General features: G+C 53.3%; 1 protein-coding gene across 1 annotated transcript; it reads right to left on the bottom strand.

Annotated features, from left to right (window-relative positions):
• Positions 1–12,524: 12,524 nt before the first annotated feature.
• Isx (intestine specific homeobox) lies at positions 12,525–49,895 on the bottom strand. The gene is made up of 6 exons (XM_047549808.1): positions 49,844–49,895; positions 48,054–48,125; positions 28,844–29,122; positions 15,725–15,876; positions 13,605–13,721; positions 12,525–12,764 (listed from the first exon to the last, which is right to left on the bottom strand). Exons 1-6 carry the CDS (start codon positions 49,893–49,895, stop codon positions 12,525–12,527), a joined length of 912 nt encoding a protein of 303 aa, XP_047405764.1.
• Between the last annotated feature and the right edge of the window lie 20,289 nt (positions 49,896–70,184).

Here is a 70,184-nt window from a genome sequence, read left to right as displayed (position 1 = left end):
CTCCTACTGCATTGATTCTGCCCCTTCAACCCCGCAGAGAAGTCTCTTCCTGCCACCTTTGGGAGGGAGCACCGTCTCTTCCTCCTTTGGTGACCCGTTTCCTCTCTGGTCCCTTCCTGCCTTTCCAGGTCCTCACAGGTAAGACACAAAGTCGGGGGCATCTCCTCGTAACTTCCTGAGCTCCCCCAGGCTGCCCTCTGTCGAGAGCAGTGAGTGAGAGAGGAATCGAGTTTGGTTCCGACAAGTGGATTCTATTCACGCAATGCACACTCAACATTCCTAATGACAGCCTGTCACCAATACATGGAAGATTCACTCCCTTGTTCACCCAGAGTCCAGTCCCCATGGACTTACTCAATGCGACGTCTGGTAGCCAAAAAGTCAGTCAGCAGGACCGAGGGGACTCCTCAGCCGTAGCCTCTCAGCTCCTCGGAGGTCTTTGGATGTCCTCGGGTGTCCGATAAACCAGAGGCTGGATGGTGGTCGTCACTGCGGGAGAGGTGGTCAGTCATCTGGCCTCGGTGACAATGGTCCATCAGCAATCAGTGATGGAGTGGACAGCAGCCAGGCAGTCAAGAGACAGAGCGACGTGGAGTCCTCTGGTTACGGTGCTGCTGATGGTTTGCTCCAAAAGTCCCGGGGTTTAAGTAGTGATTGTCACCCAGTCACGCTCTGGTCTTCATGGATAAAAACCAGGACACGACTAGACTAGGAGCCCCCACTCAGATCATAGATAAAGGTTCATATCAGCATTGTTCAGGAGTGTCATCCTGCCACACAGCAAGTTTGTCACCAGGCGCCTTTTGCGATTTTAGTTTTACAAGTTCAGGCAAATACCAAATACAGCTTATTATTCCTGCATAACACACGACTGCAGCCATTCCTATCACTTCCTGTCTCATTGCACCCTCTGCTCCGGACAGTCCCTGCCCAGCCAGGGGCATGCGGGGCCCAGCTTCAGCCGCGGTGGGGGCCTCGGCCAGGCAGGGCCAGGCAGGGCCAAGACTGCCAAGCTTCCCGGGGGGGACAAGGCCCAACCTCAAAGTCTGAGGGGCCCTGGCTCCAGCCCTGTACCTTCCCGGAACGGGACGTGCGCTGGGCTCTCAGACTCTCCAGGAGGAAGGTGCAGCCTGAGGACCTCCCCCGAAGCTCGCCTGGCAGTGCTTTTGTCAAGTGCCGGTGGCATTGTGACATCGCACAGGCCACCGCGTGGGGGTCTGCTCTGGGAAGTGCAGGCTTCCTCTGGGCTCCCTGCTGCGCGTGGCTGTGGGGAGAGGAATCGGTGGCCTGGTGGATGCTCGGGAGCCTGGACAGCGCTTTCCCATGGCGTGGGCAGCCTCCCTCTTCCTTGTCCCTTGTCCTCCCTGTGTCCTCCCCACCCCAGCCAGGTCCCCCATTTATGGCCCCTTCAAACAGCATGGCAGGATTCTTGGGCGATAAGAACCACCGTGCGATTGTTCGGGAGCCGTAAATGATTCTAATTGCCGAGGAATGGCTTTATTGCCTCCCGGTGATAACAGGGCTGTAACCTTCCTTCCCGGGAGCGCGGCCCACCCGGGGTCACTCGGCGGTCAGGGCCCTGGCAGCTGGGGAGAGGCCTTCAACCCCCAGGGTGCCTGGGAGCAGCCGCGCCTGGAGACCTCGCGGGCTCTGCCACCCTCCGTCTGAGCCCTGAGGCTGACCCGCGAGGACTTCCCTCCTATCCCACGCGCGACCCTGGAGCCCAGCCCTGTTTATTTATTCCAGCTGTGCAGAAATTGACAGTGGTGGGGGTCTGGGGGGGGCAGAAAGGTACTGGTCACAGCACAGGACCCGTTGGTCCTTCTGATGTTTATCGAGCACTTACCGCGTGCTGGACAGGCTGCGGGCCAGGCAAACAGACGGTGAGTGGAGGGACGCCAGGCGTGCCCACCTCTGGCCCCGCTCACATCCTGCCTTGTGCAGTAATGATGTGATTCATGTATACGTGAATCGCAATTTTATATGAATGGTGTTTACAAAGCACTGGCAGCAGATAAACCCGGATTCAGATCAGACCTCTGCCGTGTGACATCGGGCGAGTTATGTCCCCTCTCTGACACTCACGATGCCTATGTCAGGTTTGGCATGAGACGGAGCATTTGGCACATGGTAGGACCCGCCTTGGGGCCGCTGCTGTCCTGGTGAGGGGTCCTTGCGGTGGGCGGGGAAGGAAGCACTAGAGAGGATGAGGCGTGGGCTGGGGACGCAGCTCGGATGGTGGGTGCCTGCCTGGCGTGCACAGCCCTGGGTCCAGTCTACAGCACCACCAAAAAGAAAAAGAAGAGGATCTGCGACGTCTCTGCGCTGCCCGCCTGTGAAGACGCCTGGAGCTCATTCTAGGCCGAGGCGTCACCTGAGCCTAACTGCCACAGCGCGTCTGAGCTCCGCATTGTGCAAAGCGTGTCCCTGTCTCAAAGTGGAGCTTTGGTGCTCAGGAAACTGCAATGGCTGGGGCGAGGCGGGCGGTGGGCGAAGGGAGAGGCCGGGAGGTAGGAACGTGGCCGCCTCCAGCGCGGCCGGACTGCAGGCAGCAGGGAGAGGGGCGGGGGCGGTGGCCACAGGACCTTGGGAAGCCTCTGCCGCTGCTCTTGGCTTGCACTTGAACTTGTCCTCCTGCCCCTACCCTGTGGGTCCTGGGTTTGCCCCCGGGCTGCACCCACAAGCCCACCCTCCAGACCCCTGCGCGGAGCGTCTGGGAGCCCCCTTTGCACCTGCAGCCCGGCCCCTTCTCCTGACCCTCCGGAAGTCCTGGGTTTGAGTCTCTGGCTCCCCAGACTAGTTTTTTTCCAGTTCTTTTCTTTCTTCCTTTTTTCCCCCCAAGAGTGATTCCTAGATTATTATTATTTTTTATCGTGGGAAGTTCCCAGCACCCCCAGAGCAGAGGACGGCTTCACCAGCCCCCGCAGCTGGTCTCCCTTCCCGGCCGGGCTTCTCCAGCCCCACCTGGTCTCTGTGCCTGTTTGCTGGGCTCTGAGATGGAACCTCAAGCTGATGTCCCTTCTCCCTTGAGTATAAGATCTCACATCCCGAACACGGAGGGTTGTTAAAAATCCAGACAACTAACCCAACTGGCAGGAAGACTTAACTTCTCCTCTTACGCAGTCTATGCTGAGGTTTTTGATCGTACCAAAGAATCTTTTTTCACAGTTAGAAATAAAACATCCAGAAAAACAAAAACAAAAAACAAAAAACCAAGAAAACCTCGTGTATGCACTTGCTTGTTTGTCCCGAGTTTCTTTTACTCAGCTCCCGCCCTCCTTGTTCCTTGAAGGAAGATTTATCAAGGACGCAGGCCCACGTGTCCTGTGGACCAGTGCACGTTCTGCTGACCGCTTCTCCATGCGGCTGGGTTTTTCCTTCTACCTTCTATTTTTCCTGTCATAGGTGGTTAAATCCTCAGGAGTGATTGGCGTCAAGTTTCATCGTTTTTAGGCAAGAACCCCTTGCTGGTGTGGCTGTCTCCTCCCGGTGGACTTCCTGGGGATTCTACTCTTGGCAAGACTAAAGTGGCCGGGGAATCAGCTGGTGTCAGCCGGACCCACCCCCAGGTTGTCTCTTTTGAACGTAGTTCAGTTTGTCTGCACTTCTCTCTTAGGAAGAGAGAACGTCAAGAAAAAGTTTGGCTCCCGCAAGAAAAAGCTTGGCTCTCGCAAGAAAAAGCTTGGCTCCCGTTAGGGTTGCATTACAGAGGAGGAGGGTCCCCTTCTTTAATCTATATCTAATGCTCCTACTCATGCAGCCAAAGGTCCCGTTAACTCTTCTGGGGCTGCTGAAATTCCACTGAGCTCGCCTTTGGATAAAGTGCCCAAGGTTTTCTCTCCTGGACTTTTGCTAAATGACCTTCCTTTCTTCAAGAACTTTCCTCCCAAGGGAAGGGCCTTCTGTCTACCAAAGCGGGGTTTCCTCTGGTCCCAGCCAGTTTCTTCAGTTTCATTTCCATTGTGATTTTGCCTGTGGGGAGGGCGGGTGCAGAGGGGGCCTCAGAGCTTCTCTGTGGATGGGGAAACAAAGTCTGGGGACAGCCTGGCTCCGAGTCGAGTTGCTCATGGTCAAGCCTGGTGGGGCTGCTGCGCCCGTGACCAGGTCTTCCCGCTCCGCGCTTGGCCCTCGTCTTGGGCTGTGGGAGCCGCTGAGCCGTCAGCCCCGGGGCCACAGGAGGTTCGCGGCTGCGCTGGGAAGGTCTGGTCTGGGTGGTTTGGTCCACAGCCACAGGTTATGGAAGTGCCGGGAGCGCTGTCTGCAGCCACCTCGGGCTCAGAAGGTCCATCCTGCCCGGGGTCCATCTTTGCCCAAGGTGACCTCCCAGGAGGCTCCCGACCTCCCTTTCTGCACTGCGGCCTCAGCCCTGCAGGGCCCCTGCCCCTCCCTCGATCTTATGCCTGGCGCCCAGCCGGGGCCCGATGCTGGGGGTTGGAGGGACAGGTGGTCTCCCCTGTTGTCACCGCGCCTTCCCCGTCCTGTCCAGGCTGTTCCTAAAAGCATTGAATGCAGTCATCAAGGTGCTGTGGGGAGGCCTGGGGCCCACGGCCAGCCATTTACTCATTTAGCTGTCTCACGGGCATTTATGGAGTGCCCTCTGTGTACCAGGCACGGTTGCAGACACTTGGGACAGCAGTGAACAGAGTTGTCAAGCATCTGGAAGCTTCCTTGTGGAGCTCGCCTTCTATGGAAGGAACAGGGAGTGAAAAACAGGTCAGTCAATCACAGGGTGTGTCAGGTACCACGAGGATAGAAAGCAGAGAAGGGCACTAGGGCTGTAAGAAGGTGGGAGGGGGGACTTTCAATTGTAAAGGTCTGGTTGGGGAAGGCCTCCCTGAGAAGGTGATGGAGGAAGGTGAGGGAGGGAGCCATGCGGGATTGTGGAGAGAGAGTGTTCCAAGCAGAAGGAAGAGCCAGTGCAAAGGCCCTGAGGCAGGAGTGTAGCTTTTCTATATTGTCCTTTAGGCTCTTCAACTCACCCCTTGGGCCTGCCTCTAGCCAATATTTCCCCAAATTTTCCATGGAAAGGAAAGGCTGTGTCAAGTCCCTCACCTACACCCATTCATCTGTTCCAGTTAGTGTAACAAAGTTCCCAGTGTGTTTGGGACATGTCCCAGTCTCTGACTGTTGTCCTAAACAGATTATTGATAGCTGTTCCTTTTCTTTCTTGACGCTGTCCTGGTTTGGATGCTAAATATCTGGTCATCCTGGTTATGACCCTACAGACTCATTTTAAAAAAAAATCTAATAGATTTTCTTTTCTTTTACAGAACTTTGAATGCCTGACAGGGAAAATTATTAACTCTAACAATTACTTACAGACCCTCATAAATCTCAAACTAAGTTTACATAGTAAGTAGAACAAATGATAAATATAAATAGGTTTCTGGACCATTCCAACATTTTCTCACGTCCAAACTCATTTTACCTGTTCGAGTTTTCAAAAGGGAAATCATGGCTCTCACGGAGACGGAAGATGAACACCTGCTCACTTAGTTCGTTAATTAACGAAGGACCCGTAAGGCGTGACAGCTGGCTTTGCGGAGAACCGTGGTGGCTTCCGATACCTACCAGGCAGAACGCATTTGTGCTGCCACAGCAGGAGCCGCTTGCAGGCGGTGACACCGGGGGAGCCTCGGGGCCTCCGCCGTGGACTTCTGTTGAGTCCAGCCCGGCCATCCAGGTGTGGACCACAGAGTCGGCGGGTCCCTGGGGCCGAGGGCAGGGCCAGCTTCCCCCGCTCCATCCGGGCACGCTGGGCCTTGCTCCTGGGCCAGAGCTTTGCCATCGTGTCCTGTGGCTCCTCAGCGCCCACCCGCCCTGTGCCGGGACCTGGGCCCGTCCCGACACCCTGTCGGGAGGAGTTTCCACGAGGACCTTCTCTGGGCTCCCGGGGGCTCCAGCCACCGCAGTCCTTCGCCCTGGTCTCCCCCCTTCTGGGGAAGGGAGTCCCGCTGTCTGAGCCAGTTGGGCACCAGGGTCCTGGGACTCGCCATCTCCTGGGACCCTGCGTAGAGTCTGGGCTCCGACACTGGCTTTCACAGAGTGAAGAGAGTTCCAGAACCTCAGAACGAGGAGACCTGGGAGGTGTTTGGACTGAGTGGCTGGACAGCTGAGGCCTTGGGTTCTGGAGAGGGAAGTTGGCCTCCGCCATGCAAGAGGGGCTGGAGCAGAACCAGGCGCCCCGGCCCCCAGGGCTGAGGTGGACCGCGTGCATTAGAGCCTGAGGGAAGGCCACCCGGAGACCTGGCTGTGGTCAGGCCGGGCCCTGGGTGGAGAGCACGGCCCCGTGTGAAGAGCAGAGGTGGACAGCAGAGGCCAGGGTTGTGCCCAGGTGCCAGGCTGGTGCATCTGAACGTGGTCCATGGGGCAGAGCATGGGGTCTGCCCAGGCCTGGGGCGGAGTGGACAAAGAGACTCCGGGTCACTCCATCCTGGGCTCATTCACTTGTTCACTCATTTGCAAACCTACCTGTTCCTCCTCCTGCAATATTTCCTCCAAGTATCGGGACAATGGAACCTGGGTCCTGGGCCTGAGGTGACCCCTCCAGCTCTTGTCCTGCGAGGGCCACAGGCAGGGGCAGCTCCCAGAGTGGCCACGCTTGCAGGACGGGCTGCCTTGAGTGTCCACAGGCGCCAGCAGGTTTCAGGTGCCTGGAGGGTTGGGGATGAGCAGACGTGGTTGCGGGGGACATGCGGTAGCTAGCAGGGGACACGCACGCGCCCAAGGCGGGGGAACCTCGGCCACTCACCTCTGAGCACCTAAGGCGAGGCAGGAGGTGGCACTGGCTGGTCAGCCCCGATTTGTTTGAAAAGAAGAAGGAATCTGTAGTTTTTAGACGTGAGATTTCTGGCTACAGGTTCAATGAGTCTGTCTGACGTTCAGATGGGACCCGTAAGTCACCGGTTGGCACACGGGAGGAGGCGTGGTCTCCTGCACCTGCTCAGAGGACTCCCTCCACCAGCATAGAGCACAGGGGCTTATTTCCTGCCCCAACCCAGGAAATACCCCGGGGAGGGCAGGGTACCGGTGGGAGGGAGCCAGAGGAGGAAAGAGGGACTGTCCTAGTCCTGGAGGGTTGCGTGCAGTCCCCAAATGTGTTCAGCTGAGCGATCCATGTGCGGGAGCCCAGGTGCTCAGCAGGAGCGGCCGCGCGGGGGTCTTCTGCATGGTCGGCCCTCAGCCCCTGCATCTCCCTGGGGCTTGCTATCTGCTAATAGGAGCAGAGGGAAGAGTTGCCTGTCTGGTTGCTCTGGAGTCCTGCTGTCGTGGTTCTGTTTCCACGTAGGCCTCCTCTCCACCCGTGTGGAGGTCTGTTTGTGCACGTGGCGCACCTGCTAGCAGATGCTCCGGGTCCTACCTGTGCCAGGCCCTGCTTTGGCTACTGGGAATAGAGCAGAGCGCAGATTAGGTGTGATCTCTGGCTTCACAGAGCTTGCGTTTCCATTTCTGGGAGACGGACAATAGTAAATAATAAAATGTATAACACCTCAGGTGTTAAGTGCTAAAAAGTAATAAAATGGGGTGACGGGGCCAGAGAGTGACATGGTGTGTGTGACATTTCAGGCAGGATGATTTGGGGGCACCCAGTGGAGACTGGGAGGAAGTAAAGGAGTGAGGTGGGGGAAGCTTATTTCAGGCACAGTGAAAGTAGAGCACGTGCAAGAGTCCTGGGGTAGGATTGTGTTTGCACCTTGGATCAGCAGGATGTGGGGTCAGTGTGACTGGGACAGAGCATGCTGGGGAAAGTGGCAGGAGACCCAGGACTCTGCATGTGGGCCATGGAAGGACTTTGGCTTCACCATCCTGGTGATGGAAAAGAACCTGAAGGTTGTGAGAGACAGGATCTGACTTACATCCTGCTGGGATCTCTCCGGCTGTTAGTGGGGGATGGGCCGGGGAGGGGGATGGCCAAGATGAGAGTCACGTGTGGGTGTCGGGGACACAATGGCACCTGGCGTCAGGGAGGTGGCACTCAGTGCTGGACTTGCCACTGGATTCGAGGGAAGGGTTATGGAGAAGGAGCTCAGGATCTCCCCCAGGCTCAGCCAGTCTCCCTTGAGGGGCTTCTACTTCCGCTGCCGGGAACCTTGGCGCACATCCCTATACTCAGACCCACCAACTGCTGCGCCTGTTCACGGACGGATGCTTCCTAAGAGCCGTGTCCTTGGGGCTCTGCTGTGCCAGCGTCCGAGGGCACCGTCACAGAGTAGCTCTGTGGCACGAGGGCCATCGCTGCCAGGACCACCGAGGCACCCGCGGCCCAACACGGGCCAACGCAACCTTACGCCCTGAGTGCCTGTGCGTGTGCACTTAACACGTCTGCGTAAACAGGTGAGTCAGGACCACGCGGCGAGCGCGGTGCCAGGCAGGAGCCTCTCCCGCCTTCCCTCATCCCAGGGAGCCGCAGGCCCCGCCAGGGCCAGGAACTTCCCAGGCCCCTGCTCGAGAAGGAGAAGAACCATCATCTTATCACCAGCTGCCTTTCATCACGCAAAGAGGGAGTTGACGTGACACCGCGAAACGCCCGCGGAACTTAATGAAGACACAGTTCTTTGGGTCTCTCCAACTTACGCTTAACGAGCTCAGAATGCACTTGACGTGATTAAGTGACTTCAGCTGATTCTTTTTTTTTTTTGAACTGTTTTCATGTCAGCTTCAATTCTGTTGCTGAGGCTCCTAAAGAAGGAAGCTGTAGGATTAGGAAGGCCTAAGTGTAAAGGAGGAGTCGAGCCCAGGGATGGAGGAAGAAGGTTGTGCGCTCCCACAGGTGGAGAAGGAAGAGGAGTTTGATGCATTGCCCGCTGTTAGATGTACCCTGTCGCACCCGTCAAAACAAAATGCCCACATAAGGTGACGTTCATGAGAGACAGTCAACTAGGGGCTGGAACATCGGGCGAGCATTCCCTGGGCTGATAATGTCAGAATTCATGATCAGTCAAACATGCGGTGCCGCACGTCCTCTCGTCAATAGAATCACTGGGTCGAAGAGTCGCATTCAGATTGTTACTAGCTGGTGTCAGCTGGCCCTCTGAGGTGATTTACTAATTCCACTTCCTCGCGGGCAAGAGTGCCTGTTTTGTGAGCCCTCACCAACGGATTTGCCAACTGGAAGGATGAAAAGGTGCATTTCCTTAGGATTTGATCTACACTGCTAGTTGTGGCTCAGGCTGAGGATATGTCCCCATGTTTGGTACCCATTTGTTCCTGTGTCCTGTGAATCTCTTACCATATTTCTGAACATTTCGCAGATAGAGATTTTTTAACTGGAGTTCTAGAGGAACTTGAAAAGCAACAAATAATAGTCTCCTACATCCACAGTGTCTGTCTGTTTGCTTTTTGGTGCTGCGGGGAGGACACTAGAGTGCTCTACTACTGAGCTACGGCCCCGACCGTTTTTTTTTTTTTTTTTTTTTTTTTGAGAAGGGGCCTGCAAAGTTGTGAAGGCTGGCCTCGACCATGCCGTCCTCCTGCCTCAGCCTCCCAAGTCACTGAGTTTACAGGAGTGCACACTGCACCCAGCTCCATAAAGTGCTTTTACAGTACAAAACCTTCACAGTGGCTCTTTTACCCTATTTAATGGGTGGGAGAGTCAGAAGCAGAGAGATGAAGGTGACTTTATGTGGGGAAAGCCGTAAAAGCTGTTGAAAGGGGCACGTCAAAAGGACTGCGGTTCTGTTGGGTCACCTTGAAGGACGTCCGCCTTTTTCATTATTTTTGAGCTATTTTTCAACTCAGGTTACTGAAAACTGATAGGAATGCAAACGAATCACGTCCAGTGAGGTGACAGCGGTCACTGCCCATGGCTACTGGCTCCTGGGTCTTGAGGCTGGGAATCCAAGGTGCAGGGGCTGGCTGGAGGGGCCTTCCGTGTCATGGTGGGAGCGTAGGGAGAGAGGAGGGGGCTGGACTCGCCTTTCTGTGAGGAAGCCCCTCCCAGCGCGATGGGGTTGATGCTTCATGAGCCCAGAGCCCCCCCGGCCTCGGCCCCCTCCCAGGTCCTGCCTCTTGGTGGCAGTACGATGGCAGGTTTTGGGGATAGTTTGAAACCATGGTCAAATTTAGAAGAATTTACCTTTAAAAAAGTTGTCCCTGGACCTCTCTCAAGCCTCCAGTCCTCACGGCTGGAATACGAGCCCACCAGAATGAGGCTCGTGCGTCCGTGGGCTTCTCGGTGATGATTGGTTTTAAGCCTCAGAGCTCTTCGCAGAGGTCGTGAAAGCAATGACCCTTTCCCTGGGAAAACTGGACTCAGAACTTTGCACACTGTCTGAGGATCCCCGGCTCCGCGGGAACGGGCTGTGAGCTCGCGGGACGGAGCTGGGCGTCGGAGTGGCTGCTGGCCGGGAGGAGGCAGAGGCCGTTCGAGAGAATGGCTGTCTTCTTCACGGGTGCCGAGGGCTCTCCATGTGCTCAGATGGATTAACTCAGAGTCACAGGAACCCCACGAGGCAAGACAGTGGTTATCCAGGGCCTGGTGCACAGAGGGGGCGGGTCATTGGCCCAAGGTCACACAGCTGGCTGGAGTGGCTAAGTGATTCCTTTGTCCCACAGACATAAGGAAAAGGGAGCAAAACTCGTAGGGAGGAAGAAAGGGCACTGCCGTGAAGCTGCGACGTCTGGTCACCTGAACCCCTTAGGGTTGGGTGAGCCCTGTTTTCAGAGGAGCCCTGGGGAGGGAGGGGCTGTGACAGGGAAGGAGGGCGGGGACCCAGGGCAGGGACTTGTGCTTCTCCTGCTCCACTAGGAGGTTTGGGGCTCTGCAGCCTCATCCACGATCGTCCCGAGGAAAGGCCACCAGAGAGGACCGGAGTCGGGAGTGAGCGAGGCCCAGGCCTGGCCGGGCCCCCGAGCAAGGCAGAGGCGGGCGCTGCTTCCAGAAGGTGGTGGCGTTGGTGAGAAGGCTTCCCCTCGCCCGCCGCAGCCCGGGAAGACCCGCGGGAAGCGGGGGCACATGAGGGATCAATAGCCTAGAAGCTGCTAGAATCAACGTCCCGACCACAACTGGGAAAGCAGGCCCGGTGACGGCCACAGGCGGAGTCCCGTTTTGCACACTGGGCACCTGTACCCAGTTCCCGCCGCTCACTCTGTGGGTGGCCTGGCTCTTCCCTCCGTTGGCTCCAGCCTTCTCCGTTGGCCAGGGTGGCCTGGAGATGGGGGGTCACTGAGAGGGCCCAGGGCTCGGAGCCATGGGGTGCTTTCCTGCTGACAAGGCACATCGCGTCCTGTGATTGGCAGTGGTGGCCAGGTCCTGTGCCTGGAAGCAGAGCTGGCACAGTGGCCTCCACCCCACAGAGGAGAAACCCACCACCCAGAGAGACGGAGCATGCGTCTACCGGGAACCCCGGGGAGTGCGGACCAGGACGGGCTTCCTTGCTGTGGCTCTGCCCCTGGGTGGGCCACGCCTGGGCAGAAGGCGTGCTGGGAAGACTCCTAGGACTTACTTTGTGCAAAGACACAGAAGCCAGTCCCGACTGTCCCGCTTAGGGGAGCAGGCCCGGTCATCCCCAGCCAGGGCAGGTCTCAGGGCCACCGAGGCAGAGGGAAGTTCAGAGGGGGTTCCATGGCAGGGCAGCCACATTCCTTGTGAGTGTGGGGACGAGGACCTTACGCCACACGGCTCAGCTGTGCCCTCTGCAAAGCACTCTGGCCTCCTCTTGGAGCCCCCGAATGGCGCTGGGGAGTGGGTGGGGGTTTCTGCATCCCTTCTACAGCTAGGAAACGCAAGGCTCGGGCAGGGCACGTAGTTGGCCAGGGAGCCCTGCATGGGGACAGGAGTTGGGTGGAACGGCAGACTCTCCGGGACCCAGCGAGCTGGCCGCCCCTGGACCTGTGCCCGGGAGTTTCTGTCTTACTCCTCGTTCACACCGGGAACCACCACGGCCCTTCCCAATCCAGTAGAATAACCAACGACACTAAATTCTGTTTTAAACTAGAAAAAAATTCTATTTCTGTCCCACTCTGGGGTTCACATCAAAGCCGTAAAGGAGTTAGACACATGTCCACTGCAAGGTCACCGGTGCGCAGCCGCTCACAGGGGAAGGTCGGCTCCAGCCTCCCACCTGCCGCCGTCCATCTCTGCTTCCAGTTCCGGGCTTGCAGCGTCCAGGAGGAGCCAGGACAGATGAGCAGGTGAGTGAGCGACACCTTCGCGGCCTCCTCTCTGCCCTGGGGCTCACCACGGCTCACCTCACCCAAGTAAGGGAGAGAGGTTGGTTCAGAAATCGTCTTGTCCAACTGCTTTATGTTACAGATGAGGTCCAGAGAGGGCAAGTGACTGGCTGGAGGTTGCACAGTGAGTTCGAGGAAGCTCAGGTGCGAGAGGACCACCTACTCATTCCCGTTCAGCTTGTTTTCTGCACCAGGAGAGCAGCTTGGGCTGGAGAGACCAGCAGGTCCTCCACTGTCTACCCAGCCACCGAGGCCCGTGAGCACTTCTGGTGGCATCTCAGGACAGCTGAGCAGGTGATCCTCCCTGAGGCCCAGGGCACCCTCTGCCACCAGAGAGAGAGGGTTTCTGGTTCCTATGTTGAAGGGGCACAGATGCCACCCCAGCTGGGGTGCGGAGGTGGAAGGATGCAGAGGGTGGGGACGCAGTTCTGCTGGAGGAGAGGGGCCGGGAAGGGCGGCATCTCCCACGGGTGCTGCGGGAGGAGGGCGAGGCGGGCAGGGACCCAGGCCGCGGTCAGCTGGCGTGGAGCAGGTGGGTCACAGCGTGAGGGAGGAGCCAGCCTGGGCAGGGCAGAGGGTGGCAGCGTGGAGCCCTGCGGGAGGAGAGGCCAGGAGAGAGGTGAGCGTCACGGTAACCCAGGGCCGTCCCTGCAGCTCCCAGCTTCCCCGTGGCCTGGGACCTTCTGGGCTCAGCTGTGAAAGTCCTGCCTGGACCCCTGGGAACCCTGGTCCCTGTAGGAAGTGCCATGTCCCTGGGGCTAGGAAGAGTCCTAACCCTGGCACTCGCACTCAGTAGTCAGAGCCCAGTTTCTGCAGTAGCAAAAAAATAAGTACATGAGAAAGTTCCAGCTGGGAGCCTCACCATGTGGGGTAAAGCCAGAGCCCCGGGCCAGGGCAGGCTGTCCGCCGCTTACTGCTCTGCCCGCTGGGACCAGGGCCTGGACGCACCCAGAGCATACGTTGGCTCCTCGGTAGCGGATGTTTCGGGAGTGCTTCCTTGACACTAGGAATTAGAATTCTCCACGGCTCAGTCATTTCAGCCCCATCAGATCCTGTTACTGCTCTCTGGGGGACAGGTGGCTTTTCCGGGCTGAGCTGGGGTTTGAACCCAGGCCGGTGGACTCTGGCACTAACGCGCCACCTCTGTGTCCTGCACCTTACTCCGAGACTGTTCTGTAAGCTGTGACATTTTGTACAAGTCCCACATTCCACCCCCTGGAGGAAGGAGTCATGATGGTCCTTCAGGGATGAGGACAGGGACAGAGAGCCAGCCACGGGGCCCCAGGCTGGCCTTCCAGGTGCTTCCTTGCCCATGCTGTTTCTAGAAGGCTGTAGACGCAGCCCCGGCGCTTCCTGGCATCTGGGACCGGCTGGGATGTTCCTAGATGGTGGTCGCTCCAGTCCCGCCACCCCCCCATGACCAGGCCACTCACAGTCACTTCCAGATTCAGGGGCAGGGACGAGTCAGCCTCGTCCAGCTGCGGCAGGGTGCCTAGGCTGCTGATCTTCTCCTGCTTCCTCCGCTTGGCTCGCTGATTCTGGAACCAGATCTGTGGTTACAGGGGATGGAAAAACATGAACGAAGTTTCCCCACCTAGTACCTGTCCTCAAAATGCTCACGACGGCACCTTCCATGGGTCTGCACTTCACAGTTTATAAGGCCGATGCACACAGCATTTCTTCAGATCTGGAGCTCAGCTTTCTGAGAGGGGACCTGGTTCACGACCTCTGGTGCCTGCAGGGCTGTGGGGACCATGCAGACCATGCAGGAGTGATAAACGGGAGTCCAGGGGTCTGTGGTGACCTGACCCCAGAGGGCACAGCTTCTCAGCTCCTGCCAATACCTGCGAATGTGAGCCCCACATTTTGACTTGACCAGTCTCCAGGGTGAAAATTTTGATTTTTATGTGAAAGCATCTAAGTTTGAAAATACTGTGCAGACCAAATAAAACCCACCCGTGCTCCGTTTTCCACCCGAGGAGGAGTTGAATTCTAGGCTTTACGCAGATGCAGGTGCTGAAGACTCGCCTTTCCTCCTGATTTCAAACGGGAGAGAAAAGGGGGGACGTGGAGGCAGGTGGTCCTCGGCCAGGAGGAGAGGGGTTGGAACGGAGCAGAGTGGAGAGCTGGCCTGGGCCTCGTTTAGACTCAGAACCTCTCCATTGTGTTGGTTTTTTAAAATGAAGAAGACGTAGAAGACTACTTTAGATCCAAGGTGACACCGTAGGATCCGGTAGAACCTTGGTGCCGGCCTGGTGTTTGAGAAAGTGTGAGGAGGAGGGAGGTACCCGCTGGTGACAAGGGACACTGTGTCTGTGCCCAGGGATGAGGGAACAGACCCTGTGGGTGAAGAGAGGACAGATGGCAGATTAGGCTGTTGGTGCTTGAACCAGGCTCTCGCCATGGACCAGGGGCTTTACAAATCTCTGCTGCCTCCGAAGGGGCACCCCGTGGTCTTGGTCACGGTGTGGCCATGGCAACCTGCGTGCCAAATCCTGCCTTCCGTGTGTTTTTGAACAGCTCATGAGCTGAGAATGACTTTTAGTCTTAAATGGTTGAGAGAAAAATCAAAAGAGTAATATTCCATAACATGCAAATTATACAGTGTTCATGACGTCTTATCAGAACCCCACTGTCACGGTTTGGATCTGGAGTGTCCCTCAGGGGCTCCTGTGTGGCAGGTTTGGTCTCTAAAGCAGCGGTGTCAGAGGCGGGGCTTTGGGAAGTCATTGGATTTCGAGGGCTCTGGCTCACCGTGGGTTGATCCATCGTGGATTCATAGCTAAATGGACTACTGGGGACTGCAGGGGGCAGGACCTGGCTGGAGGAAGTAGGTAACCAGGGCCGTGATGCAGTGTCCCTAGCCCCTCCCTCCCACTGCATCCTGGCTGCCATAGCTGAGCAGCTTCTCTCCACCACAGCCTTCAGCCATATTTTTTCCTCACCAAAGGCCCAAAACAATGGAGCCAGCTGATCATGGACGGAACCCCCTGAAAACTGAACTGAAATAAATCTTTCCTCCTTTAAGTTGCTTTTCTCAGGTATTTTGTCACAGTGACAGAAAACTGACTAGCACAACCACCAGGCTCTTTGGTTTCCATCTTGTCTGACTGCTTTTATGTTGCAGCCTTGAACGGTCGCTCTGAGTCACTGTGTGCCCCACAATGACTAAAGTTGTTACCATCCGGACCTTTACAGAAGTTTGAGGACCCCTGGTCTGGACTGGTAAGACCTACTCTGTGAATGAGGCTGTGGGGTGAGTAACTTCTGGAGCTGTAAGCAGGTGGGAAGAGAGGGACAGAGGCCAAGACCGACAGAGGCCCTGGATGCTGTCTCAGTCCATTTGCCCCCCACAAAAGGAGAGAAACCACCTTATAATGATGGTTTATTTCTCATATGATGGTGATTGAAGTTCTTGGAAAATAGTATTTGGCCAAAATGACAGTACTCTTGAGATGAAGCCAATGGAAACTTCCAGAAGGGGCATCCCGGGGGCTCAGGACACCGCGTGTCCCATGGTCCTGTGCGGGGGCTGGGGCTGGAGGCTCTGTACCTGCACTCGAGCTTCTGGCAGGTTGATCCTGGCGGCCAGCTGGTTGCGGATGTGGACGTCGGGGTAGTGGGTGAACTGGAAGATCCTCTCCAGCTCCCGCAGCTGCTCCGTGGTGAAGGTGGTGCGGACCCTCCGCCTGCTCCTCCTCTCTTCTGCATGGGAGAGGGTGGAGCTGCGTCAGGATCTCTGGGACAGCACCGGGGTGGCCTCCAGCTGCCCTTCCAGCCCCTGCTGCCAAGTCTTGGCCCCTGGCTCCTTGGGTCTGGGCCTCTGCGGTTCTCTCCCCTGTCACATGCCCTCCCCTAGGTGACCCTTCGCATCCACCCTGGGCAGTGAAGCCAAGTTCACCTTCTGGAACAGTCTCTGAGCTCGTGCCTTTCTGCTGCTCAGACACCCTCAGTGACTCCCCTTGTCTGCAACGGGAGGTGGCCAGCTGTGGTCTGCAGGCCACATCGGGCCCGTTGTCTGTTTTTAAATAAAGTTTTATTAGAGTACAGCTGCAGCCACTGATGAGTGCTTCGTCTCTGTTTTTGAACAACAGTGGCACTGTTGTTACCACAGGGACCATATGACCCCAGAGACTGATACGGTCACCATCTGGCCCGTTACCGGGGAGTGTGCCAACGCTGGTCTACAAAGCTAAGCTGGGCCTGGCAGCAGCCATGCTGCCAGCCAGTGTCCCACCTGCCCGTCCAGCCTCCCTTCTCCCCCGGGCCGGCGGTGTCAGGGGGGCCCAGCGCAACGTGAAAGTGTGGGACCCTTGCTCCAGAAGCGGGGAGAAAGCTCTTTTCTTTCTCTCCAGCTGTCACGGTGGTTAAGTTTGCTCCCCCAACTGAGCTCACGTGTTCTCTCCGGGTAGGTGCGGACCCTCAGAGGGACCTGGGGCTTACGCTGTGGCTTGGAGATACAGATGCCCAGGGAGGAAACTTGTATCCTGCAACTCTACACCTGACCTTGACCCTCCTGGAGACCATGCCCAGCCCTTCTCCAAGGTGGAGAGGGCAGCAGTCTGGCTGGAGCAAAGGACAGCTGGCCAAGAGCCCATCCTTGGACAGCGGGAGGTGGCCAGACGGTACTGACCCAGAGTTCCAAGCCCCTGGCACACGCTACCATGCCCCACTGGACTTACCTACAAAACAGATTCGAACATAAAGCTTTCCAGTTTCCACGAGGTGGACGCAGCATCACCCCACTTCTGGGGACTCTCTCTGGGCACAGAGACCGCCCGCTGCACTGGTCACACCCCACGCGCCAGCCCTGCCTTCATGGCTCTGCCAGGCTCGCAGCCTCGTTGGAGCCGCCCCCCCACCTGTGCTCCTGTCTTTGGGGTTCCCTGACATTTCCACGGTCTGGGATCGTCTGGTCTCCCTCGTCTACCATCGAATTCCTACTGATTCTTCGATACCTGAATTCACTCTTCTGATCGCCAGCGATTCTTCGCAGCCTTGCGGGTCTGGGGGAGGTGGGGCCCTGGGGAGTTCCTACCCTTCTAGAGGATCTCCTTGCCTCTCCAGATTTCTTCCTCATTCCTGTGAGAAAACTCTGCTCCAAATGAAGGACATCCTAGGTCCCCTGCCCCAGGTGACTCACACCCAGTCCAGAGGACTGGATGTGTTGGTGCTGGGGAGCCCACAGCTGCCATCTGTCAGGACGGTGGCTCCTGGAGGCAGGGAAGTGTCAGACCAGCTGAGCACCAGCATCAGGTGGAGCTTAGTGAATATTTGCTCTACACAAATAAAAGTGAAATTCAGGTTCTGCAGATACTCTGACGCAGTTCGTCTGACATGCGTACAAGGTCGGAGTCTCAGTCGGACAGTGGGGTGGGGGTCTGGGCTGCAGCCTCTCACCAGCTCACTTCCTTTTCTCCCCAAACAAGCCACGAACTGGAGTAGACAGTTCACACAAGTGGTGCTGACTGAGCTGAAAAGATCGACTAACTTCTTTTTCTTTCGTTGCTGTGGATCCTGCTCTTGTTGGTCGGTGGGAAGCTCACTGAGCTGAGATTGGAAGACCTGAGCTCTGTTCATGGCTCGCTCCGATCTACCACTTGGGCCTCATTTTATTTGCTCTCTGGGTCTCAATCTGCAGAGGAGTGGAACCATCTAGTGGCTGAAGCCACTCCACCCCAACCTCCTATGAGCCTCCTTCTCTCCAGGCAGGCGATGGCTCTGAAGGCCTTGCTCAGGGCTGCCTGTGGGGAGGGAAGAGGGCCAGAGGGGGAACCTTCCTCTCCAGAACCAACCAGGCAATGACCTCTGCTGTAGAAGTGGGATCTCTCTTGGTCTCATTCCTCCCTGTTAATCCAGTTTTCATCGCCTCAAGATATTTTGAATCACTTTTGCTGACTCTTAGAAGATCTTGAGACAGTGAGGTTCTAGACATTATTTTCCACCAGAGTAAGCTATTGTCGGCTTTGGGTAGGATCCTGACCTCTGCCGTTCCTTCTCTTCCTCTCCTTCCCCTCTCCAAGTCCACCTGCTTTTTAAATTTACTTCATGTACAACCAGAGAAACAACATGTATCCCATTTGTTTACAATAAAAAAAAAGAAATGATATATGTTCTATTTTTAGAACTGATGGTGTGCTTAAGCAATAGAGCTGAGGCCAATCAGAAGCAATGTAGAGACAAAGGAGCTTAGTGTGTCTTCTCTTTACCCACTGAGAAGAGGCACTGAGGGTCTATTTGCAGGAGTGCAATAAGAGGCCAGGCCCATCCCATCCATCATCCATCCATTCACCTGTCCATCCTTCCAACTACCCATCCATCCATCCACCTGTCCATCCTTCCAACTACCCATTCATTCACCTGTCCATCCATCCATCCATCCATCCATCCATCCAACCATCCATCCATTTATCCACCTATCCACCCATCCACCCATCCACCCACCCATCCATCTATCCATCCACCCATCCATCTATCTATCCATCTATCCATGCATCCAACCATCCATCCATCCATCCATCCACCTGTCCATCCTTCCAACTACCCATTCATTCACCTGTCCATCATCCATCCATCCATCCAGCCATCCATTCATTTATCCACCTATCCACCCATCCACCCATCCACCCACCCATCCATCCATCCATCCATCCATCCATCCTTCCACTCATCTGTTCCTCAGCATTTTAGCTGCTCATCACTCACAGAGTGCAGCTCTATAGGAAGTTGAAAAACATTCACAGACGAATGATCCCAGATTGGTTATGGGACATAGTGTTGAGATCCCCCTGGAAATAACACACTGGGCAGTAGGGGATACTGTGCATGAAAGTGGGGTGCAGAACTAGAATAGAGGCCATGAAACAACGTGGAGGAGAGAGGATGTGAAACTGAAGGTAGATGATAGCAGAACTGAGCTAGCTCCTCCATTTCCCCCAGAAGGAAACCTTAGTTTGTGACTAAGGAGAGATTCCTCAATAAAGTATTTTGAAGCTTCCATTCGTGTTAGTAGCTACTAGTGCTGAGATGCACATGGCTTTCCCCCATCTCCGGCAGCGCTGGAAGAGCATCGTGCAGAGGTAGGAGGGAGGGGGAAAGGATGTAAATCCTGCTCTGCCTAATAACCTGGTGGCTGACGGCTTGGAGGGAGGCTGCCTGGCAGGGTACAGGACAGTTAAATATGGCATCTGATTGGCTTTGGGATTCATATCTGCAGGAGAAGCATTTGTCTTTGAGAGTTGATGATGGTACGTATCTGACGTGCTAGTGATGTGCCAGTGACTGGTGGGGAGGTGGAGGCTGAGCCCCAAATGGACCAGCCTGCAGGACCCAGAGTGCTGTGGCCCTTCCCCCCAGACTGACCATAGGTTCCTGTGGTGTCAATAGTGGAAACTGATTGTCCTCATCCAGCCTCCCTGGGATGTCTTTCCAGACTGAACGTCCCCAAGTCACAGAAGCATAAAGAGGAGCATGCGTGGGGGACACACGCCAGGGCTGAGATCACACCCATTTGGTTGGAGCAAAGGCCAATCAAGAAGGCCAAGAGACAGACTTGAACCTGGAGTCAGGGAAATGAGGTTAGGATCTGAGGCCAGACCTTGGGAAAGATTTGACTCCTTATAGATGCACTGTCCGTGGTGGCTGTTAGTGGTAATTTAAATCAGATGACATGAAAATTCCAGGTTCTCAGTTACACTCGCCACAGCTCATCGGCCACATGTGACTAGTGGCTGCCATATTGGATATGTGCCACTTCCATCATTTCAGAATGTTCTGTTCAACAGCCCCATCTTACTGGAGTTCCCATTAGGTTCTTGAAAACGTCATATTCTGGATCTAACTTTAAGTTCCTCCTTCCATTACAATGTCCTCTCATTGCTACAAATCTCCAGGAAGGAAATTATTCAACAGGCACAGTGCCAACTTTGATGGCCTTGGAGAAATGAATTATAGGGAAGGCCAGGGAGGGGTGACCTGCCCATACTCATCTCTGCCCAGGGAGGATGTCAGTGTGGGGAGGGTGGGGATGGTGTCCAGGTGTTCTGGATGGTGACTCAGAGCAGAGTCAACCTGAACATGGTCCATAGGGCAGGACGGGAGATGGAAGAACAGTGTCCAAGGGGACAGCTTAGGAAGGATGAAGATCGGCACCTTAGATTTCCCCCCACAAGCAGGAGGTGACCAGGAAGGCTGACACTTAGGTTACAGACCACAGCAGGTCACGAGAGGGAGAAACAGGAGAGAGAAGACAGGAAGCACCGTGGGAAGGGGAGCAGAGGAGACAATTCTGCATGGGGACTTTTGGAGGCAGAGGGACTTCATTCGACCAAACCCTGGAAAACACAAGCTTGTCCATGGAGCTGCCCTTTGGGGACAGGACTCTCAGTCACTGGCAAGGGTCCTGAGGAGCACTGGATGAAGCGTGAGAAAGTCCTGTTTCGCACCCAGGCTCAGAATCTCCCTACCAGGTTCTTGGCTGAGAAGCTGAGAAGTGGTGGTCACAGCCAGCCCACCCACTGCGCGCGGCTGGCCCAAGGCCCCCTGGGGCAGGGAAAGTTTCAAGTCTCTCCTCTCCCTGTTATTAATTGAGGGAGTTGTGATCACACTTCATTGGGCCTTCAAAGAGAACGAGTCAGCAGAACTTAATTAAACCTGAGCCATTTAGCACATCGATCATAAGAAACACACGATTTACACAGGTGATGGGGCCACCTGATCATGAACCCTTCTTCCCTGGGCCTGGCTCCCACCCCTGACGGCTCTGCTAATTGACCCTGGCTGCCCAGTTGCAGGCCTGGGGGGCTTTCCCACCAAGCCCTTGTCTCTGAAGGCAGTGGGACCTCCATGGAGGAAATCCAGGGCATGCTCACTGTCCTCCTGCAGGTGGGACACCTGACACAAGAAAGCAGGTGTGAGCCGGGAGTCTCCCTGGGCTGACCTGTGATGGCCTCTTCTCCAGAGCCGGGGCCACAGAGCTGGTGGCTTCCTCCAGCCCTCAGAGTGGAAGGCAAGCCCCTTTGCATGCCATTCAAGTCTCTCCCGTGCTAACTTTCTAGAACCATCTGCCCTCCCTCCAACCCTCATTTCAGCGATTCAGCCTTACCCGACATTTCTAGATCCCCTCAAATTGGCCACAGCCTTTTATTCTCCACCTGCTCACTCTCCCTACGTCCTGAGCCTGCAAAGCTTTGTGCCCCTCTCCCCAAGGCTGGTCGTGAATGGAAACATGGTAGGTTTTTTTTTTTTTTTTCTTTTCACATTTATGTGCTAAATTTCATCTTGCAACAAACCTGCCTCCACATTAGAAAAGATTTTCAGAGTCTGTCCTCTATCCACATACGAACAGTGACTCTTACTCATTATCACCAGAGCTGTAGTCCCATGATCTTTTCTCTTTTTGTTTTTCTGCGGGTTTTCTATTTTCCTGTGTTAAGTGGGAAAAAGGGTAGTGGGGAAAGAGATGAGAAGGAAGAAATCACAAGATGCAATCGAGACGCTCCCAGCGTTGATGGCTGGCCTTGCTCCCCCTTGGTGGCATTCTCTAGGCTGTGTGGGACTTGGTGGCTTCCCCATGTGCTCAGGACTTCAGCAGATGTGCTCACAGACAGACAGACAGACACACACCATTTTCATGGGTACACGTCTTTTTCTTTTCTTCATTTTTTTTTTTTTTAAAGAGTGGTTGTGCCCTTCCTTGAAGTCTTGTGAACTGTGTAGCCAGAGGGTGTTTCCGGGAGTAACACAGGAAGGGTCAGAGAACTTGGTTTTATTCCTTGGGGGAATCCATGCTTAGTTCCCCTTCCTTCTAAGAAGGGTAGTTCTCTCTGCTAAAACACACAAGAGGCCATCCCAGATTACTCGGTGACCACATCGGAGACACCCCAAGTCACAGGACCCTGCAAATAGGAGGAAGAGCCATTTCTGGCCCACAAATTATTAACCATGGCTGTGAACCAGGAGTCTCTGGGGGAACAGACTCTTTGGAACACACCGTTGGTATAAAAAGAAGCTTGGGGGTTCCACATACGGAAACCAAGAACGGCCTCCGGAGAGCTAGCAGGGCAGTGTGATGGGCAGCGCTGGGGTGGGAGGGGCCAGCTAGAAGATTTCCAGACCAGGCCACAGTGGGCCCAGCCACGCCCTCTGGCCTCGGCTGCCTGCTTGGACACCTCACTCGAGTTCCTTGGGGCCTTTTGGACTTGGGACTTCAGAAAGCTTGGGAAAGGCTCGGGAGGCTGACGCAACTCCCGGGGCTACGGCCCGCCATTTGGAGAAGGCAGACAGGCAGCGAGAAGCCAGACGGCCGGCGGAGAAGCAGCTGGAGAAGCCAGACGGCCGGCGGAGAAGCAGCTGGAGAGACGGGACGCTGCTCGGATGGTGACCCATGTGGCTGGAGGCTGCCTCGCCTCCTGCCCTTCCTGGGGCTTAGTTTGGAAAAGCGCTTCTCAATTTTCTCCGAGGCACTGCATCCCCCTCCATGGTGGCTAACCTCGGAGAACCGAGATCAGTTGAAATCAGTGTTCCCATTCGTACTGATCACTGCACACTTTCCTATCTGAAATGCCTGAATGGCTCCTCCCTCCTCTTGGAATTCAAAGCAAAAACGAATATCCCTACGCTGGCCTACGCGGCCCCCTGTGGATTCGCCCAGTTTGGCTCTCGGGTCTCGAACCCCTGATCACCTCTCACCTCCAGGCCTTTGGAGTGCCCTCCTCCTTTCACCCGACTCAGTCTGGAGAGTGCTGCGCAACGGCTACCTCCCCTGGACGTCTCCTCCGACCTCCCCAGCAGACCAAACCCCCGCTGGAGCAGGCCCTCAGAGTACCAGGCCACCCTTTCCCCCGGCACTGGCCAGAGCTGCCACTGGACTTCCATTTGTGATTATTAGATGGTCATTTGTCTCCCCTGCTAGACTGCAGCCAGGATAGGGGAGGGGCTGTGCGCTGCCCCGCCCCCAGGTCCCTCCCTCCCGGGGCTGTAAGAAGGGTCTGCACTTGTCTTTCACACCCCTCCCTTCAAATTCTCTTCTCCCGAGGAAGGCTTGGTTTTGGCTCCGTGGCTCATTTCTAGTGAACAGAAGACTGTGGAAGTGATGCCCTGTGATTCCTGAGGCTGGGTCACCAGAGGAAGTGCTACTGGCTGTCTCCCTCTTGAATTGCTCACCCTGAGGCACCGTCTGCCATGCTGTGAGGATGCTCAAGCAGCATGCAAAGACCTCTGCACGGGCAGGAACCAGGCCTCCACCGTGACTGGCTCCAAGTACCAGCCAGGTGCGTGGGCCATCTCGAAAGCACATCTCTATTCTAGTTCAGTCTTCAGATGACTGCAGCCCCAGATTCCATCTTTACCCCAACCTCATGAGGGACTCTGAGCCAGAACCACCTAGTTTAAGTCCCTCCCAAATTCCTGACCCACAGAAACAGACATAATAAACATTAACTACTATTTTAAGCGACTACATTTTGGGGTGATTTGTTGAACAACAGGCAACAGACATGCCTGGCCCTCAAGAGGTTCAGTAGGTATTTGCTGCATGCTCGGATAACACATGCAACGGGTAAGTCAAGTTAAAATCATAGCCACGCCAGGTGTGGTGGCACATGCCTGTAATCCCAGCAGCTTGGGAAGCTGAGGCAGGAGGATCGCAAGTTCAAAGCCAGCCTTGGCCACTTAGCAAAGCCCTAAGCAACTTAGTGAGACCCTGTTTCTAAATAATAAAATAAAAAGGGCTGGGGAAGTCGCTCAGTGGTTAAGCACCTCTGGGTTCAATCCCTGGTACCAAAAACGAAAACAAAAACAAAAAAAGAAAAAAGAAAAAAAAAATCATAGCCACACTCTGAGCTCCCTCCTCTGTCCATAGATTTCTCTCAACTCTGACATTCTGGGGTCCTGCTTATAACCTTGAGAACTTTCTGTGCTCTGGGTCAACTACCGACTCCAGGACTGGTCTCTGTGGTCAGAACCCTGTGAATTTCTGACTGGCGTACCTGCTCCCTTCCCCACGGGTCACTTCCGTGATGACATGGACGCGCTCTGCCTTCCCTTATTGGATTATTTTGCCCTTCCCCTGCGGGTGTTCCCTGCACACTCCAAATCAATGGCTTGTGCTCACATCCATTCTTTTTGGTCTGTATTTTTGGGGAACCCACATTAACAAAATGTATTTTTGCAAGCCGGGGTCAGGCCTGGTACTTTCTTGAACTCCTACAGGGTCCTCAGGTCTAGAACCAGCCTCCAGGTGCCCCCTGAGCCCTGAAGGCATGTCCCCATGACCAGGTTAGTTTGTGGGTCTGGTGGCAGGGACTGGGAGATGTGGACCACTGAAGGGACCAAGCACCCTGATGAGCTTTCGGCTCTGCATTCTGTCTGCTCAGATGGGAGCCCTGGTCTCCCTGTCTGAGAGCCAGAGCAGTGAGTCACAAGGCGATGGGGTACACCATGGGCTTCAGCCTCAGCCCTGAGCCAGGGCTGCCCCTTGTGGTGCCCAGAGCAGAGCAGTGCAGCTGAGCTTGGTTCCAGGCAGGGCAGGGAAGGAGGAGAAGAGACAATGGGGAGAGAAGAGGAGAGGGATAGGGACGAAAGAGAAGGAGAAGGCAAAGGAGGGACCACAGAAGCAAGGGAAGGTGGAAGGCGGAGTGGGTGGAGGAGCGACAGAGACACATGGAGACCTGAGCCTGGTGACAGTGAATGTGGCTTTATTTGCAAATAGGATCTTTGCAGGTGTAAAGAAGGATGTTGAAAAGAGCTCACCCTGGACTTGGGTGAGCCCTAGATCCAATGGCTGGTGTCCTTCAAAAGAAAATAGGGCGATTTGCCAGAGGGTAGGCATGCGAAGGTGGAGGCAGATGCATCCACACGCCAAGGGAGGCTGGGCCGGTCGGCACCGCTGGGGGCTAGGGAGGAGTGTGGACTGGATCTCCTCGGAGACTCCAGAGGACACTGACCTTGACCGCCCTGCAGGGTAGTCAGGCCTCAGTCTCTGTGTTCTCAGGCCCTCCCTTATGGGGACTCGTTGCCATAGTCCTGGAAACCTGGTGTCAGGGGAGAAGGAAGGGGCGGGAGGAGCGGGGGTCCTGGGAAGGGGGAAAAGCTTTGGAAGTGAGAGAACAGCCCCCTGTGCCTCGAGGGATGACAGGAGGGTCCGGGTGTGTGACGAGAGGTGACCTGGGGGCCAGAAGGTCAGCCTGGGAGGGACATTGTGTGCCGGGCTAAGGAGTTAGGGGCTGTGGGTGGTGAGCTAAACAGGAGGGCCAAATCCAACTTGCTGCCTCTTTTTATTTATTTTTTTTGTAGTCCCCCCGCACCTTGAGGGGCCGGGAATTCGAACCGCGGTCCCTGCGCAGGCTAGGCGAGCGCTCTCCGAAAGGAGCTATTTCTTCAGCTCCTTATTTTTTTTTTTTTTAATAAAGTTTTGTTGGAACACAACATGCCCATTCCTTTACCATTGTTTTCAGACACTTTTTGGCTCCGATGGCAGAGGTAATTGGGACAGAGATCCTCTACCACCAGAGCTTAAGGTTGCCAGGTGACCCTGCAATAGGACATTCCTCAAGTGCTAAGGATCCCACTGTGTCCCTGGCCAGCTCCACAAGACCAGATGGGCAGAACCCAGCATTGCCCTGAGGGGATGTTGCCAGGGACCCTCTTGGCAGCGACCCCAAGCCTGATGCCGTGGGTGGTCCCTCCCTCTGGGTTTGCTCACCCTCGCTGCTCCAGCGCCCAGCCGCCCCAGGCAGGCTCTCAGCAGCCGCTCACTCTGAGCGAACGAGGGGCTCATGGACAGGTGAGGGGATCCCGTGCACTCCCCACAGGGTGGCCACCGACACAGGTGCTCCCACAGGGTGGCCTCTTCCCGGTCTGACTCCCCTCCCTCCCCCCTGGGTCATGACTCCCTTGCGCGTGGTTCTCAGTAGCAGAGATGCAGAAATGAGCTCTCTCTTCAAGGTCTGGGCCTCCAGTACAAAGAGGAGGTTCCTCCTGATTGAGTCCCAGGATTTGGGGGTCCTGGGATTTGGGAGCACTTGCCTCCCAAGAGGAGAGAGTGGACAGAGGGGCTCAGTGCCTTTCAGATGGGGAGAGACTCTTGCATGTCCCCACTGAGGCCTGGGCAGGCCTAGCCCATCCATCCTGAGGGTCCCCAAGGGAATGAGAAGATGTGGGGTGGAACCTGGTCCCTGGGATGAACTACGAGGCCGGCAGAGCATAGGTCAGCCTGGGAGTCTGGAGAGTCGGCCTGGCCTCAGCGCCTGCGCATACTGGCTGTGTGTCTTGGAAGAAGTCGCTTTACCACTCTGAGCCCAGACGTCCTCCAAGAGTGACCGTGGACCACCAACACCAGCACCACGGAGAAAGCTCTCTAGAATGCAGATTCCTGGGCCCTGCCCTGGGTACAGTCAGATTTCCGAGGTGGCGCCTGAGGTGCTGCAATTTCATAAGCTCCTACGTCATTCGGGTGGGACGTGGTGTCTGTGAGCCAGTCCATGCGGCCCAGTCAACGTAGAATGAGAGACAAAGAGGAATTCACTCCTCCGTTATTGTTTTGGGGCAGAAGGACCTTGCTGCTGTCCTTCCCTGAGGGGTATGTTGGCAAAGTAGGAGGCCGTGGGGGAGGACAGGGAGGAGGAGGGCCATCGGCCATCGGCAACACACACTGGGCGGGCCAGGGGTTTCTGGGAGGGTCTGCCTTCTTCCTCAGGGTGGAAAATGGCCCCTGAGGAACCATCCGGAATCAGGGTGATTCAGAGCTGGGAGGCGCCTTGCAGGTAGCCTAGCTCTGGGAACATGGGGACGCAGAGAGGGAAAGGACTTGCCTTCCTGTGAATCGACGCCAGATCCGGCCTGGTGGCCAGGTTCCCTGAGTCTTGCCCTCCTCAGGCAGTGCGTCACGGCCACCCTAGATCATCTGCCACTTCCGCAGGCTACCTTTGGACTCTCTGACATATTTGTACTCCATCTATGTTATGATCTGCTTAGTGTTTTCCCCAAATAGCCCTTTTCATTTTGATTAAATAAATGCACTTATTAAAAAGCAACAACAAAACACCTCCCATGGTGACCACCGATGATGACCAGCACCCTTCGTCCTAACAGAGAAGCTCAGCGTAGACAGAACTGTTGACCGGAGAGTCTTTGCCTGAGTGCTCATCAAAGTCACCTTGAAAACTACCAGTGGGGCCGTCCCCAAGCCTTCGGGAGGCTGAGTTCAGCACAGTGGGCGAGGCAGCTTTAAATCACACTAGGGCAGTCTAACCGGGGACCTCAGGTCCCGGGGTTTCCGTTCTAGCGCTGCCTTCTCATGCAGGGTCTGTGGGTGATTTATCTTCTCTTGGTTTCCCCTCCACAGAGAGGGTGACCTTGACACTAGAAAGTGCTGTGGCAGCCGCGGGGCACCCTCCAGTGTCACGGCCAGTGCTTCCCAGGGTTGCTTGGGGTCCAGTAGGAGTGGACTTGGGACCTGCCTGAATCTTTGGAGGAGGCCTGGGGACCGTGGCCTCTGTTCGACCACCAGCCTCTGTGGGGCTGGGGGGGGACAGCTGTTCTGGTGGGAGAGACGAGGCCTGTCCTCTCTCTGCGTCACTGTGACACACAGGGTGGTCGTGGATGTCACAGTGGCAGCAGGGGAGACCCAGGCTGAGTCTAGGGGTAGCTGCCTCTGTGCTGCTCACCGACTGGAAGCTGTTAATGAACTTGAGAAAGTGAAGCCGGGCCCTTGCCCCCCGACCAGCAGCTCCCCACGGCCCTCTCCTCCAGGTCCCCCTGCCTGCCGCTGACCACCCGTCAGCCTCCTCTGGGGGAGACTCCCGGGGGCGGGGGCTCCCCGAGCTTCTTTTCCATCATCTTCTTGGATTTAAGGGTGGACAGGGGAGCGAGCTGGGAGCCCCCGTGAGCTGCTTCAGGCTTTAGGCCTGTCAGAATCAGGTGTCACCGGCTCTCAAGATGTCACCGTGCCAACTCTTCTTCCCTCGTGCCAGCCATTTCACCCAGGATGAAGCCGAGACCAGAGTGGACGGGACCACAGGCCAGGACACACCGAGGACACACCACAGGCCTGGGCAGACCAGAGACCCCACCTAGACAGCTGTCAGGGTGTGTGTCCATCTCATGGCCGAGCACCGCCCCTCCCCCTCCTCAGGTAGGCTCTATGGAGGGCCCTGACATCTGTCTGGTCACTGCGATTCAGGGACATGACTTGGGGTGGCCACTGGCAGAGGGATCAGAGAGGGCAGACGCCACCGGAGGCTGTGCAGGCCGCACTCAGCTCATGAGCGGGCTGAGCAGGGACTTGGGGGCAGCTGAGCCAGGCCCTGATCTCAGGGAACCTGGGGACTCTATCAGGCTCTCCCCTTTCACAGACCAGTGTCCTCTCCTGTCCACTTATGCTACTGAAACTACACGACGGTGCCCGCCATATCGCCGCTGCTGAGTAAGGGGCAAGAGCATTCTCAGCCGTGGCTGGTGACAAGGACAAGCCTGTCCCTGTGCTTTGCCACCGGAGCCCCTGGGCCTCTGCACCTGAAGCTCTGCGGTCCCAGGTCAGACTGGAAGGGTATGTGGCAGCCAGCGCAGGACCCGGAGCCCTCCGAGAGCCACCGTCCTCTTCTGCTGACAGGGACCAGGCAGCTTTCTCTGCCTGAGCCCAGGGAATGGAGGGAAATGATCCAAAGCCACTTACCCCGGGGCTGGGGCTGCAGCGGCTTCTGCAGCCTGGAAGCTTCCTCCGCTGCCTGCCCAGGGTGCTCTCCTCCAGGTCCTTGCGCCCTGGCCGCGTCTCTCCTGCCCGTGGGCCTCTTGAGGATGGCCTCGATGGAGAAGGACAGGCCCAGCTTCTTTGGGGCCTCACAGCACCCCGAGCTCTCCCCCTCCATGCCCCTGCCGGGCGCAGGGCCCCCCGCGGCACCTCCTGCCCAGGGTGGTGCCAGCAGAGGGTGGCGTGCTTCCGTCCTCGAGCCTCCTGGGGCACAGAGGGCAGGTGGAGTTGGGGGATGGGGAGCCCCCTGTTGGAGTTCGCAAGCGCGATCCTGTGGCTGCAGGGCCGTCCATGGACTGCAGAGTGGACCGAGTCGGGGAAGGCAGCCCCCTGCGGGGAGCCTGGCTGGCGCCGCGTCCTGGGCCCTCGCCCGCAGCAGCCTGAAGTCAGAGGAGGCCTCGTTGCCAGGCTGGGCTGGGGTTTCTGGAGAAGGGTCTTCTGAGAGGGGCCGCTTTCACAGTCGCCAGCCCAGGCCGGGGCCCCCGAGGTCACCGCCCAGGGAGAATGAAGGGAGAAGTCGAGCAGGGGGTGTGGACGAGGTCACTCCAGAGAGGGAGGAGCGTGTCCACCTCTGCCCTCTCGGGCTGGCCGCCCCTTCCCGCGGGCTCTGGCCAGCCCCTGAGAGGTGGGGGTGCCGCCTCTTGGCCTCGGCTGTGCAGAGCTTGAAGGATCTTTCCAGAAACCCCAGTGTCCTTCAGTTCTGCTGCTTCCAGACTCCAGAATGAGCCTCCAGGCCCCTGTGCTCCTGCTGTCCTGCAGGTGGAGGCCGAGGAAAGGGGCTGGCCGGGGCTGTGGGGTCTGACCCGCTTCAGTGTCTCTGGGCTCCGGCTTCCTCTCCTGGGCCTCCTTTACCGTCCACCTGGCCCGGGCGTCTCCCCTTCCTCTGGGGGTCTTCCTGCTTCTTCGCCGCGTGCTCGCCCCGTACCTGTCTCCAGGACAGCACTGGAGGGACCTTCCCTCTGCCCGCTGGGCCGTCGGCTGGGAGCTGACAGTCACTGGTCTGTCCTTGCCAGGAATTCTCTCCCCACTGCTGTGTAACCAGGGAGGAGGGGACAGTAAAGGGGCTGATAAGGGAACAAACTCTCCGCCCAGGCCAGCATGCAGGTGTCAGGGCGGGGCGGGCAGGAGGCAGCGGGATCTGAGCGGGCGGCTGAGGAGCTGGTTCCAGCAGGAGAAGGGAAGGCGGGCAGAACGGCCTGGCCCAGGAGCAAGGTTTATTCAGCTAGGGGGTTTATGGGGCACATGCCCGCTGGAGGCTGGCGGGGTGCAGGGCGGGTGCCAGCCGTGAGTGGTCCCTTTTCAATGTATTCTTGTCTGTTGGACAACGTCGGAGCAGAGAGGACCTTCTGAGGCCCTTACGGTGTATGTGGGGAAACCGAGGCCCAGCCCGAGGGTGGAGTGGGTGTCATGGCAGGGCCAGAGCCAAGCTCTCCCCTGGAAGTCCCAGGATTCCATGCTGGCCACCAGGAACCAAGTGGCAAGACAGCGACAGAGACCCTGGCAAACTGAAAGTGAATCTCCTCCCAGTGAGCGCAGGCAGGAAGTTGGGTGGGGAAGGCTGGTCCCCACTCTCTGAGGAGGAGGAGCCAGGAGAGGGAGGGGCTCACCTGAGACGAGGGACAGGTCAAGATGTTCTGCTGTAGGAGTTGGGCCCTTGTCTGTCAGGCCCTGTGAGTTAGCTGGTGGGGACGAGGCTCTGCTGCAGTAACAAGTGAGCCCTATGATCTCAGGAGCGACATTGCTCACCTACACCAGTGTGACGTGGTTGGCATCCATTCAGGGACCCTCCAAACTGTGATGCCACCATCTCCCACTTGTGGGCTTCAAGGGAGCAGGGAGAGCAGGAGAGGGGAGCTCGATGGGGCAGCAGTGGACGTGGTTACTAGAACTCCTGCTGGGGTTCTGTGGCCGGGTGAGTCAGCTGATGCTGTCCAGAGGCCAGCGGACTGGATGGGCGTTTTCCTCTGTGCCAAAGGACCACTATGGAAACCAACTTGGTGGTCAGGGCCTGAGTCCCTAAGTCCCTAAGTCAGGCCACACGAGGGTCAGCCAAGGGAGCCACTGCACAGGGGGGTGAGATTCCTTCCACCTGGCGGAAGCAGCTCGAAGGATTCCCACTCTGAGTGGCCCTGAGTGAGGACAGGGGCTTTTGGGTGGGGGCAGCAGGGGCAGCAAAGGAGAGAGGTAGACAGAGAGGTCACCAGGACCTTCAAGTGCTGGCCTCCTGCCAGGGGCTGTGCGGTCACTGTCCCCTCTGAACCACTGGACAGCCCCATTGATTGTGGGTCGTTAGCACCATTTTATAGCTGAGCATACGCCCAGAGAGGTGGAGTGGCAGGCAGACCGCCCCCCACTTTGCCCTTCACCCCGAGACCGTCTGGCCCGGCCCTCTCACTGAGCAGAGCTGAGTGGCACAGAGTGGAGTCGGCAGAGTCCAGCCCGTTTTCTGACACCTTGTTGGATTTCCTTTGATTTCGCCTCTCTCTGGACTGGGCCTGAGCTCTGGGCAGGGGAAGAAGACGCCCCTGTGTGGCGTGGCCCTGGACACGGGCCCTCCCTCCAGACTGTCCCTCCCGGGCTCGCCAGCCCTAGTCCTCCTGGCCTCAGGTCTTCGTTGTTCACAGGCGTGTTAATCCCTGAGGTTCCCTGAGCATCTACTGAGGGGTCAGCCCTGGAGAGATGCAGGGGAGGAGACGCGGCGCCTGACCTGAGGGACTCGCGTTCCAGGGTGGAAGGAGGGGAGAAGACGCTGCCAGAAAGAGGTCAGTGTCCGCGATGGATCTCGTGGGGCTCAGGGTGTGAAGCCAACGTGAAAGTCCTCAGAATCAAAGTGGAGTCCCTTGTGTCAAGTCCAACAAAAACAGTCAATAAAGCCAGGAGGTCATGGCTGCCCGCTAGCAGCTTATCACACAGACTCTTCCAGAGCTACAGCCCCGCACAAAGGTCAGGCAGCCTTAGATGAGAGGTGTTTCCACCAGGACATCTGCCCAGCAGCTTCTGTTCGTCTCGGGCTGACGCCCCCCTGGTTATGAACCGCTGTGGTCAAGGATTACTCTTCCAAAACATCTGATGTGTTCCTTTTTGCTTTTGTCTTTGTAAACTCCCCTTTGCCTCTACCTCTGTGGATACGCCCGTGGTCTGCTATGGCGTGTGTGTTCCCCTGGCAACGCTCTGCTATTTCCAAATAAATGTCATCCTTCTTTGGAGAATCACTCTCCGATTGCATTTTGTTTGTTGTTGTTTTTGTTTGTTTTTAGATTGACAGGGGAGGAAAAGGCCATGTGGCTCTTTGCAGCTTTGAAGAGGAGGACCGAGCAGGGAAGACACACCCAAGACCCTCTTTTGAATGTCTCATTTCATTTACTCTAAAACAGGTGCACGAACAATCCCAGTGAAGGTGGCAACAGCCCTGTCTCATAGCGAAGCTGCGGAGCTGCTGGGGTGTTAAGGGGTTGCCCAGGGCCCCACGGCCAGGCCTTGGCAGAGCTGGGCTTCCACACTGAGTTCACGCCTAGCCCTTTCCACCGTGCCCTTCCCGACCCTCAGAGCAGGATTTGAACTGGACCTTGAGGAATGAGTAGATCATGTGGCGACGACAGCAGGAACAAAGACCTAGAGCGGGGACGTGTGAGCCAGGCGTGGTTATTGATTTCATTCACACGAGAGGGACCTGAAGAGGTACTTAGGAAGAATATGCCGGAATGGTAGGTTGGAGCCATCTGTTCAGTTATATACCCGAAAAGTATTCTCAAGTGCCCACTATGATGTGCCAGACTGAGAAGTCAGTGCTAGGGAGATGGTTGCAAAAAGCAGACAAGGTCTCTGCTCTCATGGAGCTTGCTTTGAGAACAGAGGGAAGTGTTGGTCAGTTTCGTGTTGCTGTGACAAAATACCTGAGAAAAACAACTTAAAGAAGAAAAGATTTATTTTGGGCTCATGGTTTCGGGTGTTTTAGTTCATGGTCAGCTGGTTCCGTTGCTGTTAGACAGAAACACTGTAGTGGATGTGGTGGATGAGAGGTGCTCCCTTCAAGGTGGCCAGGAAGGGGAGGGGCAGAACTGGGGACAACATATGCCCTTTGAGGCTGACTCAGTGGCTTACAGCTCCTAGTTCCCATCAGCTCCCAATAATGCCATCATCGGCGGACCACCCCACTGATGAGGTTAACAACTCCAGGGTCCCAGCACTTCCCCAAGGCCACCTCTGGACACGGCTGCATCGGGATCCCAGCCTTCAATGTATCAGCCTTTGGGGGACGTTTCAGATCCAAACCCTGACAGCACGTAACAAAGAGATGCCTAATATCATTTCCGCCCCTGGTGTTGCAAGCCAGCCCGAGGCTCAGTGAACATTACCAGAGTTCATTTGAGCAAACAGCCGTACGGGGTCGGCAGCTCCAAACCCGAGGTGGCTTCAGGGCCCTGCTGTAGCCGCGTGAGGAGCGGCTGTGACGGAATCACGTGGCGTCACGTGAAGGAGGGGTTTGGATGCAGCTGGAGGGCATCATGCTAAGTGAAATAAGCCAAACCCCGAACCAAAGGCCGGGTGCCTTCTCTGATATGCGGATGCTAATTCCCAATAAGGGCAGGGGTGCTAGGGAAGAACAGATCGCTTTATATGAGGTAGAGGGGACTGAAGGGAGGGGAGGGGGGAGGGGGAGGGAAGTGGAGTGAGACAGACACGATGACCTCATGCACAGGTACGACTGCATGACGGATGTGCTCCTGCGACACGTGCAATCAGAGGAATGAGAGGTCACACTTGATCTCTTAAAATGTGTAAATGTACCCTACTGTCATGTGCAACTAATTAGAACAGATAAGGAAACTGATTTAGAAAAAGGCAGTATTTGCTGACAGCTGCAAAGTTGCCTGATTGGCTTGGCTCTGCTGGAAAGCCCCTCGTTACCGTCCCCAGCGTGCTGGTTCCTTCTTTTGCAGGAGCCGCTGTCACTCTTGAACCTGGGCCTCTTCGGGAAGAAGCTCAAGTTCAGTTTCGCGCTTGCCAGTCAAGCAAGGCGAAGGCACTCGTGCGGGGTGACCGGCCTGGCCTGCTCAGGGAGCCCTGGGGCCTGGTCTCCGTCTTATTTTACATTCACAGTGACAATTCTATAAATAACACAAAACAGCCTGGAGAGCTGTGAACGGCCAGGGGAGGAAAGGTTCCTTTTCTCCCGTTCAGATTTGAGTCTTGTCCCCAGGGCAGCCCAGCGCCATGGGTGGCTTGGTCTCCACCGTCAGCCTCAATGCAGGTGAAGGAGCCCCCGGGGCCCCGGCAGGTGGAGACTGTTAGAGGCGGTGTGTGGGTGTCTGGAGGAGGGTCAGCGCTGTGGCCTCGGCACGTGATCAGGCCCCGACCTGGGACAGTACCCAGGGGGATTGTTAGTCCCTGAGGTGACGTGGCAGGTGGGGTCCGGCTCATTCCGGCCAGGCCTTCCCATCTCTCTTCTCGCTGTCCCCAGAATGGCTTAGTATGTCTTTTTCACAATTATTTTTTTAAAACTCATTTAAAATTTTTTTATTTGATCTAATGAGTGGCACATGACAGTAGAAGGCATTTATACATTTTTACAGAGCATACATAAATGGAGTGCAAGCTCTCATTTTTCTGATTGTACATATTTTAGGATCATATTGGTCTTATAGTCAGAAGGACAATTATCAAGAATATGTAGAAGGAAATGAGAGGGAGGGGGTATGAAAGATGGTGGACTGAGACAGACATCTCATGTGGGAAAACCTCACCCGGCAGGGAAGTCTCACCCCGTGGGGAGGTCTTGCTGGTCAGTTCCCCTCCTAGAGGTTCCCCTCAACCCACAACTACCGCCTGGGCTGGGCAGCCTTCCTCTGCAACGTTCCCAGGGGCCAGGATCTACCTCCTGGGTCTGGGAGTCTCGCCCTGCTCAGAAGAGTCTCCTTAGGCTGCCCCTCCTCAGAGAAGCTGCCCGCAGTCCTGGAACCTTCGCTCCGCCCCTCAACTGCTCTGGGAGCTGGGTGAGGTTTTCCCACAAGGACGGTAAAACCAGAGACACAGGCACAAACAGGCCTTGCCTCAGCCCGCAGCCTAGTTCCTCTTTGGATGACCATTGGTCAACAAGTGGAGGCACCTCTGCCCACTAGCAGGGAATATACCCCACCTGAGGGTCACCAATCCTAGAGAGGCAGCTTCCTTGTGGAGCACTGCATTATCAACTTCCTCCTAGACTGCAGGCTACTGAAGGATAAGAGGGGATATATTAGAAATCTTCAGGGACATTATAAGTCAATAGAGGAAATCTGCAATATCTCAGCGGTCCACTGATACCTGAACAATATGAGAAAACAAGGGAAGAAAAAGCCCCAAACAAATCTAGATGTTACATCAATAAAATCCAACAACAGCATGGCAGAAGAAATGAAAGAAAGGGAGTTCAGAATGTACATAATTAAAATGATCAGGGAAGCAAACGATGAGATGAAAGAGCAAATGCAGGCACTGATTGATGAGATGAAAGAGCAAATGCAGGCATTGAATGATCGCACCAATCGACAGTTAAAAGAGCAAATACAGGAAGCAAAAGATCATTTCAATAAAGAGTTAGAGATATTAAAAAAAAAAAAAAACCAAACAGAAATCCTTGAAATGAAGGAAACAATAAACCAAATTAAGAACTCCATAGAAAGCATAACCAATAGGATAGAACACCTGGAAGACAGGACCTCAGATATTGAAGACAAAATATTTAATCTTGAAAACAAAGTTGACCAAACAGAGAAGATGGTAAGAAATCATGAACAGAATCTATAAGAATTATGGGATATCATGAAAAGGCCAAATTTAAGAATTATTGGGATTGAGGAAGGCTTAGAGAAACAAACCAAAGGAATGAACAATCTATTCAATGAAATAATATCAGAAAATTTCCCAAATCTGAAGTATGAAATGGAAAATCAAGTACAAGAGGCTTATAGGACTCCAAATACACAAAATTACAACAGATCCACACCAAGGCACATTATAATGAAAATACCTAACATACAAAATAAAGACAGAATTTTAAAGGCTGTAAGAGAAAAGAACCAAATTACATTCAGGGGGAAACCAATATGGATATCAGCAGATTTTTCAATCCATACCCTAAAAGCTAGAAGGGCCTGGAAAAACATTTTTCAAGCCCTGAAAGAAAATGGATGCCAACCAAGAATCTTATAGCCAGCAAAACTTACCTTCATATTTGACAATGAAATAAAATCCTTCCGTGATAAACAAAAGCTAATACCCAAAGGACTTAAAATCATATATATATATATATATATATATATATATATATATATATATATACACACACAATGGAATATTACTCAGCCATAAAGAATGATAAAATTATGGCATTTAAAGGCAAATGGATGCAATTGGAGAATATCATGCTATGTGAGATAAGCCAATCTCAAAAAACAAAGGTCAAATGATCTCTCTGATAAGCGGATGATGACAAATAATGGGGGGGTGGGAGGGGTTAGCGTTAGGGTTAGGGTTAGGGTTAGGGAGGGGGGCAAGAATGGAGGAAGGAAGGACTGTATAGAGGGAAAAGAGGGGTGGGAGGGATGGGGGGAGGGAAAAAATAACAGAATGAGTTGAACAACATTACCCTATGTAAATTTATGATTACACAAATGGTATGCCTTTACTCCATGTACAAACAGAGAAACAATTGTATCCCATTTGTTTACAATACTACTACTAATAATAAAAAAACTATACACAAAAGAAAGACCAGTAGAAAAAAAAAGAATGATGTTGGCTGTGGGCTTAGCACAAATAGCCTTTACAATGTTCAGGTATGTTCCTACTATCCCTATTTTTTCTAGTGTTTTGAGCATGAAGGGTGTTGTTGTATTTTGTCAAAAGCTTTTTCTACGTCAATTGAAATAACCATATGATTCTATTCCATAAGTCTATTGACATGATAGATTACGTTTATTGATTTATGGATATTAAACCATCCTTGCATTCCAGGGATGAACCCCACTTGATTGTGGTGCACAATTTTCTTAATACGTTTTTGGATATGGTTTGCCAGTATTTTGTTAAGGATCTTTGCATCTATATTTGTTAAGGAAATTGGTCTAAAACTTTCTTTCCTTGATGTGTCTTGGCCTGGTTTGTGTATGAGGGTGACATTAGCTTCATTGAATGAGTTTGGTAGGGTTCCCTCCTTTTCTATTTCCTGGAATACTTCGAAAGTATTGGAATGAGTTCTTCTTTGAAGGTCTTGTAGAACTCGGCTGAGAATCCATCTGTTCCTGGGCTTTTCTTGGATGGTAGGCTTTTGATGGCTTCTTCTATTTCATTGCTTGATATTGATCTGCTTAAATTGTGTATGTCCTCCTGGTTCAGTTTGGGAGGAGCATATGTCTAGAAATTTGTTGATGTGTTAGGTAGTTTCTATTTTGTTGGAATATAGATTTTCAAAGTAGCTTCTCATTATGTTATGTACTTCAGTGGTGTCTGTCGTGATATTTCTGTTTTCATCACAAATTTTAGTAATTTGAGTCTTCTCTCTCCTTCTCTTTATTAGTGTGGCTAAGGGTTTGTCTATTTTGTTCATATTCTCAAAGAATCAACTTTTTGTTTTGTCAATTTTTTGAATGGTTTCTTTTGTTTCAATTTCATTGATTTCAGCTCTGATTTTAATTATTTCCTGTCTTCTACTACTTTTGCTGTTATTCTATTCTTTTTTTTTTTCTAGAGCTTTGAGCTGTAATGTTAGGTCATTTAGTTGTTGACTTTTTATTCTTCTCTTGAATGCACTCCATGCAAAGAATTTTCCTCTTAGTACTATTTTCATAGTGTCCCAGAGATTTTGATATGTTGTATCATTGTTCTCATTGACCTCTAAGAATTTTTTTATCTCCTCCCTGATGTTTTCTGTTATTCATGCTTCATTCAATAGCATATTATTTAGTGTCCAGGTGTTGGAGTAATTTCTGTTTTTTATTTTGTCATTGATTTCTAATTTCATTCCATTACGATCTGATAGAACACAAGGCATTATCTTTATTTTTTTGCATTTCCTAAGGGCTGCTTTGTGGCATAACATATGGTCTATTTTCGAGAAGGTTCCATGTGCTGCTGAGAAGAAAGTGTATTTGCTTGTTGATGGATGGAATATTCTATATATGTCTATTAATTCTAGGTTATTGATTGTGTTATTGAGTTCTATGGTTTCTTTGTTCGGTTTTTGTTTGGAAGATCTATCCAGTGGTGACAGTGGTGCATTAAAGTCACCCAGAATTATTGTGTTGTGGTCTATGTGATTCCTGAAATTGAGAAGGATTTGTTTGATGCACATGGATGCACCATTGTTTGGGGCATAAATATTTACGATCATTTTGTCTTCCTGATTTATGGTTCCCTTAAGCAGTATGAAATGTCCTTCTTTATCCCTTCTGATTAATTTTGGCTTGAAGTTCACTTTATCTGATATAAGGATGGAAACCCCCACTTTTTTACTGAGTCCATGTGCATAGTAGGTTTTTTCCCATCCTTTCACCTTTAGTCTGTGGATGTCTTTTTCTATGAGATGAGTCTCTTGCAGGCAGCATATTGTTGGGTCTTTCTTTTTAATCCATTCTGCCAGTCTATGTCTTTTGATTGGTGAGTTTAGGTCATTAACATTCAGGGTTATTATTGAGATATGATTTGTATTCCCAGTCATTTGGGCTTATTTATGGTTTATAATTGACTTGGTTTCTCCTTTGACTGGTTTTTCTTTAGGTTAGTTCCTCCCTTCACTGAACTACATTGTTGTTTTCATTTCCTCCTCTTGGAATATTTTGCTGAGAATGTTCTGTAGCGCAGGCTTTCTATTTGTAGATTCTCTCAACTTTTGTTTATCATGGAAGGATTTTATTTCATCTTCAAATCTGAAGGTTAGTTTTGCTGGGTATAGGATTCTTGGTTGGCAACCAAGTTTTTTCAAAACTTGAAATATGTTGTTCCAGGCCCTTCCATCTTTTAGAGTCTGGGCTTAGAAATCTGCTGATATCCATAGTGGTCTCCCCCTATATGTAATCTGATGTTTTCTCTTGCAGTCTTCAAAATCCTTTTATTTTCTATGTTAGGCATTTTCATTATAATGTGCCTTGGTGTGGATCTGTTGTGATTTTGTGCATTTGATGTTCTGTAAGCCTCTTGTATTTGATTTTCCATTTCATTCTTCAGGCTTGGGAAATTTTCAGGTATTATTTCATTAAATAGGTTGTTCGTTCCTTTGGTTTGTATCTCTGTGCCTTCCTCGATCCCAATAATTCTTAAATTTGATCTTTTCATGATGTCCCTTAGTTCTTGGAGATTCTGTTCATGATTTTTTATCATCTTCTCTGTTTGGGCAACTTAATTTTCGAGATTAAATATTTTGTCTTCATTGTCTGAGGTTTTGTCTTCCAAGTGGTCTAATCTGTTGGTGATGCTTTCCATTGAGTTTTTTATTTGGTATATTGTTTCCTTCATTTCAAGGATTTGTGTTTGTTTTTTTTTTTTTGAGAATCTCTATCTCTTTGTCGAAATGATCTTTTGCTTCCTGTAGTTGCTCTTTCAACTGCTTATTGGTATGATCATTCATTGCCTGCATGGGCTGTCTTAACTCATTCTTTACTTCATGAATCATCTTAATCATGTATAATATGAAGTCCTTTTCTGACATTTCTTCTACCATACTGTCATTGGATTCTATTACTATAGAATCTAGATTTATTTGGATCATTTTCTTCCCTTGTTTTTTCATGTTGTTCATGTATCTTCCCCTCTAGCAGTGCAGATCTGGGGTATTGCAGTTTCCCCCCTATAGGCTTATAGTGACCCTATAGGTTTCCAAAACCTTTTCTTTAAGGGGAAAATCAATATTAGCAGTGCCCAGTTCAGACAGTATGCAACCGTAGACCAAATAGCCCCTATGAGGGCAACAACAAAATTGTCATAATAAACAGAATGAGTTCAATTATTATCTTTAGTATAACAAATAGATTTGCAATAAGACCTGCAGTTTCAAATGGAGGACAAAAAGGATGTGGAGGGGTGTAGGATGTAGCTGTTAATGGGATAAGAAAAGAATATATGGAAGTTCTAGATAATATAAAGAGTGAGAGGGTAATCCGAAGAATTTGGTTGTTAGCATGTGAAAAGGGAGAAAGAAACTCTGAGGGAACAGGTAAACAAAAGGAAAAGAGTGAGAAAAGTAAAGAAAAAAACTTAAAATTTTTCAATAAGGAGAAAAGAAAAATCTACACTATAACAGTCATATAGTATTCAAACTCCCAGTCTTCAGTAGCCTGATGCATGAAAGGTATCTGACAATGAGCTTCAGGTCTCCAGCAGGCGTCTCAGGATGGGATTTGCCCCACCTAAAGATGGGAGATACAGCTTCCAGGATTATCCAAGATGGCCGCTCTGGCTTCCAAATGTGTTGGCAAATGGGGAGCTGCAGCTCAGGGTGTGGACGTGGTCAGCTGGAGGTCCTGGAGGCGGGGTGCAATCAGTCGGTCTGGGGGTCCTGGTGTTAGGGTGCAGTCAGTCAATGTGAGGGCCCCAGAGTTAGGGAGTGATCAATCGGGCTGAGGGATCCTGCAGACGGGGCTCAGTCAGTCTGGCCAGGGGTCCTATGGGGCCTGGCTGTTGTCTCAAAATGGCTAGACTTTTTTTCTTTTTCTTGTTTTTCTGATGTTGGTTTTTGTCTGTTTGTTTTGAAGGTGGTATTTCCCCACGCTCTGTATTTTGAGGGTTAGGATTTCTGATTAGCTTATTTTGGTTTTGTTTTGTATCATCTGTATCATGACTCTGTCTCCCTGGTCTCCCTCTCTCTTACCTCTAGTCCTGACACCCAAGTTCCTTTCTCTCTCTCCTCCTTCACAATCTTCTATTTTTTGAACCCTTCAAACTAACAACCTATCCTGAGTTACCCCTGCATCTGTGCTCTGCACACTTTGAAATTGCACACACCTCTCCACCCTCCTTTCTCTTCTTTCCTCTCACTCAACTCTGTCCCTAAGTAGGTACCTAACTCCTACATCAATGTCACAGCAATAATCAATATGGTGGAAGGCACAGACAACACATAGTGTTTGATTTTAAACCAGATATAATGTGTGATTATTTGCCTTTTTTACTGATGGAAATTGCTGATCCTACTATCCCTACATACGGTAACAGTTAACACTAGATATCAACATAGGAAGTAAGAACCTGTCTACTCCTGTATATCGTTGCCACCACTGGCCCTCCCTCCCCTCTATCTATGAGGTCCTAGTAACATAGAGGGACGTTACAAACTTGTGAGGGAGAAACTCCACAGCATCAGATCCATCCAGATAGATGGGTAGACACGCAAACTGAAAAAGCAAGGGAACAAACCATCCCAGATAACAACACAGACCAACCCAAGAGGAGACGTCATTGACACCACGGGGGAGAGGGAGATGTCAGAGGTGGAATTCAGAAAGTTCATGGTTATACCGATGTCTGTGGTAACAGATGATGTAAGAAATGAAATCAGAAAATACAAGAAGCGAACAATATTTCAATAAAGAGATAGAGATGCTGAAGAAGAATCAGTCAGAAATCTTCAAAAGGAAGGGATCAATAAACCAAATGAAAAATTCAATGGACATTTTCTCCTATATTTGTCCATCAATTGTATTTCTTTCTCTGTGAAGTGTTTGTTCAGTTCCTTGGCTCATTTATTGATTGGGTTATCTGTTTTTTTCGTGTTAAGTTTTTTGAGTTCTTAATATATCCTGGAGATTATTACTCTATCCAAGGTGCCTGTGGTGAAGATTTTCATCCAATCTGTAGGCTCTCTCTTCACATTATTGATTGTTTCCTTTGCTGAGAAGAAGTTTTTTAGTTTGAGTCCATCCCATTTATTGATTCTTGATTTAACTTCTTGCACTTTAGGGGTCTTGCTGAGGCAGTCAGATCCTAGGCCAACATGGTGACGATTTGGGCCTAGTTTTCTTCTGTTAGGCACAGGGCTCTGTGTTCTAGTCATAAGTCTTTGATCTACTGTGAGTGAGTTTTGTGCAGGGGGAGAGACAGAGGTTTAATTTCATTTTATTACATGTGACTTTCATTTTTCCCAGTGCTATTTGTTGAATAGGGCATCTTTTCTCCTATGAATGTTTTTGGCACCTTTGTCTAGTATGAGATGCCTGTATTTATGTGGTTTTGTCTCTGTGTCTTCTATTTTGCACCATTGGTCTATGTGTCTGTTTTGGTGCCAATACCATGCTGTTTTTATTACTGTAGCTCTGTAGTATAGTTTGAGGTCTGGTATTGTGATGCCTCCTGCTTCACTTTTCTTGCTAAGGACTGCTTGGCTATTCTGGGTCTCTTATTTTTTCAAATGAATTTCTTGATTGCTTTTTCTAGTTTTATGAAGAACATCATTGGGATTTTAATAGGAGTTGCATTAAATCTGTATAACACTTTTGGTTGGTAGTATAGCCATATTTTTTGATTTTTAATTTATAAATTTTATTTGTTCCATTAGTTGCACATGACAGTAGAATGCATTTATACATTTTGATAGATAATACATAAAAGGAGTGCAATCTCTCATTTTTTGATTCTACATATTGCAGGATCACATCGGTCATGCAGTCCTACATGCACATGAGGGAAGAATGTCTATTTCACTCTACTACCCTTCCTTCCCCCATACCACCTCCCCTCCCCTCCCCTCCCCTCCCCTCCCTTCACTTCCCTCTACCTAATATAAAGTAACTATTCTTCCCTACCCTATTCCTTTTTGTGAATTATCTTTCACATATCAGAGCAAACATTTGGCCTTTGGTTTTTTGGGTTTGGTTTATTTCACTTGGCATGAAAGTGAACTTTAACTCCATCCATTTACCAGCAAATGCCATCATTTCATTCTTCTTTAAAGCTGAGTAATATTCCATCATATATATATATATATATACCAAATATTCTTTATCCATTCATCTTTTGAAGGGTACCTAGGTTGGTTCCATAGTTTAGCTATGGTGAATTGAGCTGCTATAAACATTGATGTGGCTGCATCACTGTAGTAGGCTGATTCTAAGTTCTTTGGGTATAAATGAAGGAGTGGGAGAGCGGGGTCATATGGTATTTCCATTCCAAGTTTTCTGAAGAGTCTCCACACTGCTTTCCAGAGTGGTTATACCAATTTGCATTCCCACCAGCCATGTATGAGTGAGACTTTTCCTCACCAACATTTATTTTTGCTTGTATTATTGATAATTATTGTGCCTATCCAGGAGCATGGGAGATCTTTCCATCTTCTAAATGTCTTCTTCAATTTCTTTCTTTAGTGCTCTGTGTTTTCGCTGTAGAGGTCTTTTGCCTCTTCAGTTAGAGTGATTTCCAAGTATTTTTTACTTTATTTTTTTGAGGCTATTGTGAATGGGGTAGTTTTCCTAATTTCTCTTGCAGTGGTTTCATTACTCATATTAGGAATGTGTTTGATTCAAGGGTGTTGATTTTATATCCTGCTACTCTGCTGAATTCATTTATTGGTTTTAAAGTTTTCTGGTGGAACTTTTTTGATCTTCTAAATATAGAATCATGTTGTCAGCAAATAGTGATAGTTTGAGTTCTTCTTTTCCTATTTGTATTCCTTTAATTTCTTTCTTCTGTCTAATTGCTCTGGCTAGAGTTTCAAGGACTATGTTGAATAGAAGTGATGAAAGAGGGCATCCCTGCCTTGTTCCAGTTTTTAGAGGGAATGCTTTCAATTGTTCTCCATTTAGAATGCTGTTGGCCTTAGACTTAGTGCAGATGGTCTTTACAACGTTATGTTCCTACTATCCCTAGTTTTTCTAGTGTTTTGAACATGAAGGGGTGCTGTATTTTGTCAAATGCTTTTTCTGCATCTATTGAGATGATCATAGGATTCTTGTTTTTAAGTTGATTGATGTGATGAATGACATTTATTGATTTCCTTATGTTGAACCAACCCTGCATCCCTGGGATGAAACCCACTTGGTCATGATGCACTATCTTTTTAATATGTTTTTGTATGTGATTTGCCAGAATTTTATTGAGAATTTTTGCACTTATGCTCATCAGGGATATTGGTCTGAAGTTTTCTTTCCTTGATGTGTCTTTGTCTGGTTTTGGTGTCAGGGTGATACTAGTCTTATAGAAGGAGTTTGGAAGGGGTCCCTTCTTTTCTGTTCAATGTAATAATTTGAGAAGTACTGGTGTTAATTCTTTGAAGGTCTTACAGAACTCGACTGAGAATCTGTCTGGTCCTGGGCTTTTCTTGATTGATAGGCTGTTGATGGCATCTTCTATTTCATTGCTTGAAATTGATCTGTTTAAATTTTCTGTGTCTTCTAGTTTCAACTTGGGTAGGTCATATGTCTTTAGAAATTTGTCGATGTCATCATGATTTTCTATTTTACAGATTTTCAAAGTAGTTTCTGATTATTGTGTGTATTTCAATAGTGTCTGTGGTGATATTTCCTTTTTTATCATGAATTTTAGTGACTTGAGTTTTCTGTCTTTTTCTTCATTAGCTTGGCTAAGGGTTTATCAATTTTATTTACTTTTGCAAAGAACCAACTTTTTGTTTCATCTTGTTTTATGGATTTTGTTGTTGTTGTTATTGTTTTAATTTCACTGATTCCAGCTCCAATTTTAATTATTTCCTGTGTGCTACTGTTTTTGGTGTTGATTTGTTGTTTTTGTAGGGCTTTGAGATATAATGGTAGGTCATTTATTTGTTGACTTTTTATTTTTTTAATGAATGAGATTGATGCAATGAACTTTCCTGCCTTCTTACTGTCTCAGAGATTTTGGTATGTTGTATCAGTATTTTCATTTACCTCTAAGTATGTTTTTAAAATTTCATCCTTAATTTCTTCTGCTATCCATTGGTCATTCAATAGAATATTATTTAGTCTCTGGGTGCTGGAGTAGCTTCTATTTTTTTAATTTTATCATTGATTCCTAATTTCATTACATTATAATCTGATAGAATGCAGGATATTATCTCATTTTTTTGGTATTTACCAAGAGTTGCTTTGTGGCATAAGACATGGTCTATTTTAGAGAAGGATCCTTGTGCTGCTGAGAAGAAAGTGTATTCGCTCATTGATGGATGAAATATTCTACATATGTCTTTTAAGTCTAAATTATTGATTGTATTTTTTAGTTTTATAACTTATTTATTTAGTTTTTGTTTGGAAGATCTGTCCAGTAGTGAGAGAGGTGTGTTAAAGTCACCCAGTATTATTGTGCTGTGTTCTATTGGCTTCTTGAAATTGAGAAGGGTTTGTCTGATGTACATAGATGCTCCATTGTTTGGGGGATAAATATTTACAATTGTTATGTCTGGTTGATGTATGTTTCCCATAAGCAGTATGAAGCGTCCTTCTTTGTCCCTTCTGCTTAACTTTGGCTTGAAGTCTGCTTTATCTGATATGAGGATGGACACCCCTGCTTGTTTACCCAGTTCATGTGAGTGATGTCTTTTCCCATCCTTCCACCTTCAGTCTGGATGTCCTTGCCTATGAGGTGAGTCTCTTGGAGACAGCATATTGTTGAGTCTTGTTTTTTAATTCAATCTGCCAGTCTATGTCTTTTGATTGATGAGTTTAGGCTGCTCTCATTCAAGGTTATTATTGAGCTATGATTTATATTCTCAGTTTTTTTGGTTTGTTTCTAGTTTTTAATCTGACTTAGTTTCTCCTCTGATTAACCTTTCCTGTAGTATACCTCCTCCCTTGACTGGTTTCCACTTTTTTTTTTTTTTTTTCACTTCATCCTCATGGAATATTTTGCTGAGAATGTTCTGTAGTGCAGTCTTTCTTATTGTGGATTCTTTTAACTTCTGTTTATCATGGAAGATTTTTATTTCATCTTCAAATCTGAAGATTAATTTTGCTAGGTGCACAATTCTTGGTTGGCATCCATTTTCTTTCAGGATTTGAAATATGTTGTTCCAGGACCTCCTGGTGTTGAGGGTCTGGGTTAAGAGATCAGTTGAGATCTGAATTGGGTTTTGCTTATACTTAATTTGCTATTTTTCCTCTCACAGCCTTTAGGATTTTATCCTTATTCTGTATTTCAGTCATTTTCATTATAGTGTCTCTTGGTGTGGGTCTGCTGTAATTTTGTACATTTGGGGTCCTGTAAGCCTCCCATATTTGATTTCCCATTTCATTCTTTAGGCTTGGGAATTTTCTGATATTATGTCCTTGAAAAGATTGTGCATTCCTTTGGTTTGTGTCTCTGCTCCTTCTTCTATACTGATAACTCTTAAATTTGGTCTTTCTTTGTTATTCCATAATTCTTGGAAATTCTATTCATGGTTTTCTGCATAGTAACTTTATTTTCAAGATTATATATTTTGTCTTCATTGCCTGGTGTTCTGTCTTCCGAATGGTCTAGTCTGTTGTTGATGCTTTCCATTGAATTTGTAATTTGCTTTATTGATTTCTTCATTTCAAGGATTTCTGCTTGTTTTTTTCCCCCAGAATTACTAACTCTTTATTGAAGTGGACTTTCACTTCTATATCTTCTGATTTCATTCCCTATACTGTCCTTTACTCCACAGATAAGTTTAACTAAGTACGTTCTATACTCCTTCTCAGACATTTCTTCTACTGTCTTGTCAGTCAATATTGTTGTTGGTGCATCTTGGTTTGCTTGGGGCAGTGTGTTCCCTTGTGTTTTCATGATGTTTTTGTGTTTTCCTGTCTAACAGTGTGGATCTGGGACAGTACAGATTCTACCCTGCAGACTTATAGTGTCCCTGAGGATTTCCAGTAGCTCACCTTTAAGGGGTAGACCAATATTAACAGCACCCAATGTAAACCATATATGGCCTTAAACCCAATAGCTCCTATTAAGACATCTATAGTTTTCTCGAAATAAACAGAAATGATGAGTTCAATTATTGTCTATAATATAAGCAGTAAATTTGCTAAAAGGGTTACAATTTCAAATGGTGGACAAAGAAAGAACAGAAGTGTTGCAGAACGCAGTGCCTATGAGGGAGAAGGAGAGATGTTAGAAGTAAAAATTTATAGGAAGAGTGAAAGAGCATTTGATAGAGACTGGCTACCAGCAGAGAAAAGCCAGACAGAGAATCCAGGGAAACCGGTAAGTGAGAGGAAAAATACACACAAAGGAAAGAAAAAAATCCAAAATAGAATACACAACAAAACTGCAAAACTCCATTCATCACAGTCTTCAGTCTCAAATATAGTAGAGATGTCAGAGAGGGAAAAAAAGTCCTTTATGTTTTGGGGGCAGTACTGAGGGTTGAACCCAGGGGCACGAGGTCACTGAGCCACATCCCAGCCCTATCTTGTACTTTATTTAGAGACAGGGTCTCCCTGAGTTGCTTAGCGCCTTGCCATTGCTGAGGCCGGCTTCAAACTCGTGATCCTCCGGCCTCCGCCTCCTGAGCTGCTGGGATCACACGTGTGTGTCACCGTGCCAACGGGAAAAGACAATCTTGAGGGCAAATTGAACAACTGCCTGTCGGCCTTCAGGAGCTTCTCAGCTTCCCTCCTCCACTGACGCGTGGGGCCATGTGGAGGCTGACGGCAGCTTCGGTCGGGTGGGTGCTGGACTGGCAGGCTGGGCGGGCTGGCAGCCACGTCCTCGCCCCTCCTCCAACCTTCCTGCCCGACGTGGCCGGTCCCTTCCTTCCCCAGGCGCTTCAGGACTCGCGGAGCTGGGAGAGCTGGGCTCTCTCCTGTCCACCCCAACCCCCCGGCTCCGACTTTTCACTGGGTTTCCAGGCCCAGACTGGCCCCCGTGGACCCAGTCAGTATCCCACGAATCTGGGCTTCAGCTACGCAGGCTCGGCCATGTCGCAGCCCCAAGATACCAGGGCTGTTCCAACGTGCAGAGGGACCAGCAGAGAAGCGCTCACACAGAGGAGGCCCCGAGGAGGAGCAGCAAGATGGCGGCCACCAGCACTCCCAGCAGGAAGACCCCGGTGTGGCCAAACCCACAGGCACGGGACGCTGGACTCTAGGACCTGGCCAGTGTCCCCAGGCACAGGCAGCTGTGCCCTGAGATGGCAGGGCACCCTGGCCCCTCGGCCTGGGCCGGTGTCCCAGGATGGAGGCGGCTGCACAACCAAACCTGCAGGTACCTCTGGGCAGTGGCGGGTTGGTGGCAGGGCGGTAGCGGGCAGTACTGAGTGTCAGGCTGGTGGCGGCAGCACCTGGGGAAGAGACCTCTGGGCGGTACAGCGGTGTGGGCAGCAGCCAGGGCCTCGCTTTTTAAAAAAACCAATCAATTCACTTTCGTTGGTGCATTATAATTGCACATGTAGTGAGTCCATTACGCCATATTCAGTCCCATTCCCAGGACCCTCCTCTTCCCTGCTCCTCCCACCCACTGGTCCACTGCTCTACTCTACTGATCTCCTTTCTGATGTTGTTGATATTTTCATTAGTGCATTATAATCATCTACGTAAGTGAGATTCATGAGGTGTGTTTGTACGCAGGCATTCCATAATGTGGTAGAGTTGGTTCCCTAGTTCTTTCCCATAACCTCCCCTCCTCCCTCTCCCTCTCATTCCCCTATTCTATTTCTCTCTTCTATTTTTGTGAAATCTCCTTCTTTATTCCTTTTTCTCCCCCAGGAATAGAGAAAACATTTAACCCTTGACCTTCTAAGTGTGACCTATTTCACTTAACACAATGCTCTCCAGTTCTGTTCATTTACCAGAAAATGACATAATTTCATTCTTCTTTATGGCTGAGTAGTATTCCATTGTGTACATATACCACATTTTCTTTATCCATTCATCTGTTGATGGGCACCTGGGCTGGTTCTGTAACTTGGCTATTGCGAATGGAGCCTCAATAAACATTGGTATGTATTTAGTATAATGATAATAGTATAATGATTTCAGTTGTTTTGGAAAAATATCAAGGAGTGGGATAACTGGATCATATGGTAGTTTCATTCTTAGTCCTTTGAGGAAACTCCGTACTGCTTTCCAAAGTGGTTATACTCATTTGCAGTCCCACCAGCAGTGTGTGAGCGTACCTTTCCCCTCGTCCTCACCAGCAATCACTATTATTTGTATCCTTGATAGCTGCCATTCTAAATGGAGCAAGGTGAGCGCTCAGGGCGGCTCTGATCTGCACTTCTCTGATTGCTAGGGCTGGTTTCCTTTCACTTTTCATCCCGAGACCAGCGCTGTTCTATAGAAATCCAGTGCATGAGAGTTAGCTGCCCACGGCTCTGTGATGTCTTACCTGGGATTTCATACTCGCCATTTCACATGGCGTCTGAGGACCAGGACTCTGGGAGGGGCTTTGCTGGGGGGTTGTGACTTGGATCCCTCATGAGGTCATAGCCAAGATAGAGGCTGGGCTCGGGTGTCTGAGGCTGGACGGGGCCGCAGGATCCGGCTCCAGAAGGCTCACACAGGGCTGCTGATGGCCCGCCCAGGTTCCTGCTCAGGAAGCCTCTTCATGGGCAGCTGAGAGCACGGCTGTTGTAGGTAGCAGAGCGGTGGGAGGGCGGGTGGCCGAGCAGATCCGCGGGGCATGCGTACTCGTCAGGGTGCTCCCCAGAAGCAGAGCCACCAGTAGATGTGTTCATGTTGGTCGATGGAATTGGCTCAGGACGCTGTGGAGGCCAAGCTGCTTCACAATCCGCCGTCGCAAGCTGGAGACCCGGGACGGCCAGGATTCAGTCTGAGACTGAGGTTGAGGTCTGAGCGCTGTCTGTGGGTGGGGCACGGGGGCCACTGGCATGAAGCCTCAGAGCCCGAAGGCCCACGAGCCAGGAGCTTAATGTCCAAGGGTGTCCAGGACGGTCGTCCCGGCCCAAGGGTGGGGAGAGCCGGGCAGAGACTGCCTTTTACATTCTGTCCGGGGCCTTGGCAGACTGGGTGGCGCCTGCCGTCCCAGCATTACTATCACCGTCATCATGATCGTCTGCGTCCGCGAAGGTCGCCGCGGCCCCCTCGTCCATCACACGCTCTGGCGGAGCTGGCTCCCCGTGAGCTCGCTCCTCCCTCTGCCTTCCTTCCTCGACGCCATTGTTCTTCCCTCTGTCTTCGTGGTCCCTCCTCACGGGGCGTCTGAGCGGGACCTTCCTTGCTCCGCGGCTGACTCACAGGGCAGCCTCCTGCACCCTCACAGGAGCACAGAAATAGCGTCCCCCAGCCATCCGGGCACCCTGAGCCCAGTCGAGAGGACACATAAGCCAGCATCACACGCGTCCGCATTGCTGGTGTGCTGGTGTGCGCTCTTGGCCACAGAGCCGTGCGGACCCGGTGGGCCAAGGCCTCCCAGGGCTGTGCGTGCCGGGAGGGGGGCGTCCCTGGGGCCATCTTGGAGGCGGCCACCACGGTGCGTGTGCAAAGGATATCAAATCTCCAATAGTCACTTTACAAGAGAGTTAAAAAATCGGGGGCGGGGGAGGTAGCTCAGGGCAGAGCGTTTGCCTGGCGTGCCGAGGCCCTGGATTCCAGCCCAGCAGTGCTAAAAAATAAAGTGGAAGAAAGAAAGATGGCATTTCATTTGGGTGCTGTGGTTAGGACATAGCTTGTCTTCCAAAGGTCCATGTGCTGGAGGCTTGGTCACCAAGGCAATGGCATCGAGAAGTGGGGGACCTTTAAGAGGAGGGTCCTTGTGGGAGTGACCAGGTCACTGGGGCTCCATCCTGGAAGGGGTTCATGCCTGCCTGTCGGGACTGAATCGTTACCACGAAAGCAGTCAATAAACAGTGAGCTTGACTTTCTTAACTTGCTCTTTCGCCACACGACTTCTCTGTCCCTCTTGATCCCTTGTGATGGCTCCGCCAGCTTGTCATGCAGCCTGAACGCCCTCACCAGAGGACAACCAGATGGGGTTGCCCAATCAAGAACTTTCGACCTCAAAATGGTGATCCAAATAAACCTCTTTTCTTTATCCAGTTCCCAGTCTCAGCCATTTTGTTATAGCAACACAAAATGGACTGAGAGAGTGAATAATACATTCTGTTCATAGGAAATATCCAAACATCACCATTTCGACATGCAATTGAGATAAAATCATGACAGACATTTTGCATTCTTTTGTGGTGACATTTTATTTTTGCATTATTTTTTGTACTAACTTTGAAATCTGATGCGTAGTTTCCATTTCTCACCTTAACTGGGACTTACCCCATTTCAAGTGGTCAAGATCCAGGGTGTTCACTTGCTTCAATTCTGCATGTGTGATTTCGTGTGGATGGACCCCACGGGTGGATTATCCTGTGTTGTAAAAGGCCTGTCCTTTATTTCTCCCCAAATGATAGACTTATCGGCTTATTTGAAGTTCCAACCAAACCATTTTCCAATTTTCTTCCTTTTAAAATTGTAAGTCAGGGCTTCTCGGGTTGATATTTTATATGAGGAGCCCCTGGGTTTTCGGTACATTTATTCCACACTATTGACCTTTTTATACATACCACTTGTGCAAAAATTTGTCAGGAACAATATCAGAATTACAACAGCCGTGACTGATTCTGGCCTTTGACTCAGTGGAGGGAAACTAATTACGTGGAGAGAAACCAATTACGAGCTAAGCGACAGGCGCCCGGCAGCAGCCCCACCTTGCCCCAGGTCCTTCTGCAGCGCTGGCACCTCGCGCGGGAGCCGGGTGGGGGACGGTGTCCGGATGAGCCAGTGACGAGTCGCCCGGAGCCCAGGGCTCCACTGAACGGGTTCTTATGACTTGAAAGATCTCAGGATGAGTGGCCCGCACGACGCTGCGCTAAGGGAAAGTGGAGCCAGGAGCCCCTTCCAGGCCAATGGCGTGGTTTTATTGTCAGGACCCGGGAGTGGCCTCGTTACTGCCAAAAAACTGGCTCAGGGTGAACGGCCCCGACCCCGCCTGTCACTTCTGGCCGGTGTCCTTGAGGTTGAGCGGGCTTCACTGAACAGCCTGCGACCCGCAGACCTGGACACGCCAGGTGGAACATTAGGAGCCCCAAGGCCCTCCTGGGAGATTGGCGGAGCGCACTTGGGAAACATCCGAGCGAAACCACTGACTTTGCCCCTGAGCTGCCGCACCGCTGGGTGGGACGGACGCGGAGCGACTCCAGGGAGCGCTGGTCTCGGGCCTCCCCACTGCGTCCTGCAGGTGTCCGCGGGGCTCCCGAAGACCTCTGTGCCCCACGGGCTCTCCCAGCAGTGCTTTTGCAGATTTCCCACCAAGCACTCACACAGGTGTTCCCACAGGTGTTCCCACAGGTGTTCCTACAGGTGTTCCCACAGGTGTTCCCACAGGTGTTCCCATAGGTGTTTTCACAGGTGTTCCCACAGGTGTTCCCACGTGTTTTCACAGGTGTTTCCACAGCCACAGGTGTTTTCACAGGTATTCCCACAGGTGTTCCCACAGGTGTTTTCACAGGTGTTTTCACAGGTGTTCCCATAGGTGTTCCCACAGGTGTTCCCACATGTGTTTTCACAGGTGTTCCCACAGGTGTTCCCACAGGTGTTTCCACAGGTGTTCCCACAGGTGTTCTCACAGGTGTTCCCACAGGTGTTCTCACAGGTATTCCCACAGGTGTTCTCCAGGTGTCACACAGGTGCTCCAGACATGTTCTGACATGTTTCCATAGATTCCTCACAAGTATTCACACAGGAGGCCGTGAGGTGACCCGTTCCTGCTGTGGCTCCTGTGTCCTCCTTGACCTGGTACCAGGAGCCATGAGGTGGCCCGTCCCTGCTGTGGCTCCCGCGTCCTCCCTGGACTGGTACCAGGGGGCCGTGAGGTGGCCCGTCCCTGCCGTGGCTCCCGTGTCCTCCCTGGGCTGGTACCAGGGGGCCGTGAGGTGGCCTGTCCCTGCCGTGGCTCCCGTGTCCTCCCTGGGCTGGTACCAGGAGGCCGTGAGGTGGCCCGTCCCTGCCGTGGCTCCCGCGTCCTCCCTGGGCTGGTACCAGGGGGCCGTGAGGTGGCCCGTCCCTGCTGTGGCTCCCGCGTCCTCCCTGGGCTGGTACCAGGAGGCTGTGAGGTGGCCCGTCCCTGCTGTGCCTCCTGCGTCCACAGCGTGCTGTCCATGTGGCTTCCCTAAGAGACCGAGCGTCCCCTGGGAAGGGTGGAGTGGGTCACCAGGTGCCCTTCACGAGAGCCACGAGTGGTTCTCAGACACCAGGGAAGGCCCCCTGTCCTGAGTGGTGGCCACTTGTCCCTTAGGGCCACACTGTCCTGACCACGTGCCCTCCTCCCTGGGCTGCCAGGAAGGCCAGCTGAGCAGGTCCTCTGGCTCTGGATCCTGGAGTGAGCGGGCTGGTCCTGCCGCCTGTCCCCCTCTGCTACCCCGCCTTCCTGGTTGCTTTTTAGAAGATGGACTGGCTCCAGCCTTTCCCAGGATGAGCAGAGAGGCGCCCGGACGTCCCGGGGAGAATGCAGGACGGCTGGTCACCTGGGCCGTTCCTGGGCCCTGGGCTCAGCGCCTCAATCCTGCTCCTCGGGTCCTGTTGCTCCCAACTCCCCCTGATTCTGGTTTTCATGACCCGGCACGGTTACCGCTACCTCAGGAAGCCCCCTGCGCGTGAGCACCGCGAGAGCGCACCTGGTCAGGCTCACGCGTGGCGGGTGCACGGTCAGCGCGGATGCACCTGTGAGCACTTATGTTAGCATGGCGTTTGACTGAACGTCACAGAATACAGAAATAAACTGCCTCAAAAAATAGAAACGTGGTTTTGTTTTCTGTCACATACACGAAGACCCAGGGTTGTCAGGACAAGGACGTGTGGGCAGATCCATGGTCACCCTTTGTCTACTTTCATATCACCTTCTAGCCTCCAGGCTGCCTCAGAGTCCAAGATGGCTGCTTAAGCACCAGACATCAGGTTCACATTCCAGGTAGGTGGGGGAAAGGCGCAATCTGAGTAGGTTCAGCCTCTGTCAAGAGCCTTCCCAGAGGGAACCCCATCCAGTGACTTTCCTAAGAGTGAATCCCCCTCTTAGTTGGAAGCAGGGCTAGGAAATGTGGTCTTCAGCCTGTGTACACTGCCCCCCGAGTAGACGGGGTTCTACTGGTGACCCAAGGAAACAGCTTTGGATCACAGCAAGGAGACCTGGAAGAGAGGCCGGTCCTCCTGGGAGGAGGTGGTAGTGAGCTCAAGGAAGACTAGGCCGAGGGAGCGGAGGCGGCCTGCGAGCCACAGAGCTGTAGCCCGCGGAGAAAGTGTCAGTGTGAATGGATCCATCAGGGCTGGGGCCCTCGCAGGGCCGAGGAGGGCAGGACTGTGGCGGGGGAGCCGGGGCAGGCGACTGGCGTTACCCGGGTCCTGCCGGGTGCCCAGAGCCTCCCCTTCCTGGGTAGAAACCACTGGAACGAGGAGGCTGAGCCTCGGCGGCACCCGCGAGCACACTGGGGTCACACGCGAGTCATGCTACGGGGAATAAAGAGCCGCAGGACACCGTGGGGGTGCCCCACGGGCGTGTGTTAGGGGCATCTCTGCAGGACGCCAGCGCAGACACCAAGAGCTGCCCCGGGCACCGCTGCTGGCTTGCTCCTACGCAGATAGACCACTGGGCCTCAGTTTCCACCTCTGTGAAGTGGGGCTTTGGACTGGGGCCAGAGGAGCACAGTGATTGGCTGCATGGACCCTTGGGTCCTCGTCTGAGTGTTAAGCAGGAGGCTGAGTCTCACCAGCCTGGGCGTCACTCCTCTGGAATGGGGCATTAGCAGCTGCGGCACAGGCCGGTGGGGAGGCTGAAATCAGACAGTGCAAAGGGCCTGTGGTCAGCCAAGTCAGCGCACAGGCATGGCGGTTTCTTTCCCTGCAACCCAACTGGAGCAGGAAGACCATCCTGGTCAATCGATTCCTGGTTGCCATCAGAATCCCTTTGGCAGTCTGTCTCCCTGGTGACAGTTGCTACAATTTTCTCAGAAGTTCAGTGGGCGACATCCCTGGTGGAAAAGGTCCACTTCCTGCTGGTGGGCTCCTCCTGCTGGGACTTACCAGATGTGCTGCCCGCGGTGGCTTCTCCCATGAGCCCCTAAATCAGAAAGGTGGAGAAAGCGTCCCCGGGGTCGGACTCCGGGGGCGTGTGTGACGGGCCCATTTATGAGCCCCTGACATTTCCGTCTGCCTGGCCGTCCATCCAGATGCCTGGCTCTCCCTTGGGGCTCCTTCTGCTCTCTGGTCTGTGACCTAAATACCCTTCACACACCTCTGCTCCTTCTGCATTCCAGAACTTTCCTTCTGGACGAGGCAAGCAGGCATTCACTCCTTCCCTTCTCTTCCCCCGCACTGAATGTTCAATGAGTCCCTCTCGTCTACCGTGATTACACAGCAGTGACGGTGAAAGTGAGGAAGATTTAAAAATCCCAGAAACTTCGTCTGTACTTTGAGTATTAATAGGCCCCGGAAACTCCATTTTCCAGAATTGAAAACCAGGGCATGCTAGTGGTAAAATAACTTTTCCAAGGTCAGAGAGGTTTAGTGACCATGCCAAAGCCACACAGCCAAGAGGAGAGTAGCTGGGGCGCTTGGGGCCGCTTACTCTAACATGGTGTGCTTGGGACTCCTCTTTTGCAAAATGGGCCAGGGACAGCACTGTGCCGCAGGCCGAGGGCAGCGTGGCAGGCCTTCTGGGGAGGTTTCTTGTACAGAGGGCCGGACCGTCCTCCCCTTACCTACAGGGGCCACAGAACTTTCTGGAAATGGCAGTAGTGAGAGGTTTTTGAGCAGAGCGGTCCTGAAGGGCCCAGCCAGCCCACATGGGGTTGGCAGCCCTGGGGGGGACGCAATTTCCAAGCCACAGGGGCAGCTGCCAGTGGGGTCTCTGTTGCTTGTGGCATGGAACTGTCGGCAGGCCCGGTGGGCTCCTCCACACCACCGGCTGCGCCTGGCGGGCGGCGGCCAAGGACACGCCTGTCCAGGTGCGCCCAGCCCCCTCGGCCCTGCCGCTGCTGGCTGGCCGGCCTGGTCTGGCTGCTGCTCCTCAGCCTCAGTCTCCCTCGTCTCTCTGGTGGGACGGCCGGCGCACAGTAGGTCTCCTCTACCCCACCGCGCCTGTCCCTGTGCTTCCAGAGCCCTGTCACGCGGAACGCCGAGGCGCAGTGGCACCTGGCCCAGGTGGGCAGCCGCAGTTCAGCTGGGGGAACTGACCCATGTCCGAGTCTGCGCCTGGATCAACCTAAACCCAAGCCCACGACTCACCTGGGCTCCGCCTCCCCGCGCCTGCGCCCAGCCCACGCGCAGTCCCGGGGCTGCACCTCGCACAAGGCCCGGGGTCCGCCCCTTCCACTTCTGCCTTGGCCGCCCCGGGGGCGAGCGCCTGGTCCCTCGGGGGCTCTTCTGCTCTCCCTGCAGCCTGCCATGTCTGGCTGCCTCTGCGCAAGAGCCTGCTCTGAGCCTGCGGAGTCCAGCCAAGAAGCATTGGCCTGCAAGCGTCCATGAACTTGACCCCTGGGGACTCTGCGGACCGCATGGGACAGGCTGGCCCCTTTGCACTGGCCGTTCCCTCTCCCGGAATGCCTTTCCCTGCACTGTCTCGCGGCTGTTCTTCCCAGCTGCCCCTGCTTGCGCGCTGGGCCCTCCTTTCCTCTTCCTGCAGCACAAACCCCTCTACATGTTATTGATTAGCTCACTTAGGAGCCCCCCCTCCCCTGCCCTCCACCACGGCCACTGGCCAGCCCGCGAGGGTCGGGATTTCCTGTCCCTTTATTTACCCGTGTTCCCAACATCCCGCACAGCATCTGGCACGACTGATATTCGCTCAAAACAATCGATATTCACTCATCACAATCGATATTCAATCAAAAGAAAGAAGCTTAAATAAACGGCTTGGAGTTTTTCCCCGCTGGGCCACCTTCTGGCCACACAAATATTTCTGGGTTTAGGTCACAAGCTTCCAATCACCCACGCCAACCTGACACGCTGCGTTGGACCAGAACAATCTGTCACCCAAACATTAAATACTCTAATGACAGCAATAATTGGGTCTTATGTTGAACAGCATTTTATTATAATTAATTTATACGCTATTTTAAAAAGATGAACAGAGGGCCGGTGCCGTTTTTCTCCTGTTGGTGGGATTTTCCTGACGGGAGGGCACAAGGCTGTGTCTAGACAACCTTCCCTTCCTATTAGATTTCCGCAGGGCCACTGGAAAGAGGGTCATTTTTGCAAAAAAGGCTTGAGGGCTTCGTAAGTGTTCCTAAGGGCCCCTCTTAGTACTTTGATATTTAAATGATTCCCTATCCCCTTGCTTTTCTCTTTGTTAATTACTGAGGGGCTTAACCCTTTCACACCACCGATGAGTAGCGTTTGTTCGAGGCTGAGCTTTCCACGTGCGCTCCCGGGTGTCAGTTACCTGCAACCCCACGTGGGTTAGATGATCACGCAGGTTCTATGAGGCATGGGGAAGTTAAGGACCTGCTCATGACTGAGTGGCAGAGGCTGGCGCGGTCCCTCCTCTGCAGAAGACTGGCGTGTGGGGAGCCCCAGGCCACCAGCCCTTGCGTGGATCTCCAGTCTCTTGTGAGATTTTTGTTTCCAGGTGAAATTCGTCTGCCCGTCCTGTGCGCAGCATCCTGGGGGGTTACTGTCCTATACTTTTCAAGGGACTCTGAGGACAGGTTCCAGTGATGTCACGGGCCATATGGGGAGGCCATGGGGGTGTCTTTGAGCGAGCTGGCCAGTCCATTAGTGACTTCTGTGTGTGGCCAGGGGACACAAGCACTGCCCAGGGACCAGGAGACTGAGGGTCGTGGACGTGAAGGCCCCGTCATGTCCAGGATTCATCCCTGGACACGATGGAAAGCCAGCCCTGACCATCCCTGGGGCGGGCGGGCCGGGTGGAGGGCAGGTATCAACTCCGTGCCAGCGTTCCTGGGAGATGGAGTCCTCTCTGCCACAACCAGGGAGAAAGGTCTTGTGCCCACTTGGCCCTCGAGGAAGCTGAGGGTGGGGTGTTGGTCCGTGGTCGGGCACTCGGGTCTGGATTTGCACTGGGGTGCGTGGGTCTCCCAGGCCCCGGCCTCCTTGCCAGGGCAGGAGGATCAGAGGAGAGGCTGCAGGGAGGACCGGGGTTGGGCAGGGAGGCAGCAGCCTGGTTGGTGGCAGGTGCCGGAGGCCCAGCCTGGGAAGCCAGGTGGCCCTGGATAAGCCAACCAACCACCTCTGTTTCCACCGGCCTCTTCAGGGGTTCTCCAATTTCTTATTTTTGGAAACAGATTTGTTCTCATGAGGAGGATGGAGGAGGGGGGAGGGGAAGAGGGGGAGGGGGGAGGGGAAGGGGGAGGGCGACCTTGATGATTCCATGGCCGCCATTTAGAAAAGCTGGAGAACTTGTCACTCCCCAGTTTCAGGGTTGCAACACAGTGTCTCCTCTGCCAGCCTCAGAGAGGTCAGGTTGACCAGATGGAGAGGAGCCAGGGCCAGGCAGAGGGACGGGCGCAGCTTCTGGCAGGGCCCGGGGAGCGTAAAGACAGCGAGCGTGGCTCCTGATCGTGGGCCAGTGACACATGGCGCCCCACACCACAGCCTCACAGCAGGTCAGGGCGGGCGCCTCTGTCCCCCTCCGGCTTGCTCAGCCCTGCTGGCCACCTCCCAGCCTGGCCCCCAGGGCTGAGGGCTCGGTTTTGGCTCCTCCAGGGCTCCTGGGAAAGGGGGCTTGGAAAGGGGGCTCTGTGCACCCTACCGTCAGACACCTGTTCTCCACCGTCTGTGTCCTCGGTGGCTGGGGATCCAGGTGTGCAGCGTGGTGACAGGTGAAGCCCCCGGTGCTGCCCAGCTGGGGCAGTGCACAGGACCTGTGGGCCTCTCCCGGGCGGACCTAGCCCTGAGGGCGCAGAAGGGGCGAGCAGTGAAGCCCGGTTGAGCCCTCCTCTGGGCACTGGTGTAGGGCGACCCTGGGGGAGGGGAGGAGTGGGTGGTGTGGGGGAGGGGAGGAGTGGGTGGTGTGGGGGAGGGGAGGAGTGGGTGGTGTGGCGGAGGGCGGGGCCCCCTCACTCTCCTGCCATTCTGTTGCTCAGAAGTCCAGTCCCCTCCGGCTGGCCTCCCGCCCCCTCCAGTCTACCTGCCAGGGCGACTCCGTTAGTACTTCAGGAAATAGTCCTCGGGTTCAAACAGACTCTGGAGGACATGAAATGATTATTAGCCCAAGAAAAGCGCTCCTCACCAGGAAGCCAGGAAATGGGAATTTCAATGAGTGCTGGATGCCCAGGGTCACTTTAGACAAGGGGCGGGTGTGTGGTCAGGATGCCTGGCGGCAGTTGCTAGGCCTCTTTGCCCGTTTTGAGGTTTTCAGTCCGTGAGTAACTGCAGACGCCTCTGGTTCTGCTTCAGGATGTAAAGGATCCACATTGCGTATTTTCTAAATTCTGGAACACGATACTATTGAAGGCAGGCCTTAGGATCCCTGGTCCCCAGTCACCTGCTCCCTGCACCACTCAGACTGGGAAGCAGGGTCCGGAAGAGCCATCTCTGTCGGGAGCCAGGACACACACAGGAAAGACTTGACTGGGTGGCAGAGGGGCAGCCAGCAGCCGGTGCACCTGGGCGGAATCCAGGTGTGGTGACTCTCCCTGCTGGGGGGGACCTTGGCTAGCACCAGGTGGGTACTGAGAACTGCCACAAGGCCACGTCCCTGAATCCAGAAGGCCTGCGGAGCGGGGCGGGGCTGGAATCCCAGCTGCCCTGTTACCTGCAGAGTGACCCTGTTCCCCCAGCTTACCCCTCAGTGTCCTTGCTTGTGACATGGGCTATTGGTACTTCCTCAACAGTGCCACCATCCAAGGTTAAATGAGATAATGCACAGGGACTGGAACACAGTGGGCGTCCGAAACGCACCTTTGGACAAGACGGAGGGTGCCGGTGAAGGGAGCGAAGTGTCCCGGGCAGCGGGAGCAGGGAGGCCGCGCAGCTTGGCCCGGGGGGCACCGTCGGGGCTCGTGGAGCGTGCGGAGCGCAGGGCTACGGAGGGCTTGCGACTTCCTCTGGTGGCGGGTGAGCTGGCGATCAGCGGATCTTCTCTCGGCTCCTTCCTGGTCCTGCTTTGTGACCGCGGAGCTCGACCCCCGCGAACGTTTCTTTACCAGAGGACGCGATGCTGGGCCTGGCCGGTAGAGGGCGCCGAGGACAGGCGCTCTCCGTGCCCCGTGCGGAGGCTGCTTCTTGCTGCAGGGCTGGCGGCGAGCAGTAGCTTCTTTCCCGCCCGGGCTCTGCTGCCCGTGGTGTGTCGAGATCCGCCCACGCGCCTGCGAGAGGCCGACCCGCGGGTGGCTTCCTGCGGGCTATGGTCTGACTGTGTCCTCCCGAATTCCCAAGTGCACACGTTGAAACTTACCTGTCGATGTGATGATGTTACGAGGCGGGCCGGTCCCAGGTGAGGGGAATGAGCGCTGAGCACTGGTGGAGGGATTCACGAGCGGCCTCGAGAAGGGCTAGAGAGAACCAGCTGGGCCCCTCTGCCCCTCCACTTTCCTGGCTGTCTCCCAGGACGCAGCCTTCAAGGCCACCTTGGAAGCAGAGTGGACCCCCACCACACACCGGCCTGCTGGACCTTGATCTTGAACATCAGCCTTCAGAACTGTAAGAAACTGATTTCCATAATGGCTCGGTGACCTAGTCTGTGGCATTGGTTGTGGCAACAGGATCTGCCTGTGGCAATTCTGCTGAACTTGATCCCTCTTGCCGTGTGAATCTCAGTGTGTGTGGGCTTCTTTCAAAATCCCTTCCTCCTGGCTACCCTGCCTCAGCCCTGCCATGGAGCCACTCCTTATGTCTGCCCTTTCTCTTGATCCTGCTGAGTATTCTCCTGCTACTAGTTAGGTAATAATTCCTAGTGTTAAACTGATATCCTGACCAGGCCTGGACTGATCTGCACAGTAGAGGAAAAAGCTCCGGATCTCTGGAGCAGGGGACCCAGGCTTCTTAGGCTGTGTGACTTGGCTAAGTCACTCTCCCTCTCTGGACCTCAACTTTCCTTATCTGTGCAAGAGTGGTTTGGAGTAGACTCCCCATCCAGCTGTGCCTTTCTGGCTCTGTAGCCGGAATGGGTCCTTCGTGTCTTTATGAACCCACTCCTCTGGTGGCACAAGGAGGGGCGTCCAACCTCAGAGAGAGGTCATGGGGACCCGACAGGCACACTGGTCTGGAGTCGTGGGGCCCGGGACCTATGTGGCTCTGTCCCTGAGGTGCCGTGTGATGGCAGGTGATGCTCCTGGCCTCTTGGGGACTCGGTTTCCTCCCTGTGCAGTGAGGGTCTTCGTGTTCCCCTCCGGGAGCATCGAGCCCGCAGGAGGGGTGGGCGACTCTGTAGAGATGACTCTGGGGGTTGCGGCTCAGAAATGAGGCTCTGGAGTCAAAGAACAGGGAGGCAGCAGCTTGCAGAGTGGAGGGAGGACCCTGCCAGGAATCCGGAGGCCAGGCAGGGACCGTCACTGGCTCTGCCTCCCAGTCCCCGTGTGGCCCGCTTCCCCAGGCAGTTAACGTCTTCAGGTCTGGGCTCCTCCTCTGCAAGGCGGAGCTCATAACCCACCACCCTGCTGGCCCCCACCAGCCCTGAGCTGGGTGGGAGAATGCTGCTCTCCATGCTCGGTGGCTCTGTGGAGTGAAGAGCCACAGTGTGGGCCCAAGGGAGGGGCACTGCAGTCACAGTGAGCAGGGACAGGCACACCCCTGCCCGGCCCAAATCCCAACTGTGCAGCCCAGCAAGTCACCCAAGCCCGGTGACTCAGTTTCCCTTACCAATCACACAGGGCCATTCCTGGGGGCCAGCAGGGGGCGCTCAAAACAGGAGTCATTCATTCTCCCCAGTTCTGGAGGCCGCAGTCCGAAATCAAAGTGTGGGCGGGGCTGTGCTGGGGGGAGGCTTGTCCTGGTCTCCCTGTGAGGCTGTCATAGGAGCCCACAGCCAGGCCAATTCATAAGAAGTAGACACGTGTTTCTCCCAGCTGGGAAGCCAGGAAGGGCAAGATCGCCAGGCCCGCAGGCTTCTCCTTGGGTGGGTCAGGATGTGGCTGAGTGCAGAAATGGCAGGACTAGCGAAGGCTACCCGTCGCCAGGGCTCAGTCCTGATGATGCAGGCAGAAGGTCCAACCCCCCAGTACCATGTCCCGGCATCATCCCGTGTTTAAAAGGGAACACACAGACCCCAATAGGGGTGGGTCCGTCCCCGGCCCTTCCCTTAGCTCTGGGGTTGCCAGCATCCCCGATGCTCCCGGGCAGATGGGTGTCCCTGGACTTCTTCCTGTGTGTCTGTCATCAGTCCACCTGGATGACCTCATCGCGCCTGATCGCACCTGTGAGGAGCCATCTCCAGATAAGAGCCCATCCACGGTACTGGGGCTCAGAACTGGAACATTCCTTTTTTGGGGGCACAGTCCATCCCATTAAGGAAAGTGCTTGCGTGGTGCCTTGAAGGGCTCAGTAAGTATTAGCATGCTATTCAGGGAGCCCGATGGAGAGACAGTACCCAGCTAATGGGCGCTGGGATCAGGCCCCTCCGGGCTCTTCTCTCTGTCCTGATGGTACATCCTGGGTCCTGGCTCTTCCCATTCCCGCCACATAGGCCCTGCCCACGGGGCCACGGGATTGGGGATTTTCAAAGTCTTCCGGTGGGTGGAGCCAGGCTTCCTGGCCTGTTGGAGGCTTGCCTCTCTAAATCTGGGCTTTCCCTAGGTTCTAGATTGTTCTTCCCTGGAACTCACATCCGGAAGATCTCCCTGTGATCCAGTCAGGTACCTTCCGTCTGAAAGGAGGAAATTCCAAGCCAGCCTGCCTCCAAGAAGGCCCATCTCCCTGTAGACAGGTGTGGAGGCCCCACCTGCCTGAGTGCTTCCGTTGGCATCCGGGGAACCAGCCACCTGCGTCCTCAAGGCTGCCCGCTGAGGTCCAGGGGCCCCAGGGTTTGGTCCTCTGGTGCCTCCACACAGCCAACAAGGTGACTGAGGAATGGCCATGAGGATATGGGGGCCCCAGGACATAGCTTGAGAGATGACCAGGATGAACCCTACCTGCTGCCACCAGCGGAGCCTCGGTCATGTCAGCGAAGCCCAGTGGGGGAATGGAAGGCGGGAAACGTGTTTTACAGGCACAGAGGATGGAGGAATGTCTTGCTCAAGAGAAAAGAACCTAAGCCTGGGAGGCCTTCCCCTTCTGCGGACGAGAGGAGACGCCAGGTGCAGGTTACCCTCCCGGGTTAAGGTGGCCTGAGGTCTCCCATGGGTGGGAAGATGCTTGGTGTGCCACACTGTTCCAATAATTGCAAACTGGTGCAGTTAGGGTTGCTTTTCAGATACATTCGTGCTGAGCACAGGGCAAAGCACGTGTGACATTCGTGATAAATTCGTCCTCCGGTCCGCTTGTCTTCCCTTTGGCCAACACTCCATCCCTCTTGTTAGGGACGCAGGCATTCCCAGTCCTACTGCCACCTGAGCTGGGTCACCCCCGCCCCCACGCGTAGCGCCAGGGTCGGGCGCGCCCAGGCGGGAGAGCGCGGGAAAGCTCGGCTGTCCGCCCGGGCTGGCCCTGACCGGTGGAAGCTCCCTGCGCTTGGAGCCGCCACCTAGGCGCTGCCTTCCTCCCCTCACCTCTCACTCGCTCTCTCCCGCGCTCTCTCCCCACTTAGTGGTTCATTTACTGCTCAATCTGTGATTAATTAAAACAATTTAAATAACTGTGCTGATGCTAAATTCATTTACAGCCACCTCCGCCGCGCTCGGCTGCGTGAGCACAGGGGAGCCGCGGTGCGGGCTCCCGCCGGCCGCCAGGGGGCGCTGTGGCCCCAGGTTTGACCAAGACCGTGGCCTTGGCCGGGCCGCTGAGCTGTAGGGAAAGGGTGAAGCGTGCAAGCTCTCCCTTCCACCCACCTCGCCTTCCTCCACGTGCCTCCCACCGGGCGCTCAGTCCCCAGAGATCCTCTGTGCTAATCCAGAATAGGAAACATCAGGGATGAAGACTCCGTTCCCCTGTGCGAAGTCCAGCCCCGCATGTTACCCAGATACCTCGGCCCGGGGAAGCAAAGATCTTGTTTGCAGGAGGAGAAAGCAGAGGCACAGACTGTGGGAAGGCTGACTGAAGACCTGCAGACCCGAGCGGTGCTGCCGCTAGCCAAGGAAGCCAAGAATGGCCCGAACTGGAGGGGAAAGGAGGGATCCTCCCCTCTGCCCTTTGTGGGAGTGGGAGGAACAGTGGTTTCAGACTTCTGACCTTTGCAACTGTGAGAGAGTAAATCCCCGTTGTGAGCTGCTGAGTGTGTGGCGGCCCTGGGAAACTTCAGAGCTGAGAAGGAAACCGGCCTGCGGGGTCTACTCTGTGCTGGCGCTGCGCTGGATGCCTTCACTAGCATCACCAGCGGCTGCACTGGATGCAGCTGCACTGGACGCGTACACTAGTGTCACTAGCAGCTGCACTGGATGCGTTCACTAGTGTCATCAGCGGCTGCACTGGATGCGTTCACTAGTGTCACTGGCGGCTGTATGGATGCATTCGCTAGTGTCACCGGCAGCTGCGTGGATGCAGCTGCACTGGACGCGTACACTAGTGTCACTGGTGGCTGCACTGGATGCGTTCACTAGTGTCACCAGCAGCTGTGTGGATGCGTTCACTAGTGTCACCGGCAGCTGCACTGGACGCATTCATAGTGTCACCAGCAGCCTTACAGCAGCCCCAGGAAAGAGGTTGAAAGAAACCTCCCTGTTTGCAGGAGGGTCATGCAGATGGGAAGCAGCCAGGTCAAGTCCAAGCTCAGGTCAGTCTGGAGTGGTCGGTGTCTGTGGCCTGTGCTTGCTGGGGATCTTGCTTTGAGCAGGAATATGATGAAGGACAGACAGGAAGGGAAAGCGCCCAGGCCGTCTCGGGAGGAGCAGGCTGGTGGCGGGGCCAGGGGTGGTGTGGGGACACGCGCTCTCTGGCCATGCTCTGGTGGCAGGCACGGTTCCATCCAGGTGAATCATGCTCATGGAGTCTCAGGACTCCACTAGATGCAGTCGCCCGACCTGTGAGTTCATGTGGTCTGATTGGTATGAGTTAAAGTGACCTTGGCCAAGGAACTTTGCTCCTCTGCACCTCAGTCCTCAATGGGGATGATATTGCCCCCCAGGGGACACTTGGCAACATCTGGAGGCATTTTTTGCAACCAGGGCCAGTGCTGTCAGCATTGCGTGGGTGGAGGCCAGGGGGGCTGTGAGCACCCTGCAGTGTTGAGGCCGCCCCCGGCCCCAGTGTTGACAGAGGAGCCCTCTGGGCACCGGCCTGCACTGTCGCATCTCTTAGCTCATCCCCTGTCACCCTCACGTTGCTCACTCTGTCCCTGCTGTGCCTCCAGTGTCCCTGGGACAGGCCAGGGGCGCTCCTGCCTTAGGGGATCTGCTTCGGAGTCCCGCTGGTCATCTCCCTTCCCTGATAAAATCCACCTTCTCATTGAGACTTATTCCAACCACCTTATTTGAAAATGCAGTGCAGCTTCTTATCCCTGGCTCTCCCGATCCTGCTTTTCTTGTTCTAAAAACTTTTATTTTTAACTCTTTAGCATGTACCAAGGATGTTACTTATTTCCTATGTCTGTTTCTGGTCTGTCCTCAGCAAAGAATTTTGGGGGAGATTTTTCTCAACTGGTGTATTCCTAGTGCTTGTAACAGTGCGTGTCACATAATAGGTGCTCGATAAATATTGATCAGATCCCCTTTTAATAGATTTCTTTAAGACGATTATTTTGGCCTATAATTACACGTAGCAGTGGGATTCATTGGGGTGTCTGTGCACACACTGGTCCGTCCGTTCTCCTGGGCCTCCCGTGCCCTCCTTCCCTCTCCCGATTCCCCTTCTCTATTCTGCTGGTCTTGATTCTGTGTTCACGAGGGCCTCATCTTTCCTTTATTTCTCTCTCGTTCCACATATCACTTCTAATGCACCTGGGCGCACTCAGGGCCCTACGAAGTCTGAGAGCAAGGAAGCCAGTGTGCTTCATCCTGCCTGGGTTTCTCCGTCTTTCTGCCTGGGAGCCTGCTCCCTCGCCACCCCACCCACTGACGGCTCTGCCCAGCGCACTTTCACAATCGTGTTCTGTCCCAGGCCCCTCCCGGGACTCGTGTGGGTGAAGATTCTGAAGAGAAGACAAAGTTGTGAGGCGGGACTGCCCCTGGAAGAGGCGCCAGGCGTGGTCGCTGGGCGGCAGGAGCTCCGCTCGGCAGCACGCGTCCTGTGCACCGTGCCAGCACTGTGTGGCCTGGGGCCTGGGCAGAGGGGGTGGCACATACCAGGGGCAATCTTTGGGGATCTGGGACAATAAACTGCAGCCTACTTGGCTTGATCTAACGGAAAACTGGCTGTAGCTTTGTGCAAGACCAGCACATCCATTTGGAAGACATGGGCCAGCCTGTTGCACTGCTGAGCCCTGTGCGTGTGGTGGCCAGGGCGGGGGAGGCAGGAGACGCTGGACCTGGTGGAGGATGCCCGCGCTCCTGCCCTCATGCAGGGGACGGGGAAGAGGGAGTCAGGGGCTAACGGCCACTCCAAGGGTGGGAGGGGACGCTGAAGCTGAAGACCAGGATGATCACGGGATGGACGGGTGGGTTCAGCCATTGTGGCCACTGAGGTCATTCATGGGGGAAGGTCACAGGGGGAGGTGGGCTCGAACCCAAGATGACCTTCCAAGCACCTTCCGCATACCTGGAGGCTGGGCCTCATGAAGCAGAGCAATGCTGTCCCCAGAGTGCCGGAGCAGGTCCCTGGAGCCAGGTGGCCCTGTGTTGCCCCCAGCCCTGTGCCTAGGACATCATTCATTGGTGACATGGTGAAAGGTGGGGCCGACCCAGCTTCAGATCCTGGCCCCCACGGCCATGCTTTGTGACTCTGGCAAGTTGGCTACTGTTATGGTTTTGGCAGGCGGTGTCCCCCGGAGCTCATGCCAGAGACAAGGCAAGGAAGTTTAGAACTGAAGCGGTCGGGTCATGGGAGCCTTCGCCCAATCGTGAATACATCCCCACTGGGGACTAACTCGGTGAGAACCAAGGCAGGCAGGGCTGGCTGGAGGTGGGTCTGGGGGTGAGCCTTTGGGGTTGGCATTTCGTCCCTGGTGGACGGAGCTCTCTCTGCCTCCTGCTGCCTGGTCCTGAGCTGCTTTCCTCTGTCAGGCCCCTCCGCCATGATGGTCTGCCCCACCTGGGGCTCAGAGCAATGGAGGCGGCCGTCTAAGGACGGCGACCTCTGAGTTTGCTGAGTAAAGGTTTCTGTTCTCTGTTGTCCTTGTCAGGTTGCTTGGTCACAGTGAGGAGAAGCTGACCAAAATGGCCAGCCTCTGTGTTTCTTAGTTTCCTTGCTATGGAACGGGTTGATACTGGGCCTACCCCACAGCGCTGCGGGGAGGATCGAGTTAACCAGTGCATGATGGAACTCTGGCCGCCCGGCCGGCAGGGGTGCTGCTGGCGCCCGCATGGCTGTTTGCATTACCCATCTGGAGGTCTCTCCTAGTCCTCGGCCCCCTGGCCCTGTTCTGACCTGGGTTCTAGATCCTAGGGCTGCTCTCCTGGGTCCCCAGCTCTGATTCCGGCTCACCTGGATGTCCTCTCCTGGGTCTGTACTGGGCGCGACTGGCCGCCAGTGTAATATGGTCTTAGTAGCTTAGTAATCAAGTGCAGGGAGTCTGGAGTGAGAGACGGAGCCTCAGACCCTAGCTCTGCCCCTGCAGCTGTGTGGTCTTGGGTCGATCAATAAGCCTCCCTGGGCCTCAGTTTCCTCATGTACAAAGTGGAGAGGAAGAGCCTCCTGACCCAGTGGGGTTCCCATGAGGCTATGTGGGGAAGTTCCTGGACAGTGCTCACCACAGTGTCCGGCCTGTGGTGAAGGTTCCGGACAGTTAGCTATTATCACTGTTACCATCATTGCTGTGCCCGGGGTGCTGGGCTCAGACCCTGGCTCTGCCAGTTACTAGCTGTGTGACTCAGGGGAAGTCCCTGTCCCTCTCTGGCTCTCAGCATCTTCTTGGAGCAGTGCTTTATGCAGCTTGGTCATTTTCCAAGCTCTGGTGTCCTGGCTTCCCAGCTGCCCGCTGGCCTGGGGTGGCCAGGTGAGGCATCCTGACCTGGTGTCTGAGCTCTGGCACTGAGTACTGCTGCTGCCCTGCACCCTGGTGTTGGCCTTGCAAAGCCCAGACCCCTCACAACAGGAGGATGGGGACTCCTTCAGTGGAGAGACTGAGCTTGTGTCTGTGCTCCCTTCTGCTCCGGGCACGTGGGGTTGTTGTCAGGGGTGCCTCCAGTGTACCCAGACTCTGCAGCTGCTCTGTGGCTTGTTGGTCATTGAGCCCACTTACCTGGAACAGCACAGATTGAAGCTCGTAGGACCTTGGAATTAAGTCAAGCTGCCATATGGCCTTGGGATCATCCCTCTACCCATCCAGCAAATATTATTTGGGTACCCAATCAGACTAGGCACCATTGTGGGCATTATGGGCAGAGCAGCAGACAGTTTCCAGTCTCTTCCTGGAGCAGGAGGAGTATGCTCCAATTCCATTGAATTGGGGCTTTCCCAAGGAAATCTGAATGGATTGATGCTCACCAGCTACTTAATGCTTCACCACATTCTCTTTTCCATCCATTAAGTCACCTGCAATATTCTAGATGGGGCTGCCCATCAGACCAAGTCTCAGAGTGAGGTTGATGGTAAGGTGAGAGCAGAACCACAGCTGACCCATGTTGCACAGAGTATGAGAAACAAACACTGTGAGTCTAAGCTCCTGAGATTTGGGGGTTATTTGTTACTGCAGCATACCCTAACTCATCCCGACTGACCACACTGTACTCATGAAGATTTTATTCCAGTGGAAAAGAGAGGCAATAAATTGAGAGAGAAATAAACGTGTAAGAGAAAGTTCAGATACTTTGGGGAAATAGAAATAAGAGAGGGAGGAGCAGGTGTGCATGAGCCTGAGGTATGCATGGGTCCCCGGGCCTGGAGCCCAGGGGGTGAATGGAAAGTGGAGGGAGAATCTTCTGGAGAGCAGGTGGAGGCCATGTAGGGCCTTGTGGATGAGGACATGGGATTTGATCCCAAGCATGCTGGGAAGTCATCAGGAGCAGAAAGAAGGGAAGTGACATGATCTCACTTATCCTACAAAAACCTCCCTCTGGCTGCTCTGTGGAGATGAGGTCATGGGGGTGGGGTTGAGGCAGGAGCCAGTCAGGGGTCACTGCAGCTGCTGCAGGTGGTTGCTCATGGTGGCTTCCTCGAGGGTGAAAGAGAACTGCTGGTGACAAGGAGTGAGGCTCAGTGCACCTCGCCTATGGGGCGAGTATTAGGAGGCAAGTTAGCTTTGGTCAGAACGTCCCTCCTTAGGTTCTCCAGGGTGACCCTCTTCCGCACCCTGATATGCATTTCCATTTATCTTTGGGTGTTATTTTGCCATGGTTCCCCACGATTCTCTGACTCGCCTGAGCACATATAAAAGTGTAGAATTCGGGTCAGTACCATCTCAGATCCCTGTTTTGCTGGGTTTGAGGGTAGGTGAAGCTTGACTTACTGATTTGTAGTTTTTAATAAAAACCCCAGGAGATCCTGTTGCAGCTGATCTGGGAACACATGCTGAGAAACTCCGACTTGGAGAACATGCAGAAATCATATGTTAAGAGTCCATCTGATCCATCGAGTTTGGACCTGAAGGGGCCTGAGCAGCCTCTTCTATGTCAGGAAGTTGAGTGAATGGGAGATGCACGAGGAACCCTTCAGAGCTGGCGATGGCAGCATAACAGGCTTAGAGTTCATATTCAAGAAGATGAGACTTGAAAGCCTGGCAGGACAACCTGGGGTCAAGTCCATTCCTACCTGGTGAGTATCTGGAGGCATGTCAGCGTTGGTCAGAATGTCCGTCCAGGGTGTCTTAGTCTGTTTGTGCTGCAATAACAAAATAGTGCAGACTGGATGTTTTCACAAAGAACAGTCTGGAGGTCAGGAAGTCCAAGATCAAGGTGCCAGCAGGTTTGATGTCTGACGAGGGCTGCATCCTCTGGAGGAGAGGACCCTGTGTCCCCACATGACAGAGAGCAGAAGGGCAAGACAGCTGAGTGCCATGCAAGGTCCCGGAAGGGCCTTGGTCCCAGTCATGCAGGAGGACCCTCAGGGCCTCGTTACTTCTGAATACCATTGCACAGGTCATTAGTTTCGACACCTGAATTTTGGAAGGGATATATTGAAACCATAGCAACCCCCATCACTTATCTTGTTTAGAGATAATTGTTGCAATAGGGAGAGTTTTTAAAGTTTTATTTTAATCGTGAAGCATCAACTTTGGTCATCCGTGGAAACACGGCTGGCTTCCATCATGCCAGAGG

Source organism: Sciurus carolinensis, chromosome 4 (assembly GCF_902686445.1).
Source record: "Sciurus carolinensis chromosome 4, mSciCar1.2, whole genome shotgun sequence".
In the NCBI taxonomy this organism is placed as follows: domain Eukaryota; kingdom Metazoa; phylum Chordata; class Mammalia; order Rodentia; family Sciuridae; genus Sciurus; species Sciurus carolinensis.
This window is presented reverse-complemented; position numbering and strand designations above follow the sequence as displayed.

Coding starts and splice junctions, on each gene's coding strand:
- Isx (XM_047549808.1), bottom strand. CDS start 49,895: ATGGACGAGGGGGCCGCGGCGACCTTCGCGGACGCAGACGATCATGAT. Junction 29,123..48,053: donor CAACCCGCCACTGCCCAGAG/GTACCTGCAGGT, acceptor TCTGTGCCCCAG/GAGGCTCGAGGACGGAAGCA. Junction 13,722..15,724: donor TGCCAGAAGCTCGAGTGCAG/GTACAGAGCCTC, acceptor CTGTAACCACAG/ATCTGGTTCCAGAATCAGCG.